This window comes from Megalops cyprinoides, chromosome 4 (genome assembly GCF_013368585.1).
Source record: "Megalops cyprinoides isolate fMegCyp1 chromosome 4, fMegCyp1.pri, whole genome shotgun sequence".
In the NCBI taxonomy this organism is placed as follows: domain Eukaryota; kingdom Metazoa; phylum Chordata; class Actinopteri; order Elopiformes; family Megalopidae; genus Megalops; species Megalops cyprinoides.
Window position 1 is genome coordinate 12,698,604 of NC_050586.1, and position 72,089 is coordinate 12,770,692.

The following is a 72,089-nucleotide window of genomic DNA, read 5'->3' on the forward strand; positions in this document are numbered from 1 at the left end:
CCTTCCTTCCTAATGATAAAAATAATAATGATCATGACAGTAATATTGCAGCAACAGGTACATAGAAAAACAGAGCACAGAACAAGCAAAACAGTTTTACCAGAGTATGACTCAGGGATTTATGAAATTTGTGTAGGGATGGTAGCATACAACAATATTATGTACTGGAATGCACTGTCACCAAGCTCTTCCTAGTGATCTTACTTGACTTTGGACTCCAAACTCCAAAGAGCAGAGTTATTCCATTGCTAAAAAGCCAGGCCTCTTAACAGGGCAGACCATGCACAACCATCACTCAATCAAGTAGTATCACCACCCTCCCTGACAAGTATGCTGGATATGGGAATGGACCCCTCGCTCTCCCATTCCATGTCACGCTTATGAACTTGGAGGTTCAAGAGCTGGGCCCTTATCCTGTCATTTGTATTAATCACCGAACTCTGGAAAAGAGCAGGTGGCTGTCTGTAGTATGGCCAAGAGCAAGAACAAAACTCTTTATGGTAACCTCATGTAGAGCTCATCAGAGAGTGCAAGGGAAAATTCAACTTTCTGAGAGGAATTAAGAGGAGGAAAAGCAGAGAGACTAAAGCTGACTACCTGGCACAGTTATTTGGCCAGAAAATAGACAACAATGTGAAAGGCCATTCACTCACTCAGAGTGGCAGTACAGGAAATTGAAAGGTACAGCAGTGTAACCAAAGAGAAAATCAATCCGTAAAACTTCTATCTCCTAGCTAGCCCAGCAGAAAGGTAGCGAGACAATGGAGACAAGATTCCCAGTCACACATATTAGATTCGCTTGTTCAGGGCAGTGGGACAAGATGGGATAGTTACAAGGTAACAGATGATAGTATGGATGTGAAACAAAAGCATCTCACCTGAACTGGAAAATGAGTGAAGAACATTAACGTCAAACAAAGCAAGCATACAGAGTGGTTTATTCTCAGAGACTTCAAAAGTATATAAAAAAAATCTTCCTGTTGTTTCAGCATGAAGTTACCATTTTATAATAGAAAGACAAATGTAGAATGTCAAGTTATTTCTGAAGTGTGTACACATTGTACTGTATTTTGCCACAGAAACAGATTTTGATCAGTGTTTTCTGTTAGTTGGTTTAGGGTGTGGTTGCAGTGGTTGCCTCAGACAAATATGAAGATTCCTGTGAATGCTATTTGAACAATACTGTCATATGTCTCTGGTATATCTGTGCTTGCGCTTGCACCTGAAACACCACTACTATATTTTGATTTTGCTATAGTGTGAGTTTCAACATTTCAGGAGGAATGAATAACCATAATCCCATTTATTTTACAAAACAATGCTTCACTGAACCCAGTGCACTTTTTGTGCTATGGGGTTGACACAGTGTCGGTTCTAGCTTGTATGGCACCCTGGGCAAACCCCCCTTCAGTAAACCCCCCCCCCCCCCCCCAATTCTTATCCATTTGTGGTGATTTGGCACTCGAGCATCAATACATTACCCATCCCTCAACACTGTCAACCAAGAGTCAAGACTAAACCATTCACCTTGGTGATGTGCAGATTGGTTTTATATTATTAACAATTTCGCACAAAACAGAAAAGCTGCAACAATATGTCTGTGAAACTATATATTCACAATATTATGAATGAATTGTGGTTTATTTTGTAGCATTTCGTAGTGTGACTGAGTTTACTAATTGCATTAGTACTTTACAAAGTTAGAGGTGCGCTATTTGATAGATTCCCCTGCTCCCCCTACCTCGGGCTTCCAGTAGGGAGACCTGAGGTCAACCTACTCCCGCCCCCCTCCCCATCTCGTACTTCTGAGTGGGAGACCTTCCCTGGAAGTATACCTGCCTAGCTCACAAACTAGAATTAGGGTGCAGGGTGCCCACCCCGACAAGGTTAATTGACCCACACGGTGACATGATATCATTGACGTGACGTGTAGAAAACAGATGTCACCATTCTGAATTTTTTTGTGCAGGCCCCCTGTGCCACCCCCCGGCCCATGTCGCCCATACCTAAATCCGCCACTGGGTTGACATTGCATTTGTAGTCTGATGATGTCCAATCCAACAACTCTAGCACAACAGCTGTTGCACTAATTTGTTTCCCTCTCTCTAGTCTCAGTGATCCGCTGGAGGTACTTTGGAAGCGCCTCAAGTAAGAATCTGAAAGCAAGGTGCTGGTCACAATTGAAATAGATTAGAACATTTGAAATGCAAATAGATATCTTTCAGGAAAACAGAAAATGGTACTGCCATTGTCACGTAAGCTACATTCTGCATTACTCCTCAGAAACCTGGAAGGAACAAATCTTTTGAAAGGAGAAAATCCTTTCCATACAGACAGGCCTTTCAAACCCGGGGTACTGAACACATGAACATGTTTTCTCAGATTTACAGGTAGTGGTCATACCTGGATAATTAGCTGACATTCAAACAACTGAAGACTTTGACAGCTTGAATAGTAGTTATAATATGTGAACTGTATAACTGAATGGTTAGAATAATCATTGTAGCCCTAAATGCATGTAGCATACCTACATGATTTTAAGGTACTCACGTACCATATACTCTATATTAACAACACAATATTTCTGACTGTAGAATAAACCCTAGAGGTGAAAATATGCTATTGAGGTGAATACCTTGTCATATTTTTGATATTAAACCTTTTCTGTAATATGGTCATTACTTTATTGCTGTGAACAGCAGGCTGTATTGTCCATTTTTCAGGCTACTTTTAATATAATGTATAGCTAGGTGTCATGGCCCCAACCAAGATAGTACAGAGTATTGTTTCAATTTCTATTTAAAAAACAATACAAAAATATATTTCAATTCAAATTTTCCAAGTGACCATTCACAGTAGGAACCACTTCACCTCAGCAAGGCCAACACATCCTATTGAATAACCTGTGTTAGGGTATACCACGGCTAATGAAGCTACATGACTGTCTTCCTTCAGGGCGTATCCTTTCTTTTGGTTTTCTACCACAATGTTCAAACCAAACAAAACATCTCTGATAAATGAACACATCATCACACAACACACTGCAGTTTTTTTTGTCCTATGACACACTGAGTGCTTCATAATGCCTGTCAGGTTGGTTCCCTCAGTCATTTCCAATTCTCTGTCAGTTTACATGACCTTTACTATGTTGTATTGTACCTGATTGATTATGATAGCCATCAGTATTGGAGGGAGATTGCTTAAATTAAAACAGTCTCTCTGAAGATTTAAAAATTTTAAAAAGATAGTAACTTATGCAGTCACAAGCACAAATTTCCAACCAGTACATGTGTTCTTTGCTTTATATCAAAATGGTTTCCTGTCTGATGCAACCCCTGCCTGTAATTTTTTTATGGCACAAAAACATGCTTAAGCTATAGCTGGAGAGCAACAACCATTGCATGTTTGTGTCACTGCAAAATAACAGAGAAAGCTACTGAAATACACTGCTTTAATGTTCTTCTTTGAAAGACAGTCAGACTTGTATACATATGTATCTTATTCCCACAGATTGTATAAAAGCATATACAGTAGTCCTCAGCAAACCTCATGACAGCCACTTGGTTAAAAGCTATTTTTATCTTCAAAGTTGTCAGTGCTCTTCAGAACATTAACTATCACATGACAAATACATGTTCACATATGGATATCGTACCTTGTCACTGTTGTACACAAATAAACCCTTTACATTCCATAAATGAGGTTATAATACTCATTTGTGGGTCTCTGTGGACACAGTTGTGTCTGAGTCTGCAATGAATACAAGTGTTTTGGGCAGATATTGATGAATGTAAATGATGACTCAAAGGGTCGGCGTTTGATATATCAGTTTGGGAAGACCTTTGGAATTTCATGTGTAAAGACCTTAGAGAATAGCAGGCCCTTTGTTCAATTATATCATGCAATTGAATTGGACACAGCTTACTTTTCTGAGAAAATTTGATTTAAGAGAGCGAATTGTGCCTTGACTCAGACTGCGTGTTCCTCACCATGCCCCCATGTTACCTTTGTTTGTCTAAAACTGTGCTGTGACCCTTGCTGTGGAGCACAGGGGGAAGGCATAGAGAAGATCTCTATCAGGAGCTTCCCTAGTTAAGCCACTCACAGTCATGCTTTTGCTAAAAAACAGTATGTCACCACACTATCATAACTATGACTGATGTCCTGAGTCTCTTGAGCCTCCACATGCAGAAAGAGAAGTGTGTGGTCTCAGAGCTGCTGTGCCCAGAATCCACTTTGCCAGTTCCATGCCTACATAGGGAAAGTTCCACTTGCAGCTGGCAGTGCTGCCATCCAGTCAGGTAGTCCAGTTTACCCAGGCTCTCACACATGGTGTGCATTACCATGTCGGCATGCATTGTTTCTTTTATGGACAGCTTTTACTGTGCTCAGAGGGCTTAAATGGGCCTTTGGAAAAACCACAGCACAGGATGAGTTTCTTGGAGAGCGCCATACCACATTGCGTCCCCTTGTCTGTTCCACTGTGAGAGAGGATCCAAGAGACATGGCTGTTCTAGGCTGAGGTCAGGTCCAGACCTAGGACAGGCTTACCGAGCCCTTGTTTGTTAAGAGATTCTGAACCCACGTAACCACAAATGTCTAGCAGCACGCTAAGCAATAAGCCTGACATCTTTCTCTGACCAAATGCATTTAGTAATTCTAAATATTGGGTACATCTCTAAAGTCAGCATGGAAAACAGCAGCCAGCCAGTTGCACACAGCAATGTGGTACATCATGTATTGGTTTGGAAAGGTGTAAATTTGTGTGTGGGTGGTTTACATTCTATGAATCTTGGCCTGTTACTCAGAAGTATTGCCATAATATATTTTTACGTGTTTTCTTTAGGCAGCTTCTAAATTGTGGTATTCAAAGCATTCACATTCCTGAACTGAATGAAACTGCCACTGTCATAATTTAGAAACTTGCCTAGAAATTTTGTTTCACCATTCCACTGTAACTACATTTTTGAAACTAAATTTTACTTTGAGTGTTAATGTTTTAATGTTTTTATTCAGCCAAGAGAGGTTGCCAAACTTTTAATGTGTGGTTTTTAAAGCTATGAGAGATTCTATAGGGAGTAGAAAATGGCTTTCAAGGAAATTTTTTGTCAGAAGTTTCGATAATATTGTGAAAGTTAGCCTTCGATCATAACTTGTGGTCCTATAGCTGTTGCCAAGCTGAATTTTCCAGTAAATTGTGGGATTCTAATTTCAGTTGAAAGGACGGGACGCAGCTGTACACTGAACACATAAACAATGTATGTGTTTACCATTCATTCCGAGTATTATTGCAAGCTGTTGTAAACCCTATCATTGGGAATCGAATGCTGTTTTCCCATTGATCTAATGTTATAAGTTTGAGGTTACATTCCTGAACATGGGTTAGAAATAGACTGTTTCTAAAATGCTAGATAAACACAGGCTTAAGTCAAATATTTATAGGGTATTAATGCAGTATAAATAATTGTGAATTTATTTACACATATAAAGCACGGTATTAATTAGAATTGTGTTTAATATATTCGATTTGATGACATGGTTTGGGAATGGTATGACATGGAGAACAGCAAATCATAGTCTATGAAACAGCATTTAATCATAAATGAGCCAGACTGCACTCACAAAGGATATCATCAATAAATCTTTAGTAATCCCGCATGGGTTCACTGAACTAGACAATAAACTTCTCTTCTCCAGAGCCCTCAACATGACTTTCTTTTAGCTACTCCAACAAACTTTTTGTTTTTGCTTCTATTACCACAAGATTTGCAGTGACATTATGACAAGTTTGATCAGGGCTGCATAGTTTTAAAAGTTATGTTAGTAAAGATTATGTTGCATGATACTATGAGCAGTATGTCATAAATCTTATTTTATATTCTAAAAGTAAGTAACCTGGAAACACATCTCTTACAGAATAGTGCACACAGTGTCATCATCTGTCTATATGGAGGGTACCTAGTGGTGAATAAGTGCCATAGTGATCCCATGACCAGCCATAACTCTATTGTCCTCAGTGTGGTGAAATATCAAAGTGATCGAATAATACTTGCACCAGCTTAAGGAAATGCTTGAAACAATGAAGCTGTTCCCTGGATTTAATTAATATTTTATCTTTGACTTTGACTTTGACTTGTTTGTAATGCAAGTCCCGGATCTTGAATTAGCATCATCCTAACATGTTCTGTTTACCTCCTCAGCACTCTGTCCATGAAGTCTGGAAACTATACACCTGTACAAGGAAAAGCCTCTTTGGGAATGGCTTCCAGAGAGCTTGTAGAATCTTGGGTGGAATTGCTGTGGTTCATTTAATATTCTGTTGTGCTTGCTGTTTAGATTATCCTCTTATTGAGTTAAGGCTGAATCGATTATCCCAATTTGAAGTCCAAACATGTGAGTAAACAACCTGATGCATAAATGAATAGTGAGATCTAAGAATAGTCTGTGTCTGGCATGATGTGTCCTCACGGTTAGCCGGTCACGAGTTGTAGGTGCAGCTCCGGTTCAGCCTGGTCTCTCTTTGAGGTTGGCGAGCTGATCTGTGAGCTGGAAGGCTTTCACATGGGGACTCTTGTTTGTTTTCAGTGCGCCACACATCATTGTGTGGCGCTTTGCTGCTTTCATTTACTCCACAGCTAAACCTTATTAGAAACATCTTCAGTTTTATGCTAAAGCGCATTAGGGACTCAATGGTAAAAATAGGCTTTGCTTCCTTGCGTGAGCCGTGCTGCTGCAGATGGACAGTATATTGCATTTGAAGTGTATTAAACTGTTAAGCCAGAACAAATTCCTGAAGAGAGGCTGTCTCTCAAGAGACATTATGCATGGGGTTAGCTGGAGTGCCATCCCTTCATGTGAATATTGAGGGTTGTTCTACTGTTCCAGGCTGCAGTATGTATACATATATCAGTATATTTTAACTAATACCTACTAGAGGCTACTAAAAGATATAGTAATCTTGAAAGTTAAAGGTAATGTGTGTACATGAATTCATTGCCTGAATGCACCTATTTAATACACTATATATATTATGCATGTTTTTTTTTAGTTTATGTTCACTTTAGTGATATTCATGACATTTACACAAGTTCATAACATACACATATTCATAACATTTACTTAAAAGGCAAAACAGGAAATAGATACTATGTTTAATGAAAAAATGATCTGAGACATTTCCTGATTTATAGGCTCATGCCCTGGAGTTATTCTGAAGTTGATAGCATTGAACATATGGTAATCTGCACATTTTCATATGCATAATTAATTGGCAAATTCATGCCCTCTACAGGTGTCTATTTTTGCTTGCTGTTATCGGCTGCCTTTCTGCAGAACAATCTCATTCTTTCACTACCCTTTTTCGTAAGGATGGTCCCTTGGCTACACCAGCATTTGTGTTAAGAGGTGTAAAATTTCATCATCAAAAGCAATGTTTCCAAAAATAGATCATTGACCGAGTTGACTAACACCTGAAGGAGTTGCCGTGCCCTGTGTCGAAGTACTGAGTCGAACTTTAGGAAGTCCTGCAATATCGTATCTCTTTGATTCCAGGAAGATTTCCTTGAATTTATTCCACTGACTTTCAATTTGGTATGTAGCACTGTGATATCTCAATATGTGATCATCGATATCAGCGCATACTGCTGCAGTCACCCCCTGGTCCAAGTCTGGTGCGTAATACTGGAAACAAGCGATTAAAAACACCCTTTAACTTGATGAACTGGCTAGACATTTCCCCGGCTTGTGTACCTTTCAGATTGGGTTCCAGTCACCCTCACACATTTGAACTGGGATGAAGAGTGTGAACAGGCTGTGCTGTACCTAGCTTGCTTCCTCGGCCATCTGGTTTCAGTTCTGGCCCATCTGGGTCTGTCTCCAGCCCAGGAATGTCAGGAATACATGTTGGAGCCGCGCCCACATCCGTTCACACAGACAAGTGTTTTCAATTACTCTACTTTAAATGTCTCTAAAGAGCTCAGTAGCCCAGAGCTCTGTTTTTTTTATGTGAGGGGATGGAGGGGGAGGGGAATGATGGCGGTGAACACTAACTATTCAGAGTCTCTCTCTGAAAAAAGAAAGGGTGACAGTCACTTTGAGCAATGCCTTGATTCTGACGCCTCTTCCACTGAGTGTGCAAACTTGCGCAGAGGGTACATCCTCTCCCCCATCTGCTGTCAGTGTCCCTAGCCCTGCGGTGTCCTAGAAAAGGGGTGGCCCTCCGTCGCTCCCTGAGGAAACATCAACTATACCAGCCAGGCAGCCACAAACCCTTCGTCACCAAACCAAAGCCAACACCACGCCACCACAACCCAGTGACACTCCACAACCAGGGGGGCCAAAAGCCAAAGGCTCAATAAGCTGTCAACCAGTCTGACTCGTGCCTAGAAGAGTGGGGAGGAATGAAAACATGTCCTGTGGTGTGTTTTCAAGGAAGTGTTGGGTGGCAAAATCTTGTAAAAAAAATTGGAAGCTGAGGGCTCTGTGATATATTCCACAGTGCAAAATTGTACGTGGCTGGAGGCATATATAGTGAGCTGGTTCTAATTAGGTCAGCTATTACTCCACCATTTTGTGAAATTCATGAAGCTGATATGATTTTATATTACTGTTTAACAAACCTAAGAACCTCAATTCAATATGGCACTGGTAAACATCTGAGAGTTCTTGGTTTGGTAAATTGGCATTCCGTGGCCTTTCTCTTAGGTTAGAAAAAGGCTGCTTTTAGCAATTCACATAGTTTAACCATTCACATCACAGGATTTTCTAACAAGCTTGAATGCTACTTGGGGTGCTTTACTAGCAGATAAACTCACCACAGGCTTATATTTATCCTTTTGTTGTGACCAACATCTGTATTCAACAGCTTCCTTGCTGCTATCTGCAGAGTGAGTCCGAATGCATTAATGCTGAAGCAGGAAGTTTGCAACATTGCAGTTGGCATCGTCTCTGCCGGGAGCTGCTGAACACTGCCGCTGCAACACAGCACCCCGGCGGACAACTCCATGGACTGCATTTCCTCTTTATCTGAAGAGCAGAGCCCTGAGACAGCCCCGACCTGTCTCTCACATAAAGATATAGTGCTCCTTCTCAGATTAATGAATAATGCTGTGTCAGAACTCAACCGCATGCATTACCTGCGTCTATTTTAGGATCTGGGCCACAATGCTTCACATCTCAATGAGTTCCAAGAATAAACAAGTGCAGACCCCAGCCAAGATGCCCGTGGGCTTGTGCCTGTACTGGCTGTTTCGCGCAGCATGTTGATAAGGGATATTACTCTGTCACAGACAGAACCAGCCAGTTAATCCAAAAGAAACATTGCCCCCTTTTTCCAATTTGCATGCTAATGGAGTTCTTGATTTCATCTGATACGGACAGAGCACAGTTATAACTTAAAGGTAAAGAGGCCCCAAGGGTGTTTAAAAATAGCTTCCACTATACAAAAAAAAAAGAAAAAAAAAAAAAAAAACCCTGTCCTCGTCAAGTTAATTTTCTGAGGAGTCCAGAGCATACATGCTCCCTTCCTCATCCTTAGTTTTGCTTGCTCCGTTTCTTCCCATGTCTCATTCAGTGGAAAGCAGGAAAGGAAGGAGGAGGGACACTTTCCAACAGCCAAGATACTTCCACTCTGAAAAAGCATGCACAGAAAATATTTAGACTGACCCCTCCTTAAAAGTCATTCATGAGACCTCAAAAAGGCAACATGCTCGTACTGCCTCAAAGCCTGCTGCAACCGTTATAATGCTGTCCTGTTTTCCATTAAAACTGTGCAATTGGAGAGTGAATGGTGAAGTGAATATAACACATTCACACATGACAAGATTGAAAGTGATAAAGTGCACACACCTGTAAAAGCAGTGTTTTCTCATGGTAAGCTACAGGCTGATGATTCGGCTGAGTGTGTGGGCAAAGTGTGTGTGTGTGTGTGTGTGTGTGTGTGTGTGTGTGTGTGTGTGTGTATGTGGGTGGGTGTAGGGGGGATGACACCCTTGGGAACCAAGATGCTTGGATGGAGGATGCAGTAGGGAAAAGAGCCACACATGGTGCCAGGAGTCTATTTACAGTAGGAAATGGCTGAAATTAGTCAGGGTTTAGATGGGCTTTCAGAAACATCACTCGCCGAAGCTCCTAAGCCTAACTCTCTGAAACCACAGCATCATTTTTATCTCCAAAGGCTTTTGACCAGGTTACTATGAGAGAATGTACAATTTTGCAAACTGATGTAAGAAGGAGATTAGAGAAATAAACCCATCTAACATACATTTTGAACTGTTGGAACAAACTCCCGGTTAGTAATTGCAAATAAGGTGTTAGATCACTGATATGTGACTTTTTCTGAATATAAAAGGTAATATGGCAGTGTTTTTGTGATTTTAGCATTTGTATTTTCTGATGTTCTTTAATGGCATAGTGGATTATTCTTTGAAAAACTAAGTGAGGTGAGGCCTTTTGTTGGTATATCAAGCATCTTTCACTCTGTCAAACGTTAAAAAAATACCCATGGACTTCTATGGTTTTAATTTATTGCTTTGCCAGTTTTCTTTGTAGTGAATTAAAAGTGAATCTCAAGCTCCTAATGGGTATATATGTTAAATAATCTTACAACAATACCAATAAAGAATTGAAGCTAAAAGATGTTTAACCAGTGAAGTGCCAAAAAAAGGTATTTTTGTGTTTAAGTGTGGATGAATTTGTGTGTGTTTGGGGGTGGGTGTATGTGGGTGTGTGTGTCTAATCACAGACTTCATAGAGTATGTTTCCATAAAACCCCAAAACCCAGCTGATGTTTGCTAAATGCAGCTCAGTTGTGGTTTACAAATGAGAGCACAGATTGTGCCATCTGGCATGGAAACTGGAGAGGGTTCACAACTGAAAGCATAATCATTTAAATCAGTTACGACAGGTCCTTATCATTTAATCTTATAAAATTCATGGCCTTTCAATTCAAGTGAAGGACTGTCAACAGTTTGAAAAGAAACCGTACCATGCATGGGTTGTAATGAAAGTGGTCTTTGTTCTCCAAACTCCACTGTGTGTCCTGTGTCAGCCTCTTGGCTTGTGTTGTGTTTCTAATGAAAACGGCAGCTTCCTTCCTGTGCACTCACACCAGCCACAGTGGATCACTGAGTTGATTGTTGTAGTCTGTACAGTCATAAAGGGCTTGTACAATACAGCTGTCTGTACACACTCATGTCTGATCATATGTATTCCTCTGATAATACACTGAAACTCCAAGCCTCCGTATATGTAATCAGATTGACGTAACCTAGAAATCTACAAAGTCTGAGCAGAAAACGTGACTTTCTAATGGTGTAGACTATTTCCAGGTTAATCTCTTCCTTTTCGTGCAGAGTTCTAGTTAAAATTAGGCTCTGCTTTTTACCTCCGTGATACAACCAAATATTGATGCCTGTTCACATTTAAGAAGTCCCTTTTACGTAATTCAAAGTCAAAAGCATAATTTTGTATTTTCCATGTGAATTACATAGCAGGCGGAAAAAATAAATGCAACCATGTGTTTTCTACATTCTTTTTGTTCATGCTAAAGATAGAAAAGTCACTTTCAAGTTTGAGACCTTCACTTCCTACTTGAAAAACTGGGAGGCTCAGAACTGCAACAGCATGACGCCAGAGGTTTTAATGTTGCCTGAAACACAAAACCACAACCACCTGGACCTGAGGACAGATCAGCACATTTGGCACACCTACTCACCACCCACAAGGTTAATATTGATCCTAGTGGTCTGTACGATAGGTCATATTTCAAAGATATTTGAATTCCTTTATCTTATTAATTAAGTGGAAAAAGCAATTTCACACCACAAATTTCAAAATAATTTAAAACAAAACCATTGCCCCAGAGCTTTGAACTTGTAAAATCGCCACTAAAGCCTTTAATCCTCGTGACAGATGAATACCGTTGTGGCTTGGGTTTGGAGAACTGGAGTGTATTTGGGTCTCCTGGTGGCATTCGCATCCCTGGACGAATCTCTGATTAATCGTCAAAGGCAAACACTCCATCAAGAAGCCGTCAGCATCGCTCAAGGAATGTCAGCATGGTAACGAGGCTTGAGCGTGCCCTTGGATGGGAACACAAGCCAGATGTTGGGATGTTTACTGGGATGCTGCTCTGTGGGCACCACTGTACACAACCCCCCCACTGTGGTGAGATTTTTCCATGCTCTCCGCTCCATTAACCCTTTTTAATGTCCTTGCATGTTGCCAAAGTCTTACCGAGCAGCCAACAATATTCCAGGTAACACATGAGAGCTAATCACATGCCAAAATCGAATTGCTGTTTGTAAAATATTATCTTTTAGATATTTATAATACCAGTAAAAGTGATATACCCACACATCATTTAAACTTAAGATAAGTTGCATGTGTGGGATGTGGGTTTGCTGGGCCATTAATGTCAAGTCCTGCAAATATCTGTGATTCACTAAGGTTTTGAATGTCTTAATGGGCACAATAACAGCTTTTAAACATGGATTGGACCCAAACGTTGCTAAAGATATGGAAAATGAACCAGAAACTGAAGCACACTATGATTTTGATTCTGGTCTGGGACTGTTGTGAGCCTGGTCTGACAGTGTTGCTCATTCAACTTGAATGGATACACTTCTGTTCTCTTGTGCTGAAAGTCGCTCTGGGTAAGAGTGTCTTCTAAATGAATGTAATGTAATGATTCATGACATCTCATAATTGGGTTGTCCTGATATTGTTGATGTCTTCCTGTTCCAGCCTCTGTGTTTTCAGGCTTTGGTCACTGGTGGTATACCTTGTACAGCCCCATGGGAAACATTACTTAATGTGCAGGCAAATGTCTTTTACTTTTTAACTTATGTGCTTACACAATAATTGAATTCTGCCCAAGCCAATTATAATTCACCTTTGCCTGCCACCTTGTCTGTCTTGGCTAGGATCTTTGTCTCAACATTTTCCAGCTCTTCATCATTTAACTGAAGAAAATGAATGGCTTCAATTGCTGCTTATTCTTGCAATAGATACGGTGAGCAGAGCCAGTGAGTGGTATCGGTCGTCATGACTACAGATGTGGCACACATGAGCATTTAATGCATTTTTCTCCCAGTGCCAACGGGTAAGTGCTTGATATCTTTAACATGATTCAGACCTAAAAACCCATCAAGGAACCATAAATTGAGATGCAATGAGTCAAGACATTTAATATTTTTTTCTCTCGGGTTTCTTTTTTCATCAGCATGTAAGCAGAATACACATCCTTCCATTTCCTCCTTCATTATCCTCCCTGAACACAGAGATTCACACTGCGCCCTCTCTCCTTTCCTTTCCTTTCCTTTCTCCACATCATGTTTAGACTCCACTTTTATTGTCCTTGCAGGAGACACTCCCTTTAGAAAGCACAGGGCAAAATTAATGGAATGACTCCCCTAATATAATTTACATGGTGTCCTCAGGCTCACTCTCACTGAGGTATCTCACATGACTGATTAATGTTTGGCCGAACAGCCAACGACAGATGTGCAGAGTACACCAGTTATGTTTCTGTTCATTTTCACTCTGAGCAAGCCAACACTGGCCCTTGGGTAGCCTATCAGTGGCAAAGTCATTGGATGAAATCAGCGGCCCACCAACCATTTTGCTCATAGGTTCTCAGGTCAGCTTACTGTGACATGATGTTATGATTATATGTGGGCCTGGGTCAGTTTATCCTTGGCATGCAACTTTAATGGGTGTGCCTTTCTAGTTTTTACCATTCCCAATCAATGATATACAGCGCATTGTGCTTGCAAGAATCATATCTGTCCAGGATGATTTGATCCTTGTAAGTGAATACTTCTTGCAAAATTACAAATGAATGGGCGTTCATGTTTTAAACAACATTTCCCTCTCTTATTGAATTAAGAAATGTTATTAGCTAAATTCTTTAAGCATTTAACAAACACAATTGAATGTACACTATTATCATACAACCCTTTATTAACTAAAAAAAGTAATAAAAATGAGACTCACATTAATCATTTTGTGTGTCATCATGCAAATTGCTGGCACTGTGTAGGCTGGAATGTGTGTCCCATTCAGTGACCTTAATTAGTTTCTCACAAAAGCAAAAAAATTGACTGAAATTATTTACCATTCATTAACTGTTATTTTTGATTTGCTGCCACTGTTTGGACTATAATGCCATGTCACAGTCATTTGATTGCAAAGTTGTCTGGTGTGAGACTCCTCAGTTTTCTCTTGCACAGTAAACCTTGGCAAATCGTGATCTTGTATGACCCTTGTTGATTTGTTGTAAGGTGCTGTTTGTCCAGCATTGGTTAATTGACATTATCCTATTGAGTGGTTCACTAAAGCAGATTGCAGTAGGTCTGTTATCAGCATTACTTACTTACTTGCTTTGTGTCTACCACTAGTCTCTGTTAGCAGAACTCTTTGCATGCTGGCATGGCACACACCAGACCTCTGATAACCTGCCATTGTTGCTTGCTGGGATCTTTTCTTGCGAATTCTCCTATGAATATCTATTTGCAAAGGAGACCTTGAGAGCTCAGATACAGACTGAAGCAGACTTGCTGCGTAATCTGCTTGAATGAAGTATGCAAAGGAAACCTTAACTTTGGCTGTCTCTGAGAGTATTACCTTGGGTCTTTCAAAGACAGATATGACACATGCAGTATTTGTGAGTGCTTGTGCTATTCATTGTCATTCACAGGGACATTTCTAGCTATTGAAAAGATCCAGGGCTAAGTCAAGTTTCCCTGGGGCTTGTCTTTTTTTTTAAGGGAGATTGGCATCGGTAGGTTGGGGAGGTTATATCTACCTTTATAATAAATAAATATTATCACACCTTCAGACGCTGCAAGCCAAGTTCCGCTCTCTTACACAGTCTGTCTGTTGTTTTGCTATAAATACCTCCTTTTTTAGTGTGAAAATATTCCGGGCTAGGCTTAAAATATTCGGGGCTATAGCCCCGAATGATCGGACCTAATGTCATTCAGCTGCAGATATGTAAGATATTTAATTTTTTCAGATATTACAGCACAAATAATGCCCATAAAGGATGAGGCAAAGAATTCACTTTTAAGATGAAGAATGTCCTGAACCTGGTTTTGATTGTTTTCCATGATTAAGAAGCTTGCCATTTTGAGAGAGTATCACCCATTATCAGCTGATTTCTTTGTACTTAATTGTGTCTAATGTTGTGGCATTACAGTACCTTTCCATGCTTCACATTGCATAAGATGTGGTTTTATTATGTAATCTTGACTACAGGAAAAATGGGAGATCAGCTTTAACTTAATAGGCAGTTGTTTTATATTATTGCAAAAACAAATTCATGTGAAGTACACAAAAGTAATGATATCACATTAGATACAATAAAGTAAAAAGGAATCAACTGCAAATTGATATACTTGCCAAGTATAGATAAATGCTCTGTCCCTCTATTTGAAGCTTACCACCTACAACTATGGTATACTTTTTTTATATAGGGAGTGGTTATCTGGTAAATAGTTAAATGATTTTTTCACTGTCCTTTACAAGTATGGTGCATCACATTTGCATTTTGATGAAACACAAGATGCATCATTAAGACTAAAAGAGGGGTTTTCTTATTTGTACAGTTTAAGAATCCAGATGACAGCACTTTCAGCAATACAAAGCATTCATTTGCATTAAATCAAAACTGTAAATGGATATTTTCAGTTCAGATGACCCTAATTTTACACACTAGATAAATTTACTCACAAAACCCTTTCTCACAAAATGTTGCCATATGACAGAAATAAGAAACAGGGCAGGGAAGGGGGGTGTTGGGGGTCGTTTCAGTTAGTGCACACTCACGACAGTCTAATGCTGTCCCCCTGTTCCCCGTAGCCTGCATCAGATGAGCAGTTTAGTGTGAACGGATACAGATAGAGGCTTGACCGTATTAGTGTGAGAGGAAAAAAAAAAGAATAAACTTGTATAATGAAACCATCATGGTGAACTGAAAACCCAGTCCAATCCATGAACATGCCTCCCGGGTAGGAAGATGTGCTGGTGTGCGTGCTGGGTGCTGGACGGGTGCCCTCACCAAGGAGCGGGGCTGGCCCACTGATGGCTGCTGGCTTCCCCCTCCCTCTCAGCTGAACAGCTCATGAGAACACTTAGAAAACCCAGGTGCAAGGGGAGAGGTTAAGCCTCTGTTTAAAGGATATTTCATTTTAATGGTTTTTGGAGGATTTCTGAACTTTATAAAGGATATTTCTGCCACCCCTGCTTGCCTTTTGAATGTTAGATTATTGTTACTCAATTCACCCCTGTCTTTGTAATAAACTCAGGATCGAATGACAGATCATGCTCTAGTTCTCAGTTACTGCAAGTTGTGAAGATATGATGATTTTTTCTGATTTGTGTTTTATGTGAAAGGACATACAGTTATAAGGACGGTACAGTTGACAGCAGTTACACAGGTCATACAGAATAATATATTGTACAAACTGAACTCAAATTCAGTTATGAAAATGGTTGCTCTGAGCCAATTTTTCTCCAGTCTGTTTATTTCAGTATGAGAATAAGTTGAGTGAAGTATGATAAGTATGACAGTAAGTGGTGTTTAAAATAGAACAGTGATATCTTGCAAGCCTGCAAGTATGCAGCACAGAATAAATTACAAACATTAGCAACTGTCAGGCATGACTTGTGTGTAAAGAAAGATGAGAGAGCAGCTCAGTAGTTTTTTTTGGATCTGATCATTTTCAAAGAGTACAAACTGAATTGCCCCAGTCTAATTCGGCTACAGTGAAGCCATAGTGAGGTGCTCTACATCGAAGTCTTAGAAATATTTGGCAGTCAATGGAATAATATCTTTCCAGTGTTGCATCAATGAGCTTGTGAACAAAGACCTAGTTTTCATGCGACTTCCCAAACATATGCTGCTCTGCTGACGTATGCACGGTCACAAACAGTCATTTTCCTTTCATAAGGAAGTGTGAGGAGATCACTGGCCACATTAGTCTACACTAAATTGCAGAGTCATGCTGTATTTCTCACATTTGCATTAGTCACCAAGGTGGAGTGGTTTCCTTTCCCATGTGCTGCCTTTACTTTCCACCGGTGGATGGGTATTTTTTTTTCCCAGAGCCCTTTGCACAGCCACACTTTGAATACAGACAGGAAATGAGGGTGCCTCAGAAATAAGCTTTTTTTTTGTTGTTGCGGTGATTAATATAAAATGATTTACGGTTTATGGCGATTCAGACTGCCTTGAATCTGGGAAGGAAATAAGTGGCGATGCACAGCTGTTGGAGCCGCCTCAGGTGAGAACAGCGGTGGGTTTATGTCCTATTTCTACTGATGAAGTGGAACAATTGCGCCCTCTGAGTCTCAGCCCCCGTGCAGCCACGCTCAGAGACAAGGTAAGAGGCGTGAAATATCCAACAGCAGGTGTGCGTTAGCTTAAGCTCATAAAACCTGAACTGGATTAGTTTGCTGAGAGTCAATGGCGTCATTTTCTCTTCCCTTACCATAAAGTCATCCAAGTTGACAGGGGAAAATGGGAAACCCAATGCATGCCGATAAGATCTCTCTCTTTTCTTTCCCCTTTTCTCTCTCCCCTTCTTTTGAGAGCCTTCCTGAACAGAACACACTTAAATGTTGTGGAAATTTTCCTCAGAGTTCAATTCAGATTGCACCATGATGTGTTAAAATGGTGCAACACACAACACGGCAAACATGAAACAGTCTGGGGCAAATTTCTAGAAACGAAAGGGGCATGCCAATTTCTTGCAGAAGCATTCTTTCTCTTTTACTCAAGACTTATTTTTTCACATCTGCAAGAATTCTAAACTGCACAGTCTGTCACGTTATAGTCGCATGACGTCCCATTTGTCTGCCTCCAGTAGTTTTAAAACCCACATATTTCAAAAAAGACCACTGAAAACTGACATTGACAAAAGCCAGAGCAGTGTCTCATTGGTGGGGGCCAGGTTTTTCCAAGGCAGGGCCCAGGAAGCAGGTGGAGTTCCCCTTGCCTCAGATTCGCACAGGTTCTCCCATGTGAGTCATGCAGTCAGTGATCTAATCACACAATCTCTGATAGACGTGAATGTCTGCCAGCATGTGAGGAGCACTGCAGAAAATTTAGTGAGGAATGAAAACTGCTTGTGGTAACTGTTAAAACCAAACCACACCCAAAAGAAGCATCATTTTGACAATACCCCTGTCAAAGGGTTCCGTTTACCAACACCACACTGCAGAAAATTTAGTGAGGAATGAAAAAAGAGTGTGGTGTTGGTAAACGGAATCCTTTGACAGGGGTGTTGTCAAAAGGATGCTTCTTTTGGGTGTGGTTTGGTTTTAATATTTTCTGTATAGTATAGTTTCTTCTATGATTAGTACAATGGTGCTCTAGACAGGATGATTTAGGTTACATCACCAATCAAAAGAGCCACATAAGTTCATCCCCTCCAATGTGTTTCTAGCAATATACGTATAAAAACAGTGATACTATGGAAAGGCAGATATACAGATATGCACACATGTGCTTTAATATGTCTGTGAGGACAAAGGCATATTATTTAGCATTAATTAACTTTTAGAGCCAATGCATCCCATTTTGGAGCTAAATATAAATCCAAGGGTGAAATGTACTGAAAAATGCGAAACATCCTGTTCTGGAGAATATGTTTCTAGTTTGAGTTGTTTGAACAAGCTGCAGTTTGTATCAAATAGTGTGCTCATTCAGGCAGTTACTGTACATTGAGGGAGAAATTATCCAGCAGATATTATAATAGAGTTTGAGTACCTACAATGGACAATTTATATAAGCCATGAAGCCTACCTAATACAGCTAAATGGCTGTCCAGATAGATATGTTCAGTATTATATTTGTAATATTGCCATTGGTTCAGCGGTGCAGGAAGGAGTTAAGTGGGTGGTCCAGTGAGGGGAGGCTACTGCAGGCTCTCCCAGCTGCTCAGCCTTGCGTGTAGCGAGAGGAGGACGGCGAGTTTTTTGCACTTCAAAGTCATAACCCCTGGGCATGGTGTTTGACCGCGTGGTGTGCCAGTAACATATGTATTTAGGGGAAAGGGATTAAAATGTCAGCCTGTGTTGGCAGTTTTAACATTACCTGCGGTAACGCACAAGTAGTTCCCCCTCAGTGTACGTCAGAAGCAATTTCTTGGGCTAAAGCAGATTCCAAGAGGACCTGCCTAGAGTTTATTGTAAAAAGGATGTCCACTCTCATGTGGTGTAATCAGGTACATGATTGCATGCTTGATCTTGTGTGTCAGCTGCAGGACTGCCTGGCCACAGAGTGTGGCATCCAGGACAGAGATAGCAGCAGATCGGCATGCCCAAATGGATTAAGTGGAATCTCAGTGAGGGTGACACTGGATAGAGAACACCACTGAACCATAAAATCGTTGGTGAACTCCTATTATACATGTGTATGGGAGTGATAACTTAGGTTACTCATAGGCGAGTCTCATTTACATTTGTCAGTTGTCAGATGTACAATATGTCTCACTGTCCATCAGGCTCCCATTCATATTTTTGTTTTGACATGAAGCTGAATTTCAATTTCAATTTTTTTTTGTGGCACATCAGATTGTGGTAGTCTTTTTAGTCAATATCTGTAGCTTCAGGTGTCTTCCAAATCTGAACGTCTTAATGGAGAAAAAACTTCAATTGCAAGAGGATTAGTGTGCATCTGTGGCTGGAAGATGAATCAGGGTCTTGTGCTATTGAACTGTTCAGTGTCCTTCTGCTTTTCCTGTCACAAAGAAACATTTCTAATCAAGTGCTAAATATGGGCCTGTTTAAGGACAGCACTATCAATGGCATGTATTAATTTCCTCTCTGCAGGATAAAGGAAACCCTCAGAAGAGGGTACTCTTTCAAGGCCACATGTGGACAAAGGCACCATTCACGGTTCGCCCCCACGCTCACTAAGATGTCGAAGTCTTTTGCCTCCACAACATTTATCTCAACTTCATCCATAATCCATTGTGAACAAACAGGGAAGCATCATCTGTGACGTCTCCATGGTAAAAGGCCAGTCTGTGTGACTTGACTTTTTCCTGAAGTGTAATAATCTGGTCAGGTTCAGGCTCAGGTACGCTAGCAACAATGGCTTAGTATTCTGATTCTGCAATGTGGCCAGTAGTTAATGTAAACAATATGCAGTGTATGAATCAACAGTTTTTCTTCACTCTGTGTATTACATGCATGTCTAATCACTGCAGCAGAGCTGCAATTACTCATGGCACCAAATGCTGGTCTGTGGAAATTGATGTCAAATCTAGTTGTAGAGATAAAGTTGCACATAACCTTCTCATTGTCCATGGAAGCTCCACACCCACTTACGCTCTCGCTTGTATGGCCACATTGACTTCCACGCCAAGCCACACTCATAGATCTGCCAGCCTTGTGAGGTTTGCGCCTGTCTCAAGCCCAGAGAGAAGGGTTGTTTATTTGATAAGGCATTTCTGTTATTGTACGTGTTGGGCTTGTTGGTTTTGGACGTCCACTCATGTCGTTTATCTCTCTGCAAGTCATATCTTACTCGACTGAGACTACTTTAAAACCTCACTATATTTTTGTCTGGGTACATTTTCCAAATCTAGGGTAAAAAAAGCATATTTTCTTATTGGAACAGCCCTCATGGTGGACCTGTTATTTTATGGAACAAAAAAAGGCATGATTTGTTGGATTCATTTGTTCATAGCTTTATGTATTACTCACTGATGAATAAAATCTATCATGTTCTGATACCTCTATTTGAAGAGGTATCCAGCGATAATTTTTATTATACAAGAAGTTATACAAAAATATAAAACATATGGACATTTTCAACCCTTGTGCGATAAACTAAATAAGGGCTTTCAACAAAAAAAAAAAACCAAGACAAAACCTGTGTATTCTGTACAGGGTTGAATGATCACGATAGCCACATTATCTCCTTTTCATTTTAATAGGGGATCATCTTGGAATCACACATGAGCCAATAGATAGAGAGGGAGTCACTGATGGCCTTTACAGCCACTTCAAGCCCATTAATATCACGATGACCTAAGGACATAAATGGAAATGAAACACAGGAGCTTTCAGGAATGAAAATAGGAGTTGAGGATATCTGGAACAAACTATCCAGTCATGTTGTTGAAGTTAATTCTCTGGGATTGGTCACGAAACAGCCTAATGGACTTCTTGAATCAATAAGCTAATGGCAATCAAGCCAGAGAGAGGTTCGGAGTGGCCTGCGTATGTTTTTTAACCTACTCAAGGTTTAAACACGGCTCTGCTAAAGCATACTTTTAAGTTCTGTCTGAACTCTGCTCCATGTTAACCCTGGTGAGATTTTGAATGGTTCTGCCAGCCTGACCGGAAAAACTCACAGGGTGTCAAGGGCAACTGCTGATGCTGTTCAACTTGCTAAGCAATTTCGTGAAGTGAATAGAAATCAGATGTACCTAGTATGATGTGGAGGAGATGAAAACTCATAGGTATGAAACCATGGCTTTCATCCTAATCATTACTGTGCGGTGTGCGCCTTAGTCACCCCCCCTCCCCCCTTGTGGCAATGAGGCTGCCACGGCTGATGTCGGTACAGCTGCAGGCATGGCATAGATGTTCCCACAGGGCCATTCACTGTAGCGATGCCTACCCTCTTGACAGGAACACCATTTACAACTTCCAATTAGAGGTGGGCCCCTCTGTAAGAGACCTGACAAACAGACAGAGGTTGCCATGCATTTTCCACCGATCCATCAAGCGCTAAACAAAACCTTTAGGGTTCCTCTCTCTGGAAACAAACTGCTCGGCTGGGGCATTTTTCCCTTTGTTCCCGCTTTGTTTAGTCCGGATATTAGATGTTGAGATTTAGCGCACGCAGAAAAGATTACATGAGGGGAAAAAAGGGGATGCATGAGAGGAGACAAGCATTTCTGGTGAACTCTGAGAAATGTTATTTTTTCCATATCTCTCATCTCACCGAATAATGAGACTCGGAGGAGCATGCGACTTGTGGTTGGGGGAGTGATGTCATGTTTTCCACTGGATGCTCTAAATTTGAATGATAATGAAAAAGGTATTTTCAGCTGGTAGACGGTGGCGTGCCTCACACCTGATCAACTCCAGATCTGTCCGCAGCCTGGGAGGGGGGTGCTGATGTCACAGGACCTCTAACTGTACGGGCCATCCATTTAGAGGCCAGCTAATTCTAGTGCAAATACCAGTACAGTGAGCCAGAATTTATGATTGATCAAGGGCAGTGCCCCAGCATGCTTTCTCATTGAGGACCACATGTGACTCAGAGGGGAAATATGTGTAATCATTTTGTGTTCCCATTCTCTCTAAAACAAGCGGTCCCTTACCCTGTGCTAAAGATATGATAATGCCTGTTTGTATATACAAATAATTGTACATGGAAAACTAGCTCCTTAAAATGAGTATAGTTTATGACAGCAAGGGTAAAAAAATGAAATACACTTGTTTTAACCTCGGACACAAACACTGATCCATTTCTCGATAAGAAAAATTGAAAGCAGGGACACAAGTATTAGTTACTGTTGGATTTGTCTACAGAGCAAGACAAAAACTTGATTCACAGTTTTTGCAGATGCCGAGATGGTGTTGGTTCTCGTTTATTATGAGTTAAAGCTATAATTTGTTAGCATTATTTCAAACAAAGTACTTTTTGTGGGTAGTAAGTTATTATGTGTGTTGATGCGTGTTACAGTAGTATTGTAAGTAATAAGTAGTGTTTGTCAATGCTAAATAAATTAACACTGCCTTTACAGCTCCTGTTGGGAACACTGAGGTCTTGAGGGTTGATATTAATATGTAATATTAAGCACACAAAACACATTTTGTGGTTGCAGCTGCAGGGAGAGTAAGAGCAGAACCAAGGGGATCGTTATAATCGTCTTGTTAGCATTCCTGGCAGTCCTCACCTCCTTTGCCCAAAGAAGATTTAGTATTGGGCCTCCCTGTGAGACAGGCTTTGTGAATTCTGGATCTATGATGCATTCGTCGTAGCAATAAAGTTCAGGTGCGGGTGGTTTCTCACTGCATTGAGTAACTGCAGCCTTAACAGCTTCATCATGGCCCTGAACTGTCTTTGATCATGTGCTGCAGCTGGTGCCCTGGGCCCACACCTGCTGACTGCTTATGGGTAGATGGCCATACAGACCCTCCCTTCTGAAAGATGAATCATGCCTTTCCCACTGCAAGCTTGATGTGTCTTGTTTACCGTAAGTACGGAATAGCAGTAGGTGGTTGACCCTGTAGTGATCTCAGGTCTCACGTCCTGAAAGGGGCATTTGTTGAGCTTTGACCTCCTCCAATCAACACTGATTGCTGTCAGACGAAGTTGCATTTGCTTTTCATGTGTCTTCCAGTCATGTTCAAACAAGACCATGGTGAAGAAACAGTGCTAATTCTCATGTGTGACATCCTCTGGTGATGTTCGGGATATTGATGAACCCTTCAGCATGTCAGCAAAGTGCTGGGCAAGTCCAGCCACTACCAGGCAAAATGTTTGCCATACAATCCTTGTCATTTTGACCCGCTGATGGCAAAGCTGAATACACATGCATGCAATCATAAGTAAACCACCAGCAGAATTCCATGATGATTCTCAGGACTGATCACTGATGATGGGATTGCTAGCATTTATTTCAGAATGATAGGTGATCCAGAAGTCTCTAAGTAGCAGAGTTGTGTGGGTACTGAGGAGAATGTATTGTATACATTGTGACTCTTCTGGGATGTCTTAATGGGGGCAGTCAATGGCACTTAAGGCAGGATTGGATACTACTAATTCCCTACTGATTGTGACCACCACCATCTGTTAACACCACAGTTTCCATTCAGTCCTTGTTTCTTTTGATAATGTTACCACTGGGTGTGACTGGAACTGCCAACTCAGTGAGGATGTTGTCAGTATTTCAGTCCACCCCCTTGACTTCTCCTGACAAGCTTTTCATTACCTAGGTTTGATGGATGCAAACTTGATAATCCTAACAAATTAGATTATGGCAAACGGATGATATCTGTTTGGAATGATCAGATCTATGCTTAATTGTTGCTCGCGGGCACATTCAAAGACAGCAGTAATGGTGTGGGTTGTACAGGGATGGCAAGGTGAATGCACATCAGCATCTGGTTTACATCAGTCATTGGAAAGTGAGTGAGCATTGTCAGTTTACATATCACAACGAACAAACCTGTTGGGTGAATATAGTTGTTTCACTGTATTATAGCTGACATAAGACCTTTCCAACCCATGTTTTAGAAAGCATTATTCATTACGTGTCAAATCAAATGAATGAAATGACCAACAGTTTAGCTAATTTGTTGATTACAACATTCTGCAACGGCATTACTTTCTTAGCATCCATTGTAGTGTAGTATCATTTCCTAAATTTCTGTTAACACTTGAGGTCATTGTTTATTGTGAGTAATTGTGCTATTCACCTAAAGTGTAAATACCTAGTGTGACAAGCCTTTGTGATTCACTACTTGACCTAAGCCAGGTGTACAGAATGGAATTCACCCTCTTATCATCTCTACTTTACTGTATGTGTCAGGGAAAGGCGTGGTGACATTCAGCCGGCTCAAGTCACTGTCAGTTTTTACTGTTAGTAGATATCCTATGATTATGAATTATAGCACTGAATTTGCTCGGTCAAGGCTGAGGAGAAAAAATAATATTAATGCCACTTAAGAAACTTTATTTTCATAGTACTTAATTTCCTTTAATTTAGCGTTACATTTCAAAGCTTTGTGTGAAAATGGATCCTTCGCAGAAAAGAAGGCAAACAGTAATTTGGAGTGAAAGTATGAAATGGGTGTTTGATTTCTGTCTGTGGTCAGAAGCCCAGACAGTCAGCTGTATGGTGGAACCGCTCAAACTTGGCGCATTTGTGTAGTGGTCTCTTTGATGGCAGTTTTATTGGATTGAAGGTGAAATCTTTTGGGATACAAAATGGTGCAATCAAACAAATGGGCGAACGGTCAATTGGTCCTGTTATGGAGGCCACAATATTATTTGTACTGAGGCCACAATGTTCTTTAATGTTTTTGTTACTGTACAACATCGATAAATAAAACTGGTAAAAGTTACATGGTTCAAAATGTAAGGTAATGAAAAGAATTTTGTTTGAACAGTAAAAAAAGGAACTGCCCCCATTCTTCTTTTTGATTAATAGAAATTGCTACAGTTGCTCTACTCTTTTCTGCATTAATGCAGAATTTCTTTTGCTTAAATATTTGTGCCCTGAATTAGACTCCTCATAATTAAACTGTTGTGTAAAGAAATCAGTCACTTATATCACTTGAGGCAGAATTGCAGCAACATTGCAACAAGACTATGCTATAGTGGTGTATCTGCAGACTGTTTGAATGACCTGCCCTGTGGTCACAAAATACACAGAACTGAGAAAGCAGACCGTCGTCACAGGGTTTAATGAGCATTTTTGTTGAAACCTATGACCACACCATTTTAGGACAGTGTGGTTAGTTTTTATGTGGAAAAAGAAAGGTGTGTTATCAGTCTCAGCATTCTTTACAGGGGAAGAACACATTAGGGAGAGTGAATTGGTTTCCATGATGAATGCCATTAGCTTGTAAACACCACCATCCTGGGGAGTTTGTTGTTGTACTGATGCGGATGATAGCCAGTGTGTTTGGGAAGAAATGTTGCTATTTTTGTTTTCATTGACATTCTTCTCCTACTGTGTTTGCGCCTAATACCACAACAACAGACTCCCCCTCCCCCCACTTTGATTCCCGTTTGTAACATGAAAGTAATGGATGTTGGGGCCGGGGTTGTGGGGGAGCAGAGGTTGGGGGGGGGGGGGGGGGGGGGGAGTGCGATGATTTTGCAAGCACAGAGCCCAATCTCATAAAACTTGACAATTCTCACTAAGCTGTAAAATGGCATTATGAAATAGCCTTCCCTCCTCTTCTGCCAGTTTCATCCATTTTAATATCCCCAGCTTCTCTGTGTTGTTATGCACCCCCCAGTACGCTGATACAGGTGGTGCTATGAGCACTCAGCACAAGATACACCATGCTGGGGAGTAGTAAGTGGTAAGAGGATCAGTGCATAGGGTGCCAGAAGGCCAGGCCAAGGGCTGCCTTGGCTCACAGCAAGCACACGCATGGAAACACACACGTAGACACAGACACGTATCACACGGGGTGGCTCTGAGGCACAAGCATGGGCTCATGCACACGCGAACGCACGCATGCGTATGGGAGCTTTTCGTTCGTGCGTGCGTGAGCCCATGTGCTGCCTCGGAGTTGCCCCGTGCGATGCGTGTCTGTGTCCGTGCGCTTGTTCCCATGCATGTGCTTATGTGCGTGTGGGTGTTTTGTGTGTGCATTCATGCGTGTGTGAGCCCATGTGTGTAGCCCTCTCCAGTCGACCGCTCCGAGAGGGATGACTCGACACACAGTCACTGGCCTGTGTGGTTCCGTCAGGAGGATATCTGTGAAATTTAACAGGCTGTGTGTAAACATGCCTTCTGCTGGGCTCCGTCTTTATGGTGCCAAGGGGTTTGAGTCACGCAAAAAAAGTGCTTTGTCAAGCCTGCCCATATTTTTCAATTTCTCCTACGATTTTACTGCTTCTTTCTTCTTTTACTTTTTTTTTTTGCTTTGGTTCATTTCTTAACCACTGTTCAAAGGCCCTCTCTGCTCGGCTCGTAACCGCTCTGTTCTGCTTTCCCATAAACTCAGAGCGCTGGTTCATTTTCATAATCGGCTTTTACACTTGACATTTTTACAGGCAGATGACTGCGCAAAATTTGGTGTGCGATCAAAATGTTAAGGATCCTTGGGTCACGTTATGTAAGTGAATTGACGGCTGTGTTTAATCTTCAGTATCTGATACATTTTATTGGGCTTTCCTTAACCCGAGAATGAGACAGCTCCGTTATGTCCTGATAAGTAGGGCTTTTATATTAGTACAGAGTGTACGGCCGGGAAATTCTCACCAAGAACACTGTGCACACCATACATAACGCAGTAGCGAGAGCTTTGTGCCAATGGAGACACAGAGAGTCATTTATGAGGGTATTTTACAGTGATGTGAAACTTTACACTGAAAGGTTTTGTAGTGACTACCTGTCTTGTGTCATGTGCAACTGAAACTTAAATTATCACTACCTTGCTTAATGCTGTAGACAGCATCTGGGTATTCCTGATTGTTTGAGATTTGTCCTCATTTTGGACTTTTCTAGTCGGGATGGAGGGGTGCAAGTCTGGACCAGTTCGTTTTCAGAGGGGGGATGAGCTGGAGTCTCTTGAGGGGTGATGTTATTGTTTCTCCTCAAAGTAACCTTTGTTCTCTCACACGAATAAAATATTCCGGTGAAGGGCGCCAGTGCAGTATTCATTGTGTTTGAATGACTTACAATTAGAATTTCCCCATTCTCTTCCCACATCATCCGTAACAACCAGTCGCTGTCTGCAGGTGTAAAAACTCTGGAAGCTCAAAGCTCAGCTGTGTATTGTGTCACATCTGCGCAACATCAGTTGAATCACATTTATGCAACAGCCTGATAAACAATTAACAAAGCAATCCTCACACCAGGTAATACTGTTATGACAGCCCTCTTCAGACTGCAGGCTTATGGAGACAGCATTTTTAGTATCCTGAGCTAGAGACCTGGGTCTTTTGGCAAGGCAAACTAAGTGCCTCTTGCCAGAATTTGTACTATGTAGTTGGCAATTCATGTCCACCCTTGAGCACCCTATACCATAAAAGCCACACTTACATCCACTGTTTCAATGCTCTCTTACTAGTAAATTTAAAATGATCACCCCTGTGTTTATGGTGATTGTTCCATGAGTTTTTATTTTTCATTTTTATTTGTGAAGTCTGACCATAACTAATGAGATTGCCTTCAGTTTGGCTTTCGTACCATCCATCAGTTTCTGGCCTTTCCAGTACAAGCTGAGCATCAGTTAATATGAAATATTTATTTCTGTAAAACAATCAATGAATAATCATGTAATGAAAAGTAAAGAGTGTAGGTTTGGCATTATTTAATGGTTTTCTTTTATTTAGTTTTTTGTAGTTACTTCATATGAAGCCAAAATGTATGGTATATCTTTTGTTTGCTGTATACTCTCATGACAAGTTACAGTGGTGAACATCTGGAATTAATCGTCTGTACCAGATTGCAGTTGTCCAGCACCAGATCTTATATAACTTCACCTTCCTGGAAAGCAAGGAATTGTTTCAAGTAGCTAAGTAAAATTGCTATATTATTATCTTCTCTAGGAAAAAGGCCTCGGCTGTAAATTGTAATACCACAGTTATTCATCCTAATGTCTTATTAAATTTATATGTGCTTTCTGGAAAAGCTAATACCTAAGAAAGCTGAATTTCATTTTTGATGGAGATAATTTTGAAAAAAATATTTATCTTTAGACCATTTTCATGATAAAAAAAGACACTGTCAACATGTACAATGGCATAAACTGGCTCACTGTGAAATGCCAATGCCATTATTAACGGTATTAAATAGATGGATTGTTCATGGATTGTTACTTTTAGCCAGATCCAGTTCAAATAAAAAGTAGCTTATGTTGTAAGTTGATAGCCTCATATTAAAAATTGAAAACTTGAAAGAAAAAGTTAAAACAAAGGTAAAGAAGGATTTGAAGGGGTTGAGTTTTGTTGCTGGGCAATTTGGTTCTACTTCAATGTGTAAAAAGAATGCTGCAAGTGAGTTTTCATTCATACCTCTTAGAGGAAGGAAAAATCATGCAGTATTGGTTTGGCTGTATCTCACTGCTTACCCATCGGCTTCAAGAGCAGTTACCTACAGTTCAGATCTGAAAGTCTGCTGTGCCCATCAGGCTGATGCAGTTTTAGAGCTAGGTGTGTGCTTGTGGTGTTTTGTCATGGCTTGAACCCGCCGTCGTGCTGTTGGTCCCTGGGACCCTTGCCTCTTCCAGCACCCTGCTGATTGTTTTAGTGAATCGCGTACAGTAGAAACCGAACGCACGCAGTCAATATTTAGATGGAGAAGCTAATTGAAAGGAACTGGCCCTGTGAACACCTGCCCTCGGGAGTGCTCAAAGTCGTCAGCGCTAATCATCCACAGCTTGCACAGGAAGCAGCGGGACTTCCTGTTCACTTGACTTCATTTCCCCTCCCTGTTACTGCTGCTGCATTGTTTTCTTTGTGTTTCTTCCTCCACATGCTTATTTTTCGTTCACACGCATATTTATTCTGCTTTAAAAGAAGCGGCGTTACTCTCCTGATTGGCTTTATTGATTGTGCCCCACAGTCCAAGCACCCCCCCCCCCTTTCCCCCCGATCTCAGTATTAAATGACCTTTCCCTTTCACGTTTCGCTAAATGGGTTCCCATGTATTTGAAAAGCGGCTCAATCCTCACCTGCTCATATGCGGCCCCCTCAGAGGCTATTAAGACCCTGAGTGCTGCCTCCATTCTTCCCAGGGCCATGCAGCTGCTTTATGCTCTCCACTCTCTGGAAACAGTATTCTTCCAGAGATAATGTTAAATATAGCTCCTGTTAACCTGGTGCTGAAAACCGGGGGTGGGGTGGGGGGGTGGGGGGTCATAGATTCCCAGTGGCAGAAGAAGACCAGCACATTTCAAATCGGCAGTTTCCTGGGTGTCAGGATTCCCTTTAGCCTGAAGTTGAGCGACTAATGTGCCTGGCTAGTGGTGAAGTGGTGACCAGGGGGTCATAGATGAAGTCAATTGTTATTTCCCCACCATGAATAGCACCAGTTAAATTCCAGCTGTTTGAATGAAAAGCATACATATGTATGCATAAGTGCCTCAACAAAGTCAACAAATAATGTCTCATGATGAGAAATGAGCAAAGTGCATCGACTGGCTGATAATGCATCCATCTGAAATGAAGTTTCTGTATGAATGAGTTGTCCATTATGGCAGTGTTGGGAATACTTCTGCACGATGTCTTTTTGAAAGACAAAAGTATTTTTTTAAAAAAGGGTCATATTGTTTGGCGCAAAAGCCAAAAAAATATGTTATGATAGACATGTATTTACGAAAACAAATGGAAGGGATTTCCTCGGAATGATACTTACACACAGTGATGTCTCAAGCTTCCTTGATTTGTTGATGCAGACGAGGAAGTCAAGGATAGGAATGAGCTGTTTGAAAGGTTTTTCAAATGCAAATGTCCTGCCTGTGATTCCAAGTTTGAAATGTGCCAAACATCACTTAACATATATTTAAGCACGTGTTACATCCTGCTGCTAAATGCCACCCCAAATCACAAATTGCATAATTGCAACGTTTCACAATGTTGTGGGATGGTTGTGAATTACTCAAGACACATATTTTATGTTGGAGTCACATTCAAACCACCTGTACTTTGACACGTAGAAATGAACGTTTGTGGGATTTTCTCAACGTTGTCATAACATAGCGAAGCAACATTACAGATCAGACTTTCAGACAACATAGACATTTTACATTCCGGCAACAATCTGACCATTTTGAAGCCTAGCCTTTTGTTAACATAGATAAAACCAGTCAGGCTCATTCAATCACCCAGTATATACTTGCCCGCTCTTTGACACGCTGTCCCAGACAGCTTCCGTCCCAAACAGGAAACAATCCTAATGTAATTTTTACAGTAATATCTTCAGAATTCATAACATCTGATCCAATAATGAAATGCAATGTTCATGTGAATCCAAAAAAATGTACTCAGATTGAGTTTAGTCCCTTTAATTTTAAATGTCCAGCCTGTAGCTCTGGGGAATTTGTGATAGAGTAGCCCACTTAACTTCACGATCACTGTAGTGAATTGATTTAAAGTGTATGTATGGGTATAGCATTACTTTCAATCAGCTGGTCCTCAGCTGGTGCCGTAGCAAGTGATATAATGCAAGTAATAAGACATGCTATAACCAATCATGCCAGCAGATATAATATCATATCATTATAATATCATTTATTTATGAACACCTGATGAAGGAGTTAACGAATTTCATTGTTATTAACGCTTTATACAGGTTTTATGAAAGATTTAAATACTGTACCGGACAAGAAGTGAGAATGTGAAGGAAACTCGTAATGAGTGTTCTTTGTCATACTGTTTTAGGGTATGGTGCAGGTGGACTACTGCAAAAATAATAACCTGCCATTTTTGTGAGTGAGTTTGTAGGTGTGTAGTTGGTATCTGCATCTGCAGTACATGTTAAAGAAAAACTACTCTTTAAGAAGGGGAAAGGTTACAGACTTTATCTCGACAAAACATTGCTTCCTACTAAATATGACGCATAATTTGTAATTTGTAAATGGGAATGCAGCCAATCCCATCACATTGTTTTTTCACCACTTCCGACATCATGCAACAACCAGCGCGTAAACCACCACAGGAAGCTGGAGGTTGGGGAGGTGGGAGGAATGTAGCCTGGCTGACAGCTTCTGTGCATGAAGGAGAAGGTTGCCCTGTAAGTGTGTGTGTACATACTGTGTGCGTGTGTGTTGAACAGTCACCTGTACTGGCGAAGGAATGCAGACAAGCCGAATGAATGAGCTCGCAGTTGTGCACGGTGGCAGCGCTGGCATGCCAACTGTAAAACAACCTCTTGCAAAGTTGTTTTCTGATGGGTTTTGTTTGTTGTGGTTGTTTGCCTTTCTGCTTCTCTTCACACTTGGCTTGAGCACAAGAATGTTTGGTCACCTCTGAGCTAATTTTAATTAATCCCCGTGCTAAATATAGACCACAGCACAAAGAGCAGGCTGTAATCTTGCCATTGTTTTTAGTTGTTTGCCTCCAGTGTTCCTTCTTAGGCACAAGCAGGAAAATGCATCATAAGGTCATGTTTCTTGTCTTTTTAAAGGTCATATTTACTAAAGATCCACATATTTCAGCCAATTGTGCTGTATTGTTTACAGGGGCATTTTAGAAAGCTGAAGTGAGCCTTTGTGTGTTTTAGGATGTGTTATGAATGAAGGCGCAAGCCCTTGGTCATGCTCAACAGTTTGGAATTTGATTCAGGTTTTCAAACAATAAAACTATTAACATGATAAATTCCATTATACGTGGGAGGAAAACATCCAGTCATGTCATTTTAAATCCAGAATTAAAGTTGAGTGAAAGTTCTTTCTTTGGCAGCACAGCTGTGTGAGATATGTTGAGTGTTTCTAAATGAATTATTTCAGCATTCCTTCTCTGAAGACCGTTGCAGTTGTACCTGATTTCTGGGTTGCTATTAGCTGTGTTAATCAAGTCCACATTGTGGGAAAACTAGTTAATATGACCCGGCTGTGCCTCGCAAACACACATTCCCACCAGCAATGGGATCGGTGCATCCTTTTTTCTTTCCACAGGAAAAGAGCCCTTGGCTCCTAGAGCTTCAAACTATTTGTGTTTACTTTGGTCTTCTCCGGAAGGTTTCTTGAATTTAAATGCTTGGTGTTCCATTAATTTAACTTTTCTTGGTTATGATTTCCGACATTAGCAATAGATAATAATAAATATCATGAACATGAACACTTCCTGTGAGTCTTATGTGTTATTTCTGTAAGTTTTAGATGCATGTCTCAATGCTGAATGTGGACAAAAGTAACAGGTTAAAAAACTTAACTATTAGCAGTATATTATTTATTTCCTGGATCAACAGCACTTTACTTTATTCCTTAACTATGACTTTATCTTGGTATCACTGCTGCATTTTTTTCTGTTGTGTAACCATCAACATATATTAAGGGATGCTCAGGTAATTGTATGTTACTTTTAATATTACCACATCTTTACCACATTATACCCCTTTATTCTGAAAAGTACAGCCCTTTAATACATACATTCCAATTGACTTTTGCTACTTCTATGTTACTTTTTTCTTTTTTCATAGGAATATGAAAATGTGTTTAGGGGTTTTTAGGAATAGGCTTGAGTTACAGACTTTTGCAGATTTTGCACCTAATTTAATTCTAAACAAAAACACATTGTTTGTCTGTGACTGGGATATGATGAGGAAATTGCTGTGCTCTAATAGGTTATGATGTATGATGGTGGCAGAAAGCACAATATGTGTGTACAGCAGCAACCGTCTGTTGACATGCATTGCACTGTATTGAGTGCATTGATTGAGTATGATGGACTCTGTGTGGGAATGAGAAAATGATGAGAGAGAGGGTGGGGCACACTGAAGGCCACACCTGGAATGAACCTTTTTCAGCCTTTTTTCAAGTCAGAAAGCACTTAATTCATAAAAGCAGTAAAGTGAATATACAAACACATAATATTAGATTCAGAACTATACATCATCATATATCATTACACCATTCCTCTTCAGCATGATGTCTGCTGTATTGCCTGTATTTGATATGCAAAAACATAATCAAATTATCGATTTACAAACTGATATAGGCAATAGCACTGATATAGGTATCAGGAGAACGGCTACTGCCGTGGGTATGGTATAATGAAAGCATTCATGCGTTGCCAGTTGTTAAAGATCTGTATGGAATGCAGCTGGGCTGGAAGAAAAGCAAACTGCTTGTTTGTGTGGAGCAGCCTTGTCTTAGGAAGTGCAGCCACTGTGCGTGTACAGATAGTCCTGCTGCATTACTATCCTCAATTATACAATTTCCTCCTAAATTACATTTAAACACCTCCAATAAACATCCAGTTCATCACCTTAAACTCTTCGCTGCTGTAAGAGCACGACTGGAAAAGGCCAGCTCCAGTTCCTCCTCTTTAAAGAAACAGGCTTGCCTGCGTGAGACCGTCTGCTTGAAGCTGATTGTGAGCTACTGTGCGACGGGCGATTTAATTCGGGGGCCTGCCTGGTGCCAGAGCAGCGGGTGAGGAGCGGGAAAGGATCAGCGTGGGCACAGCGTGGGCATGCGGCCAGAACATCCTGCCCGCTCTGATGAAAAGCCCCTTCCCCTCATTCTCTCACCATGAAAAAAACTTGCGCTCCCTCCACCACTCTACTAATTAGTGTTCCTCATGCCCCCCCCCCACCCAATTTTTTATTCAAGAATGTTTATTAAAACCATATTTCAGCGTTTCAGAAGCTATCAGGGAAAAAAAAACCCTCATTCTTTTATTCCACAATAGGAACAAATGTGGCCGTCAAGCCCATTTGCTTTTCAGTGATTTTTATTTGTGTAGCGCCCTGCATGCCTCGGCAAAATTGAACACAAGCCACAGAGTCCACAAGTTCAATACCCTCCAGTCAAGAGTACACTCGCAAACAATGCGGTGGATTTTGACCTTAGCGATCCTCCTTCCTTGGAGAGAGAATAAATAACTTTTGAAAGAACAAAAAACGAAAACAAAACCACACTTCAGTTTTCAGTGTGGTAAAATTGCACAGAATTAAAACTGGGCACAGAAATGAAGTGGAAAAAGGTATAAAATGCTGCATCTTTTCTCAGCATTCCTTCTCTTCGGTGCAATACAGATCACCCACCTGTTATATCCTTCTTTCAGAATGTCTAGCTGCCATCCTGAGGTAATGCCCTTCCATGTTTAGGAGACATAAAATAATCACAATCAAGAGTCAAGTCTCAGTGAGCACTGTAGTACTGTCAACCAAATCTACTGCAATGTACTGGCAAGACACAGATACATCTCAGCCCTCTGCCAGCAGGGGTTATGCAGAGCGACTTATACACTTGAAGTCATAGATTTCTGTGCACATTTGGTCAGCTCAACATCAACAATAGCAAAATCTCAGATTTTTTAGTTTTGCATTTGGTCCAGCCTGAAGTGCATTCATGTACACAGATCAGAAGTTTTAAATACACAGTATGGAGATAGAGTATGTACATTTTAGAGTGCTAGTCAACTGTGTTTACAGTGTGTTTTTTTACAGTTAAGCTTCCTATCTAAAGGTTTGACTAACTATAGATTATTAGCTACCATTTAACACCACCTAGTCTATTATCAATAAATTTCTCCCTCTTTCTTGTGAGGAAGCTATTCTTTGTCCCTTTGGATTACTGTTAATAGCATTAATAGCATTAATACAAACTGAAAAAGATAGTAGTGCTGCTACTACCAATTATAATACCTTCTAACTACTAGCTAGATGGCATAGTATTTGAAAGTGTTTTCTGTCTAAATTATGTAACTATGAGAAATAAGCTACCTCACACAATACTGAAGTTATGTATGAAGGAAAATATTGTGGCGAGCTGGGTCTTTTTGGGAAAGAATGACACTGCCAGTTGCTAAGGTTGGCTAGCCAGCCGTTTAGTAAGCAACAGCAACAGAACATATACAGACAAGCATTAATGAGGAAGGAGGGGACTACACAGAAAGGGAATGCAGAACAGTCACGGTGGGTAAACTATTTACACAAAAAAACACTGCCGCAAGGCATGCTGGGAAACGCTCCGCCGACCACCCCCCAACACACTACAATATCTTATATCTTTAACCTTATGCTTTTTCACATTATGCAGTAAAAGGGGAAGCAATGTATCTTTTTTGCCTTCTTTGCATACTTATTCACCAACAGTTAATCAGCTTTTTAAATTTCAGTTTATCACCATGGATATCAACTGCAAGAAAAAGAAAACGTTACAAGCTATCGTGGCCTTGTGTCCCCCCAACAAAACCTCCATGCCTGTTGGAACAGTGTCCAATAGCCTTCCCTCTGAGCTGCATTGAAGGTCTCATTAGGGCAAGCCTCCATCTCAGCATAGAAATGTACCTTAGCATAATGAGATCAATAAAATTGCATCTGTCTTTCACGCTGTTACATAGCTGGCCACCAAGTTAAACATTGTATTGGCCAACGTTGTATAACTGGGTCTATAATTCTAAGTGGCTTTAATGGAATGTGAGGTGTTTTTGTCATTTTTTCTGTTTTTCCCTCCTCTCTTTTTTATTAATAGAATGATAAATCTTGAAGAAGAATTTTCCATTGCACTTAATGAGATAAGTTGTCGGAAACTGAATTCCCGCTAGTGGAGAACAAGCAGAGTTTGAAAGAGGCAGTCTGGTGCTGGATTTATTATGTAACAAAAATTACAAAAGTTCCACACAGGTCGCAGTATACCGCCGTGTTACAAGACTCCGTTCAGGGTAATTACATTTTATAGACCTTTCTGCTTGAAGACTGCAGTCGGAAAGTGGAGACTGCTGCCCCTGTCGTTGAGGGTGCTGTTGGTTTACAGTGAGACCGAGAGAGAGAGGGAGTGAGGAAAGGTGGACGGTGCCAAGCATGGTAACCCGTCGGCTAATTTCACCATGAAGCAGGAGCTGCAGGCAATCAGTGCGCTAGGGCCTGGCCAGACTGAGTGTCTTGATGTTGCTGGACAGCAGAGAATTATTTTAGAGAATTATTTTTGGCAGCTGGTGCCATTAAAAATGTAATACAGATGGTATTGCGTAGAGCGTATTTAGGGGAGAAGTGAGCATGTCTGAGATATGTGAGGGGGGAAATGAGTGTAATCAGCACGCTGGGATCCTCCTTGCCTTAACACCCGCACATCACTGGGGCCCACTCAAAACAAGTGCTCACTCTGAAGATGCAAAAACTGTACAAGTCATTAATCTAAGGCAATTTGTTACCTACTGTGTGGAGTCCAATATATGAGACTCTCTTGCATTAATCTGGAAGATGTTTTATAAGAGGAACATAATGGTAGTTAATCACCTCCCTAATCACTCGCTTTTTTAATGCCCCATAAGGATTCCCTGAAAAATAGACTCAATCTCCAGATTTTACAACATGTGTGGGTGTTGTTGCTTCCATGACTGAAATGTTTTGTATTGATATGTTAGTGTTATTTTTTTCATTTCCATTTCCTGTTATCAAAACAAAATCCCAGGTTTCTCTCTGTACTGAAACTTGACTCCCCCAGGCTAAGTGCACATCCCTTCCAGCCCTATAGATCATCATAAGACGTCACTGTGAGCTGAGGATTGGGCTCCGCAAACATCAAGCCATGACTCAGAGGGTTACCTTGGAGTATGAAAATATATCTGCTCTCCAACACTTCACATGTTGCAAAACAAAATGATCATATCAGTAATGTCCACTCAGTGGTGCTGTTAACAGCAGTGGAACTGTCCGAATTTCTCAAATATGATGATCTGCTTACCAGACATCTCCAATAAGGTGAATAGCCACATGATTGTTCGATATAGAGATGATTTTGTCCACCAGTGAATGCGATTGTTTGCTTATATATCACAGGCTTAAAACACTCTTTTTTTTCTTCTTCAGAACAGTGTGTGTGTTCTTGTTAACTTATTTACAACATATATCTCTGTGTTGTACACTGCAGTGTGGGAAATTCTTTCTCACAAAGGTTTGGCATGATTCCCTGGATTTTATAATCAAATGTGTGCTTGATCAAGACCATTATAAAAGATATGGCTTTGTTATAAATCAGCTTTGGACTGTGGCCTCCTGCTATTTTCAGACTAATCAAAAGACTTGCATACTCTCATTGCTCAAAAACACATTTTATTTAAATAACTTTTCTAATGCTTTTCTAAGGCTTCTCTAATTTGATTAAATGATGAACAGGCATCTGGTAAAATCCCCTTCACCTTATGTAGTTTGTCTGCTGTTGGATAAAAAGTGACCCTATGCAAGTCAGGGAGATTTTAAGTAAGATTTTGTGCAGAAGCTCATCAAAACTCATATCTCCCTGATTTGCAATACCTCATAAATTATTTTAAATATTGTGAGTCATTATTTCTTTCTGTATCTGATCTTTCGATGTTATGTTCATATTCTTCTGCCATTAAATCATTATGATGTTGGACTCAAATTTGTGAAAGAAAAATGATTTATTGCTTTGAAGGCAATATTTATGTTCCAATATCAAATTTCCAATATTGGTATGGCATAGGCCTTGAGTTTTTGAGTATTCAGCTGGTTGATTTTGGCTTGTACAGTGATTATGGTTTGGCAGACCACCTTGTGATGTTGGAGATCTTGATAAACAAATGTTTACTATGCTGCAACCCAGGGAAACATTTTTGTCAGAGAGATCACAAAATGATAAAAGCAATCTGCACTTTTTGGTTAAAGCTTCACTTGTGTTTGCGACTGCTTACATCACTGGCAGAGGTCTGTCCCATTATCAATCTATCAAGACAGCTATTGCCTTCATTAATTTTGCCCACTGCAAAAATGCATGCGTGCTAACTTTAGAGTGTAAAAGTTGAGATGGAGCAGTTAGAAAAGAGCATGGAAGGGTGTCTTTGGAGAGTGGCCAGCGCAAAGTCTTGTGTGGGAAAGAGAAAGGAAGGGCCTGGTGATTAACTGCAGACAGCAGACCTTTGTACGTACTACTGTGTCCATCTTCAGTGTATTGTGAGGATTTCAGGGAGGAGCCCTGTGACAGAGAAAACCTCCGTATTGGGCTCCCCTGGGGCACAGCAGAGCCAGGGGTCATGACCCCGCCGGCGCTTCCTCTGCTCCTGGACGGAGGCATTCCCGGAGCCTGCTCCTGTCCTGCCGGGTCCACTGCGAGCAAGCCGGGGGGACATCCCGTGGGGGGGGAGAGGAATGTTTTCTCAGGGAAGTCAGGGATTAGCGGACCCCGAAGGAGTTGTACACCGCCGCTCTCCTGCTCTTCTCCAAACACATTCTCTCTCATTGTATGAGCAAGTAATCCATATGGATTAATGTGATTTATCTCACACGGCAGAGTCAACTGCTCTTCATGTCCAAAAGCACGTACTGTACGATATGTACCTGCTCACTGTGTGCTTTTCCCTGTGGCTGTGGGTCTCCCCTCTGTATCTGTCCGGGGTTTTGTGTTCTGTGTGTCCAAATCAGCCAAAACAAGTTACGGTTGCTATCATTGTGATGTGTATGTCATTAATTCTTGTCATTGTCATTAAACACACAAAACAGACATGTTACCCAGCACACATTCTGATAAAGAATGACAGTTGCACATGTTCATATATCAGTACATAAAAGTAATTCATTTCAGGAGAAGCTGTAACAGTCCATCATCGTAATGGATCAGACAGTGACTGCACGTAAGCCTGTTGGAGTAAGGCACCACCTGATCAGTGATTTCTAATGCAGGGAGCTCTGAACGGTTGATGCTCCATTGTGACCACAGGTGCTGCACTGCTGAAAGAGTTGCACCTCAACGACCTGGAAACAGGCATGAGTGACTATCGCCTGCCACTGATGGATATCTGTGGAAGATGAGTGTTTGCAAATTCAGAGCACCATGAATGGATGTGTGATTAGTTTTTTATCTTCGATTACCTCCCCAGTTATCTGCCCTTTAGCACAATATTTTCCCCTGCATCACTGTCCATGTCCTGCAGGGGCTGTGTGGGTGTGTGTGTGTGTGTGTATTGTGTATGTATGTGTGTGTGTGTGTGTGTGTGTGTGCACGTCCATTTCCGGCTGCCTCTCCTTCCTCCTCCATGCCTGAGAGTCCAGGTGGAACTTCCTACAGGCCTGCTTTAAATCCCGGATGGGAAGGTCCTGATAATGTGGCGATTGTGGGTGCCTGTGGGGAAGGTGACATTACAGTCAACCTTTAGCGGAGGAGGAAGTGTGCAGCACAGGGGGGGTTAGGGAGCTGGGTGGAGGAGCGACTCTTGAGGAGCATTGCATCATCCTGGCCAGGGTTCAGACTGCGGGCGGACCAGGACTGGTGGGGGGGGGGGGGGCGGGGGGTATTGTTGTGGGTTCGAACAGAGCCCTGCCTGTGTGTCACCCCCTGGCACCCTCCTGCGATTCTCACCCTTCCCGCCGTGATTCACGCTGATGTCAGTGAGCTCCGTTGCCCTCATCACGCTGCACTCAGCACCGTTAGCCTTTCTAACAAAAGGGCCCTGACGCGCTCACACTCCCGTGAACCAGGAGGCTGCGTCCCCTACTGTGTCAGAGGAAAAGCTCAGAACGTCATGTATTCTTCTCTGCCTTTTACAGCCAGAGGCTCTGCTGGACTGAGCACTCGTTTATGGGAAAAAAGAAAACGGAAGGAAAGAGGAAAAAACTTTTAACCTATTAACTCTTAATCATAAACATGGCATGTTCATACAGAAAACTGAATATGGACCACTTTCCATGTGTGCTGATGATGGGACAGTAATGAGCACAGCTACAGCAGGAGCTGTTAATGCGCGGGCACTACTGCATTGCCTACAACACTACTACCTGGTATTTACACACACCTCCATCCAGGCACACACACATATGTATCCACACGCATTTTCTGTCCAAGTTTAATGGAGGAGTCAATGACATCAATGACATCAACATCTGCTCACAGCTTCAGTGGTCATTCAGTGTGAGGGTATGGTGGTCTTATTCGGTTATTATTATAGCCTCAGGGTTCTGACTTGTCTATCTTACTTGTTCTTCATGTGTTCTTTCAAGTTTCCTTTGATACTCTGCAGTTAGTTACCTTCAATATGATGGCACTTTGCTCACTGCCATAGCATCAGTCCTTCTGGTCCTCAAAGGCAGAACAATTCGGTCTGGATAATACGTGTGTGTTTGTTTGTGTGTGTGTGTGGTGTGTGTGTGTGTGTGGGGGGGGGTGCTGGGAGCGTACTTTGAGGAATCGGATATGCTGTTGAGGCCACGAGCACATCTGAAAGAATGAATGGTGTGACTGAGTGGAGCAAAGTGGGAACTGCCTGGATGTGTCGCCGTGAGCTGTCAGAATGAGAGGGAGAGAGAGAGAGAGAAAGAGCAAGAGTTCATTGTCTGGGAGGACAGCCAGCCTCCGTTGTGACACTCGCTGCGCCCTCTCCCACCTCGGAGACAGGCCTGACTGCCTTCACAACACAATGAGCACATCCTTAGAGACGGCTGCTGTTTACCGCCAGGTCGTCAGGGACTCCTCAGGACTGAGGTAATAAGGAAGGGGTGTATTTTCTTTGGCTACGGGGGCAGGTTGTAATCAGATAACAGAGATGTGTGAGTCAGGCCTGTGTTTGTCCTCATCCTCCCACCCTGATCCCTACTGTCCCCTCCTTCCCCTCGGATTCCTCCCAGGCTGCACGCTCAATTCCCCTGCACTTCGAAAGACAGGTGTGTGCGTATGTGTGCGTGTGTGAGTGTGGCTAAGAGCAGGTTTGGTATGACCGGAGCTTTTAGACCCAACATTTTTAAACTGAATCATCCAGTACCTCTCAAACAGTGCAATCTAACAAACATGAGGCGTAATGTTTTAACTGTTCTGTTTCTGATCTGTAGCAGTAACCACTTGGATGCTCTCCATCAGCGACGGCTGGTGAGCTACAACAAGGGGAGGCAGGGAGAGAACTTCCCTTTTGGTCGTCATCTTGAACCTGTTTTGCACGATTAACAAGCTGCCAAATTAAATAAGACTCACCCATTAGCAGCTGATTCATTTTTCGCTTGATTACATTAGTTAAAGCCTCACCTTTGTGCACATAAACAGTTTTTAAGTTAGAACTGATTTCCAGCCTCTTTGCCATCATCAAAATGATTTAATGTGGCTACTGGCAAGCCTTTTGATTGTGAAGAACAGTAAAACAGACTCAGGGTAGATTAGTATAAATGTCAGTACTCTGCCTCCCCTGTCTTTCTCACAGGCTGTCATGGCCCTCCATGTAACTGGAAATAATAGCTTTAAATGGATGGTGTTTTTCATTTGTAGATCAAATTACTCCATATATTCAAACAGTGCAAGGATTTCATGCTGGACTTTAAGGATGCATTAATATCCCGCACCCAAACCCCACCCCCCCCAAAAAAATAAAAGATATATACATATATATGTATATGTATGTTATATATACTTTCCCATTGTATTAATATCAATAAAATATATATGAAATATGTGAAAATATATATAACATGTACTTTACCATTTATGTATGAATATAAATGTGAAACTGTAATAAAGGGTACTTGTCAGAGGGGATGCCCCTGTCTCTGTGTTCTGGGCCTTTGTTTTCACATGTCCTTCCAGCATGTTGGGGGAAGTGAAGGGACCAGTGTGAGGGTTGTGGAATCGAATTTCCGTGGCAGGCTTCCACACATCACGGCCGTTATCTGATGGCGGAGGCAGGTCGCCGTAATGGGACGCCTGGCAGAGACGAGCAGGCGAAGGTGAGGAGGATACACGTGCCCTGTGGCGAGGGGCCGTCTCGTTATCCCTCTGTGTTTTCCCCCTCTGCTCTATCGCTCCAGGAAGCGCAGCGGGACCTGTGGGGGTGGGATGTGGGCCGGGAGCTCGGGGAAGGTGAAGAAGGTATCGCTCTGATAAGTGCTGGGACTCTTCGGCAGGTATTGTGCATTGTGCTCCCGAAACAGCTCCCTGATTGAGATCGCCCGATGCGGGGTGTGAATCTGAGACCAGGCCAGTCCGTGTAAACTTTTGCGTTCCTCTCTCACGCCATCTTTCGTTCCCTGCTAATAGGATGGCTTGTGCATTGCTGCAGGGCATAGCACTCTTCTAACTCACTGAGCTGAGCAGCACTGAATCTACATATGCAATTTGACTACACTAGAACTGTGCTGGACGTTTCAGTGGCACAACATTGTTTCATGGTGGGGTCATATCTTTAACGTTTTAACATACAAATAGTTTTCATAACTGGGTGTAACATCAATGAGGAAGGGCTTTAATTAATTATTGTACTTCAGCATGCGGTATATATCTCTCATATAACTAGGGATACCAATCATGTCCAGAGTCTAGTTATCATGATATTGTTGGCTGCTACCCCTGTATGACTGAATCAAAAAGGAATGTACATTCATATATGGACTGTACTATTTACAAAATGGTATGTACACATTCACTTCTGAACACATTCTTCCTCAGGGTTTGGTTACAGTGTTCCTGTACTTTCGTTTTGGTCATAGCTTTTTCCCTTTACTTTAGTGTTTCTCATTCCTTCATGTATAAGCAGCTGATATAAGTAACCTAAACTGTATGAAGGAAACCCTCTGAGGCCTCTGACTCTCTCCCGACAATGCAGATTCTGGAAGCAGCACATCACTCCAGTAAAATCCTGTATTAAGCTGTTGGGGGTGATGGCACTTTTGAATTAGCTTTGCCTATGGGACACTAGGATAGGTATGTGCAGCTGAGAGGTGTGTGTGTGTGTGTGTGTGTGTGTGTGTGTGTGTGTGTGTGTGTGTGTGTGTGTGTGAAATTCCTCAGACCATACTGTGTGCTTAGTGCCCTCCTCTGGAATCTCAGTGTATTACATTTATATGTGCTGGGTGCTGGGAACCTGCATGAGGACCAAATTAATTCACCGGGGGTTATGGTGTATCAGCTGGCTAGCTGTAACTGTACTGCACTCAAGGCAGAATTCTCCTTAAGCAATAAATGTGAAAAGCATTCTCAACTTAACTATTCTCAGTTTTGGTCTGATTCTAAATATAGCCGTCACTCTCCACCCCTCTCTCACTGTTGCCAGACACTTTCCAGGAATTAGGTTTTGTGGGGTGAGTGAAGTTGGCTCGGTCTTGACAAAGGTTACATTTTTTGCATTCTAAATTAGATTAAAGAAAGCAATTTGGTGGTTGAATTATACTGAAGATAAAGATTATGGTTTAGATTATGGTTTGGACTGAAATTACGGCATTGCTGTAGCTACCACTGATGGTGTGCATAGGGCTGATTTAAAGTCGACCAGACGACAAACAGTAAAGGATCCAGAACAGAACTTCTTTTATAATATCATATATATTATATATATTTATATAATATTTTTTTTTCTTACAGAAAAGTTTTCACACCGTTAACAAAACAAGTTGTCCCTTAGATAAGATCTGGTGATCTTAATTTTCCTTCCAAATTTTGCAGTGGCAGCAAGTAGATTATTTTTGTTGTAACAAGAACAAGAAAGAAATCAAAGCAGAGAACATGTGACAGGGGTTATGAGCCGGTGTCTGAAGGCGGCAGGGAGACCTCCTTGGTCCGGTCTCGGATGGTCTTCAGGAAGCTCATGATGCCCGACCCTCCGGTGCCCCTCTCCTCCAGGGCGGTGGGGGCCTTGCTGAGGGTGCCCTCCTGGTCCGCCTCCCCCTGGCTGCGGAGCTGGCGGGCGCGGGCGGCGGGCACGGTGATGAAGCGGCTCACCACGTTTATGTGGTAGCTGCGGAGGTCCAGCAGCTGGGACACACAGCGCTGGAAGGCTGCCGCCAGCTGTGTGCTGCCCTGGCCCAGGACAAAGCGCCGCAGGGACGGGCCGGACGAGATGTCCTGGATCAGCTGCTTGTGAGCGGGAGGCATGTAGTCCCTCATTCGAAGCAAAAAGGCACCTGCCCAGACAAACGGCACTCTCACTCTCAAACAAACGGGAACAGCCTCTCTCGGTATGCAGTGAGCAGTGAGGCTAAGATGCGTATAATGCACAAGTGCCCAGGACACGTGGTCCCGCCCTGTTCCCGCCCTGTGTCGCTTACCGCTCTGCGGCTCGTGCGTGACCCCCAGCAGCTCGTCGAAGCAGTGCAGCAGGCTGCTCTGCGCAGCGCTGCCTCCTGAAAACTGCATGGGCTCAGCCTGTACCCCTTCATACACCAGCCCCTCGACCATAGAAGGATTGTCTTTCCACCTGAAACACACACAAGCAGCCACAGAGGCATGTATATACACACACACACACACACACACACACACACACACACACACACACCCACTTAGTTTCACTAGAGTCCTGTGTTATCAGAAGGAGCAAACATGCACACTCCTGGAGCACAGAGTACTCACCCGGACAGATAGATCCGCATGATGCCATAGAAGACCGCTGGCTCAACGTATGCTGGAATAACACACAAGAAGAGACAGTTTGACTTATACAGAAGGAAACCTGAGAGCGCATTCATACTAGCACTGGGGTCAGATGTCAGTCCCAGATAGGCTGTCAGAAGGAGCTGTTTCAGGAGTATCAATCAGTACTGTGCATCAGTCTGAGTGCCTCGGTCATGCTGGAGGTGGCTTCGGCAATGTCCTCCAGCGCCCTTGTCACCATCGCAGTGTCACCACGGCGTACCCCGTTTATCACATCTGGGATGGCCTGAAACACAGAAGGACTCCCCAATCAAATCTGACCAAGCTGCTGACAATTACATTCTCACTCTGGTGAAGAGCCATCAGCTTTCTGCCATAGTACTGTGCTGCGCTTGTTTCTGAACACTGGGTGTGCCAAAATCTTTGACTTCAGATTTATAATTTTTGATAATGTATTAACTCCCTGTTGAATTTCTGTTCTGCTTTTCTGTCTACGTACTGGCCAGCTGTTGTTCAAGTTCATTAATTGGCTGCTGAGTAGAGCATGCTGAGTAGAGCATGCTGGTTCTAGTGTTTGGAAAGCTATCCTTTCAAGAGCAACACTACAAATTAACAAAATGTTCTCTCCTGCTGCCTTTTTTTCCCATCTGAACAGTGCAAATGCCGCTGACTGTGAGGCACTCACACCAGAGGCCACCAGGGCCGGCATGGGAGAGGTCTCACCTTTATGCCTGACACAGCAGCCAGCTCCACCAGCAGGGTCACCATGAAGAACCCCCGCACGCTGTCTCCCCCTGGAAGGGTGACCAGCAGCTCCAGATTCCTGGGGACAGGTGACACCAGCACATTGTTACCAGCGTAACACATGGCAACTCAGAGCTTGATGGGGACTGGGTTTCCTTCAGGACAGAAGAGATTTCATTTTTTTTTCTTCTTCAGCCATTTTGCCAGCTTCAAGCCACTTTATCCCTGTTACTGGGCTGCATTAGCCTGTCACAAAAGACTCATGGAAAGTAATGCAATGTGTACTTTAAACTTAAGGTGCAACTGAGAAAGCATCAGCGTTTTGTGTCTTTATCTACTGGAGGCTATGAATTTCTCAGCATGCATGTTTTAGTCTACTTCAAGAGAATGATTTCAATTAGATACTTACTCCATGTCAAAGGGACTGGTGAGGGAATCCAGATATCACATGAAAAAGAGACAACAGAGATTTACATTTCCTTCAAGAGCTTTGGTGCAACGTGTTATCCTACACACAAGGCAACTCACCATTTGTTTTCCCACTGACTGTTAGGAATTTTGTGGCAGTACAGAGCACTGGTCTGTGGGACTGAGGGAACCCCCAGCAATGCTGTGAGGTCACATTCTCCCCAACACCCACAAGCCTGTGCTTCAGCCACTGTGGTGCATGTTGAAGACCAGAGCAGAGGTATGTGCGTGTATCTGTGTGCGTGTGTGTGTGTGTGTGTGTGTGTGCGCGTGTGTGTGTGTGTGTGTGTGTGTGTGTGAGAGATTGTGTCAGTGTGTGTGTTTTTGTGCGTTTGACTGGCACGATAGAGCCCTCGCTGTGCCCAGAAAGAGAAAGCTCTGGAGTAATGCAGCAGCTATTGGCCCTGACTGCTGAAAGGAGGTCTGGGGTGGGGCAGATGAGATTGTTTCAAATATAACTTTTGACAATGTCAAGCGTAACATTGCACCCAGGCACACCTAGGTATACAAGACACCTGTGGTGGACATCTGACAGAGTTCTTCCATTATTGAGAACCATCTGTTTCCTGGTGCCCTCAGCACGCGTTCCCATCTAATGCCCACGTCCCTGGGTTTGAAGGCTGCGCAGACGCAGCTGGGTCTGTGATTCTCTGCATTCCTCTGGTGCTGTGCAGATTCCTATGGGAGACTGAGTATGGGTGAGCGCTGGGAAGCATGTGGGAGTGTCGGTTGGGTGTCTGGCTCTCTGCTCTGCCAGAGGAGAGCTGCTGACATGTTTATTAAAGGCCTTGTGCACGCTCTCCGTGTGTGTCTGCAGGCAGCGTGCCTGGTGGTGGGAATGCTGTGAATAACTGTGCATGAATTTGTGGTGGATTCCGAGTGGGGGATTAGCTATGTGTTCGCGTGAGTGTGCATGCGTGGGTTTTTGTGTCTGTACATGTTCATGTTCACATGTGCATGTGTGCGTGTGTGTGTGTGTGTGTGTGTGTGTTTATATCCATGTGCATGGGTGCATATGTGTGTTTGTGTCCATGTGCGTGTGTGTGTCCGTGTGTGCGTTTGTGTGTGTGTGTGTCTGTTCATATTGTTCTTACCCCTCAGGGACCCTCTTCCTCCAGTTGGCCAGCACTCCATCTGCATGGGTCAGGATAGGGGGGAGCCCCAGCCGCTGGGACACTTCCCACAAAGGAACAGCCAGGTTTCTGGGCAACACCTGAAGGGAGTCAAGGAGCACAATTTAGCAAATTTTCTATTTTGAGAGAACTCCATGCACAAAGTAGATCCCCGTCCCTGCAACAGTTACTACTACAAACCTATGCCTTTTTCAAGGAGAGCTTGAAACAGTGAACTTCACAGATAGCAGACACACAGCTTCTCATTGTGATGATGTAGAAGCCAGGACATACAATTACCGTTACAGGTTATACATATCCTTCGCAGCAGATTAGTGGTACCGGTATAGTGCCATACTAATCCCCCCCACCTATGCCATCCCACCGGGAGCTTGGAGATCAACTTCCGGTAGCATAAACAACACTAATGTACAACCTCAAGATCTCCACAGCTAACAGGACCGAATCAGAAAAAGCAATTCGCAAAAAAAAGGAACTGATCCACTTTTGTAAATCCACAGTTTACAGTAAAATGCATATTACAAATTGCATATTCTATTCATTTTATCAATATAAACACAGTTTTATTTGGTACATACTGTTTTAACTGTCTGTTGTGGTTGCAGTTCACTTCAAAAGCACACTACCACAGAATCTGCTCAAGTTTTCTTCCTTTCCTACATTTTCCTGCACCTAATAAGCATAGTTCTGTTACCATGACAATTCTAAATCAAGTTGCAGCTCAAGATTCTGCATCAAATGTAATCGCAAATGACAGACATCATGCTTGCTACACAGTCCGATAAGCTTTGCACAATGAAGTCATGACAACTGCAGTAGGCATTACTCGTATTGAATGTGTTTTCTGTCTAATATGGCATACCGGCAATATTTTTATATAATGGTGTGGCAATCCTGACTGTGCCATATTACTTTCACCCCTGAAGCAGAGAGACAGGTGTGTATGTGTATGTGCCTTTATTTGTATATGTCAGTAGACAGGTAGTACATTATTACATTATTACATTATTGTATTACATTACATTATTGGCATTTAGCAAATGCTCTTAGCCAGATCAACTTACTTAGGTTACAGTTTTCACGTTATCCATTTATATAGCTGGATATGTACGGAGGCAATTCTAGATTGACTACCTTGCTCAAGAGTACAACTGTAGTACAGGTGAGAATATTACCTTCACAGTGCCGTTCTCACCCTCCTGCCACACGTAGCCCATGGTCATCACACTGAGCACCAGGTGTGCCAGGCGCAGCTCTCTGTGGTTCTGAAGGAAGCTGGCATCCAGCTCGGGCATCTGTAGACCAGGAATGAGGAGAGGAGCTGAAAAAGCTGGGGAGTTCCTCATCAGGCGTGCGAGTGTCATGGTCTAACAGCACGCAAGCTCAGCAAACAACGGCATGTAACAGTGACTGATTTAACACCCAAGCATCTTCACAGCCGACCAGGGAACTACCCTATTTGGGCTGTTGGATTAGATGTGCAGGAGTTTGGATTTTAACTTATTATTCACCATACAGGTTAACAGATTATTGCATCCTGGAGTGTTTGTTTTGTAACGGGTTGAGGCAATGATAGTTTAACGTTTTTATAAGTGGGCAAATAATATTCAGTGTGTCAGGATGTCAAATCTATTTTAGTGGTACATGATAATCAAGTACAATACAATTGAATATACCAAAAAATAGGTCTATATAGTGGCTTGCACTGGTGCCATGTAAAGGATATATGCACATTGCAGGAGTTATGTCATCCATTGCATGGTCACAGTGTATTAGTAAATATTCACATCTATGTGTAAAAACATAGTTCTTTGGTCTCATAATATATGCATACATTGTAGTCTGGGGTGTCCAATGCAAATATGAAGCCCCTGGAAGCTCTTCAAAGGCATGTCAAAGCTTACAGCAGAGCGGGACTAAAGCTGTGGGTAGGTCTGATGGTGCGATACCTGGTGGATGTGGGAACGCAGTTTGTGGGAATGGATCAGCTCTGTGATGTGCCGGGCAATGTCCATCCAGGGCTGGTAGTATGGAGGCAGTTCTGCCTGAGGAACATGGATGCACAGTGTTTGTCCTCACTCTATAGCTGGAAACGTGACATGAATCTGCAATGCCTCTACTTAAGGAGCGACTGGATAATGGCGTATTAAATGACTGCAATGTCATTTTATGCAAATCTGAGTAAAACATCTCGCTTCTATGTGACACCTTTAAAGGAATTCAAGATCTCAGTCCCATCAGTGGGTAGGTACCAAGCCTCACCCAGGTACCCACCTCTGCACCTAAATGCTCACCACACATCATTTTTTGTGGAGAGGCCAGTATTTATTTGGAAAGATTTATGTTTTTAAAATGTATTGTTTTCAACATTAAATCTACATTTTTCCAATGCCCTAGAGTGTGCAAGAATTTCATTTTTTTCTTCTCTTGCTACTGCTGTCATATGTGCCTTTGAGATTTAGCAAAGTGATGCCAGAGCTCCCCACTACAGATTGTAATTTTGGCCAGGACACTGGGGTAATACCCCATTCTCTAATGGCTGCTGTAATGAACTCAGCTGTATGAAAATGAGTCAGGACTTCCGAGCCAGCATCACCTACAGCCAGTGTCTAAAACACTCTGCCAGGGTGTTGAAGAAGAGCACCCCCTGCTGGAGCAAGAAAACCTTGTTTAGCAGCAGGCCAGTAATTCCCACATCTCCCATGGTCCAGCTCTTTTCAGACTGGTGGTAACTGTATGGTTTCTGGCACAATGGAAACCCACAATTTCAAATATTTCAAAATGAGCATATTAGTTTGCAACATATCTTTAGAGGCAAAGAGGGAGATACATAACTACAGTTATCCTAAGCATTGGGGTTTTATCCCAGTTGCTGCTTTTCAAACCTCTCTGAATGCGAATACTTCTTCATGATTTCAGAGGTTGCTGCAGGATGTAAAAAACATATGTCGTATGGAATGTGGCATCCAATAAGCAAATAAATCACTCATTCTTCCATTTAAGTCTGCAATTATGGATCCATAAAATGACGGCCATGTTAATTCTACAGGCATTTACCCATTTTTTTCAGTACGTTGTGGTAGGAAATTGATAATACACAGTAGCCTTGTCAGCAGATCCCTGCACAGAGCTCGTGTAAGCAAGCATGCTACAAGCAAATGAAACAGAAAGTTATATATTTCCAGGGACTGTTAGCCATTTCACAAAAGCCCCATTCTGCAACAATCAATATATATGATCGCACAACTTAACTGCGTTGCAGTGTCACTGCTGCACTGACGAGGATAAAGTTCACCCCCCAGAGCAAATACAAGCCATTCTGGAATCATTGACTACTTTGTCTTGTAATGTTTTTAGAGTAAAATTCATCCATTTTCCTGCAACCTATAACATTCAGTCTTGAAGTGGACTTGTTCAACCCCGCTGCTGATTGTAAAGGCTTTGAAAATGCAGTACATAGGGATCCCTTTCCCTACCAGTGGTGCCGGCAGGATGAAGCCATACTCTTCAGAAACGTGGTACTTGTCCAGGGAGAAGGGCAGCTGGGCGTCTGTGATGCTGCTGGCCATGGGCACTGGAAGACGACTTGTGTCCGCAGACGTTCCGTAGACAGGCTGAGCTTTCGGACAGTCCAGCTCCCAGCCCCAGGGTTCACTGACGTGCGAGTCCACACGACTCCTCTCTCTTGCACAACTTTTTTTTTGTTTTGTTTCACCTTTAGCCACAGGCGTTGCACAATGTCTGGACCTCTGTTACTGGCGAGCAGTGAGTGTGAGAGGATGGGACTTGCACACGGCCTCGTGGCCTGATTTCAGGGCAGTCACCTGGGCAGGTACCCAGGTACAGGTACAGATGTCTACTGCAGGCCAACACGACCAGAGAGACAGAGACAGCTAAGGAAAATAGGGTGGCAACCTTACTGGGGTTTTTTAACCGTCCTGGCTGGTTTTTTATTTGAATTTGACAGCCTGCAGGTGTTGTTTTGAGAAAGGGTGGTAATTGTTGAACAGTCACACTTCCTCAATATTGTGAAAATTAGAAACCAACGATAAAATACTTTAATTTCATTGTCTTTTCTTGTTCTCAGCACAGGTGTGATCTGACCCAGTCTCAGGTGTGCATGTTTGTTTACATTGAATTTTAGAGCTCGACTGCAACTGTGATGTAAGTGACTTAGACAGGGGCTCGTCCCATGAAGTGAAAGTGGTGGCGGGGTTTGACCAGGACTGGCCAGTATTTCCATATGTGAAAGGTGGTAACACTATAAACAATCTTGGTTAAAGTATTACATTACATTCACAGTACATTCACCACTCACACTGGGAGCTGTTTTGGGAAAAACATGAATGATAATGTTGTACCTCCACCTAGTGGAGAGTGTCACACATTGTAATGACAATGAAATCCACTACAATGTCATGCATTCTTGCCCTCTTTCTGAAGCAAGAAATTAATGAGCTGTCACTTGGTATACCAGCATTTACCATGCCCTGATTAAAGATCTGTTGTCACCCGCACACATAGTGTTGCCATTGACATATCTACTACTGTATCTGATTCGTTGAGAAGTGTTTGTTAGTCATTTTGGCTGCTGGGGGAAACAGTTCTCCATTCTGATATGGCATAATGCTTGCATGGGCATTCCTCTGGCCTCTTTTAATAATGTATGTCCTGACCTCATCTGACTAGCCCCATATGTGATGTAACGGTGAGGGAAAATGCACCTTCCAGGGTCAAGACCCAGAGAATCATAACCAGTAGACTGGAGTACTCAAACCTAAACAGGAAAGGTAAAGTTTTGATGTTATTCCTTTGTATTGCATAGCTTCATTACCTGAAAATGGCATGATGAAATATGTGTCTGTGAGATATGAATGCCTGTAATTGGTTAATTGGGTGATTTAACTGGCTTTGCCATAGGTATTGACCTCGGAATTGATATATGAAAAATACACTTCATTTGCCCTTTAAAAACACAAACTTCTCAAATCTGTAATCTTTATTCAACCCATAACCCACAACAATATGCTGAGTACTTATTCTGCCAAAATGTAGATTAACTCCTGAATTCAACTGCTCTTAATTTTGACATCCAAGTAAATTCAAGTGGTACTTTTTTCCAGTACAAACACAAAACTGTTTTTTTCAATCAGCTTGGTAGTTACTGATCTTTCCCAGCTGTTTATGTGAGGGGGAAAAAGAAACACTTACATATAACCTTAAACCTGAGTTTAAGTTGATTGGAAGGGCAAATGGTTGAATCTGGGGTAAATGCTTCATAATGAGCCTTTTACACATACTATGATGATGCAGATTTGAATTTGAATTTCGGTTGAATACTGATGCATTATGTATATTTTGTTAATGTGAATTATTTGAATCGACTGGCCAAGATATATAACTCCCAGCTGATTCTGACTCCTTCTTTGCTCCCCTCATTATTTCATTTACTCACCATCTAATTTAAATGATGGCTTTAATTACTAATTGGCTTGCTCCACACACCCTCAAACTGGTGACAATAAATCTATCCCTACTGCAACAATTAGCTCACTCTCCATTGTATGGTAGTCGGTTTACCAGCTCAGCTTGGTTTATTGGCATTATGCCTTTAAATCCAGCTCTGTGCATTAGCTCTCTTATTTCTCAGCTCTTGTTCCTCTTTATGCAAATACAGGGTCCCTGGGGCAGGCAGTGAATGAGGCCAAGGCTGAAAAGTACTGTAACCGTACTGCTTATATCCAATAAGGTTGAGACATCAGTGCTGCTCCAGTGGCTGCTCTGATCAGATGACCGAGGGTGGTCAGGTAACCACTCCCTTGTTGTCATAGATCTCTTGACAACAGAGCTAAATAGCTTTAGAATATTAACTATTTAACAGGAGAAACATCCTGCTGCTTTTGTTTGAGTAGTGCAAATAGTTTATTATAAGTACCCGGTAACTTGCCTGGGTTGAGTAAACCTGTTTAGATGCCTTGGTGATATTGAAATTTTTAAAATATTAACACATATCAGCGTTCATAAATTAAAGAAGCATATTTTCCCTTTGAATGCAAATAAGTCTGATATGGCATAGGGGTATCTGTATAAAACATGAGGTATAAGTGCTGTTTAAGTAGTTGAATTGCAGTACTAAACCATGGGGTCAAGTACTGGGCGTTAAATAATACTAATTTGCCTCCCCCAGAACACAGCACCTTATAAGAATGTAGAAAACCACCATACCTAATACATGGTCTGAAAAAACACCCATCAGCCTACCAATGGGCAGATTTTCTCTTTGGCGGGTTAAAGTTATACGGTCACTACCATCCTGGCAGGTGGTTTTTGTGCAAATAAATAAATTTTTATTTACAAGTAACATAGCATTTACTGGCTAACATAACTAGTAACTAGAAACACACCAACACAACTTTAGTGGCTAATCACACAGCATAAGTAATGCAATATTGTTAAAGGCCAGCAAACCAGCTACCTAGTCTACGGTTAGATTAACTGCAAAAAACGAATGGTTAGCTAGGTAGAGTATGGAAACACTAAGCTACTGTTGGCTAGGGATTCCAAATGGCGGATACTGTCATACATATTTTTAAAGCTGTCCCACCCATTACAAATCAAAATGTGGTTGGATAATTCACCTGTTACACCCAAAATATACCATAATTCAATTAAATGATAGAGGCCTTCTGTAGTACTTCTGAAATCCTTCTCAATGGCGTAGCTAGCTTGCTAGATTCCCCGCAGAGACCACCAAAGAAAAATCTTGATTGGATGTATTTTTCTCTCTTCAGCCTTCACTTCCCTTTGCAACACACAAACCACGGGGATGCAGTAAGAATATTGAATATAAAATGTAAAAGAAAATGATAATTATAAAAATAACATTTTTTTATAATGCTTAGGCTTTCTATGAAGGCACAGAAGGCCCTGACAGTTCCCCACTGCTAAACTGAAATTTCCTGGAGGCATTCATGTTTTTTTTTTTTTTTTTTTTTTTTGCACTAATGGTGGCTATGATGACATGTTGGAAATATAAACTGTTTGATTTCTTGCATGGTCTCTAAAATTGTGAAAAACAATGACAAAAAAGCACATTGTCCACTGCCCACATAACAGCAACAGCAACAGCAAGTCTCTTGGATTTCCACCACTATAAGGAGCTTGTTTCTCATCTGATTCACTCTGTTTTTACTATTTGTGTATGCAGTGTTTTTCAGACCCAATAAAGGAATAAAGAGCTGGAAGATACACAGCCTATATTGATTTGGCTAACTGATGAACCTCACAGTCATTCTTACCCAGAGAAATATATTCAAAATAATACGACCTGCTGAAGCGCATTCACCTGATGCACACTTAAAGGGTTAACTGAAACACGAGATGCGACTTGCTCTTTCTCTCCTCAAAGTTAAAACATACTACAGCGTGTGCTGAATTCCTTCCTTTCACAGTGTTGACATAGGTGGCTGTTCAACAGCTTTGAACATTCCTCCCTCCCCTCTTAGCGCTTGTAAAAATGTGTATGTTTGAACAGGGAGAGAGAGTGAGAGAAAAGGAGAGAGGGGTCAGTCACGTGAGACGGATATGTAGGCAGACAGCCCCGCATACCTGCTTAGTTTGCCTTCAGGAAAAGGCAAAAAACAAAAAAAAAACAACAGCAAGGAGACATGGAGGGACCGCGGAGAGAACATGGGAATAGGGAGGGATTTATCTGAGGCGCGGAGCACAGGAACCCGGCCGGGCAGTTGGCAAAACAGACACACAGGTAAGTAACTTTGTATGACTTTCCCTGAGTACTGCTGAGTTTGGTAAAGCAGAGACCGGTGTGACGGCCTGATCACAGGAAGAAAAGCAGCTATTGTTTTGCATTGAATAAACTGGTGGATCATACTGGAGGTACGTAATCGTTGCTGTTCATACAGAATTTGATCATTTAAAGTGTGAAACTATGTAGCTGCTCTGTCATTCTGTAGGGAACTTGTTATGTCAACGTGCATCTCACAATGAGAAACAATTCCTTCCCAATGTTGCTCATAGGAAAGTACTGCAGGAGCACACTGCTTCACTGACGACACCATGGAGGTTGTGACAACTTATTATGAGTAAGTCTGAATCTATCACTTTCCATGATATTGCTGAATTTCTTGATTACTCTGGAAAGAGGGAGACCAGTTTTAGAGTTCCTAAAGGGAGAAAAATCACTTACAGAGCAAGAACAATTTGTTTGCTCAAGATATAAAGTTACGAAATATGCCATATTGACCATATACCATTGTGACCTCAGTCATTGGATTTTTCGGACCAAAATGTAACTTTCTAGCACACATTGAATTTTGACAGCCCTTACTCCCCCCCCCCCACCTTAGCACTCTTCACCTTTACATCTACTGTCTCTGTAGTTGCCGATGGCCGGTGCCAGAGGGCAGCCTGGCACTCTCAGTGTCCCACAGTGCCCCTATACGTTTAACAGTTTTTGTCAAGCATATTTGACCTTGAGTCTTGTTTTGTTTGTGGTGCTGCTTCTCCATCTTTGATGATACACATTATTTTGACCCCCAGTTAACTTTTTCTCAGTAAATTATTAATGGAAAAGGCAGGCTGCTGAGGGTGAAGTTTCTGTGGGCTGCAGGCTTACAGAACCATTTCGTAAATGTCACATTGTTTGAGCCTGCTTAAAAAGGAATAGTACTCGTGTCAATACCATATACTGTAGCCTAATTTACACAAACTACTTAACATTTTGGTGTTAATTATCATTTACGTTGCTATGTGTTTCAATAACTTTATTATTTGCAGAGTTAGTTAAAACCCTTGGGAATTTGGCTCTGCACACTAAAAACATTTCATTAATCTGCTAGTCAGCAACCACATAGTTAAAAACTGCTGGGGAGACCAGAGACCTGAAGCCACGGCAGGCAATTACGTTTGGAATGGGATTTGGGCAGAGATTTGGGCAGAACGTAATGAATGGTGAGGACTGTTGCTGTGCGTGTCAATACTGCACGTACGGTAACTGAGCCGCTGCAGACGAGGAAACCCGTCGGCTTCCAGGCACAGCAGTGTATGAAATCGTCCAGTCTCACATGGAGATATTAAGGCAGTACTTTGGCCTAGCCTGTTCAGTTAAATCAGTTATTCGAAACGTTTGCATCGGCGATTGCTGCAGCCGACAGTTTCCATAACAAACCTTGCTGTACTGCCGGGAAAATGAGGCTGAGTCCCGGCTTCCTTGAGGTGCAAACTGCATCCGATGGGGATCGCGCCGTCCTTTCGCTTTCAAACATCGGCCAGCCCGATGCACCACTTCATTATGTTGCGGTAAGAAGAAGCTATATTTGAACGCGTATTGCTGAAAAGGGCGATCTGGATCAAGTTGGTTTCATGATAACAGGGGCACTGTTACCAAAGCATTGGACATAACTGCTTACCACGTAGCCAGTGCTGTTAGGGAAGAAGAGCAGTCTTATGTAACAGTTGATGCAGTCGCTCCGAATGAACAGTAAACGAGACCGTACTGAACGGGTGTGCAGCGTTTGCGTGAGGGCGAGAGGAGCAAAGAAAGCCCTTGTGTTGTTAGCAGGATACTGTAAATTTGAAAATAATGCCAGAGTGCGCCATGTTTTTCTCACAAATGACTCAACGGCCAGGGGTTCTGTGATCTTACGAGCAAACTTTAGACGCACATAGCTAGAAATTGCTACATTGTATACGCTGTTACCGTTTGTGCCGCGCCAGTGAAATTACATATATATCCTGATAATTCCATGGTCCTGGGTGTTCTGCGATGACACGGCATATATTATGTTACAATAATATACTTTTAGACACAGTTTTGTCACATCTTATTGAATTATAAAGGGTGTTGTTGGGTCGTAGGGAGTGTGACAGAAGTAGCGTAGTGTTTCCAAAAAGGCACTTCACAGTAGTCATTAATTGCATCACCCCGGTCACGGCTACAACGGGAAGTGATTCTTGACTGCAGGGAAGACGGGTGTGAAAGTGCCTCAGTCAGGCCCTGCTGATTGATGACGACACTATTTTGCTGAGCGCAGTCTGTTTCAGACCTTGGCCAGGTTCACAAGAACAAACGACGGGCAGTGTGTCTGTGAGACGTCACCTGATATCACGTGTTCTGTTTGAAAACTGTAACCAGAAGCTGTTATTTTAGGTTATAGAACATCACCATCGTCACATGACGACGGCTTCTCAATAGTTCGATTATGATTGCTGAAGGTATGCATGAGGCTGAAACGCGACTCTAGCACAGTGGTTCTCAACCGGTGTGCCGTGAGGCAAAGTGAAGTGTGCCGTGGAATTTTGAGGAACCCAATGCGTTATGTGTGTGACATTCTTCGCAATCGATAACCAACTTTAAGTTGAATGTGCCTTGACATTCTGGTTTGACCTTTGATGTGCCTTAGCCCCAAAAAGGTTGAAAACCTCTGCACATTGCTCTGACGACTTTAGCATGACTTCACTTTATTCCTTTTAAATGATGGGTCTGCCCAACATGCATTGCAAGCATAATTACTGCTCACATGTAATTATCTGCTTTACATAATTAACCGCCATATGGACCTGTCCAACATAATTCATCAATACCACAACACTTCTGTAATTATGAGTATTACCCACATTACTAAGCACAGGACTCAAACCTTCTGCTGTAAAGTGTAGTACGAACTTTATCGTCATAAAACAACGTGACAAAAGTGCCGTTAGGCGCGTTCATTCACCATCATTTTCGTTGTGCTTGCAGAGCGCTGCGCCAGCAGTCCTCCAATATTGCAGTGTTATTGAGCGCTCTGTGAGGTTGTCCAATAATAGCAGCAATTGAGTATAGAGACCAAAAATAACCTATGCAACCGTAACGTGACTCTATCCGCACGGACGATAGAAACTCACCGAACTCCTGTGTCACCTTCATCAAGTCGCATAGCCTGGTGATGAACTCTCATTTGGAAGCAGGCAGCGCACATAAGTGGCACTATTTTAAACATAAGGAGGGGGACTGTCTTTTTATGAATGAGTTACTCCATAGATGTGTCACCTGCCAAGATGTGGCGGAGGAATGGTGAGGAGTGATGGTCTGTCTTGGGAATTCTAAGACTTATTTGCATGTTTGTGTTTTGTTCTAATTCCCTTTTATACTATGATCAACTTATGATGTTAGTTAAGATTTAAGAATCCAAATACGGAAGTAGGGTAACATTAAAGACAGTGAAGTTTTCATTTATAGTGGAACCAGCCAAACGACTAAAATGTTTGTTGAACTTACTCGAAGGCTGGCATATAACTACAAATGACATTGCACTATAGGCTGCTCTGCCGTAAACCTATATAATTTAGGCAATGTGTAATTATGGAGCAGCATGTATCCGTAATTTATAGTTCCAGTATCAAAGTGTGCTGTCATGCAAAAATTGGTGTTACATAGTTTCCAGCTTCGGACATGGTTTCACACGACTGTTGCGCAACCTTACCTTACCTAATTGACTTTGTCGTAATAGATCACGCATTTTAATTGTCATCTATTAGTTTAAGGAGGTGCGTACTATGAACTGTCGCTCTAGTAAATGCAAACAATACACACTGTATGGGTAGACCACTGATATAGAAGAGAAATAAATTCCGTTTCCTTGGAAACCAAAGGCTGGATAGCGAAATCAACAACCACCATTTTCCAGACGGGCGGTGAGCAAAGTGTGTTTCACCATAATATTTATGCCATTTTATTTTAACATGAAGGTACCTAGCCGGAGAATGGATAAGGTATCCTTTAGTCTCTGTATTCCGACGTATCTTTACTCGATTGATAAAAATTACAGGTTGATTGCATGAAATGCTAATTACCCACTACATGGTCATTCTACATGTACACCGTGCTTTGCTTTTTGCCAAATCGAATATTTGAATGTAAATTGCCTTGGTTTGCGACTATGTCCTAATTTAAGTGTAAGTATTGTTGTAATGAAAAACGTGTTTTGATTAATTTGAACTGTGTTATAGGTATTCAGGATTTTTAGTTAATTGCCACAGGCTCTCGTAGGGAATTCAGTGAGTAGGATTAGGAGCGAATTCAGTCGTGCTTTCAGTTTGAATTGTTCATGTACGTGTCATAGTTAGGACAACTTTAAATCTTTGCTATTTGAAAAGAAACCGAATGGCACCGGTACAGGTTGCATGTACTACAAGGCAAAGACGCTGCGTCTATCAGTTGTGGAATGCTGATCAGACGTGAACCATTTGCAATGAATGAATGAATGGTATTCACCCACCTCGTGGGTAATGCTTCTAGTCTGAACCTGTATGAAGTGGTCCGTGTTATGAAATGGCAGGTGTGTCTAGGCGTAAGTGTTCCTTAGGTTGAGTAGCGTAGATGCAAATGCAAAAACAATTTCTTTCACCGGAAATGTTTGGGCTTACAAAATTACTTTGTACTTCAAAAGGGTGGCCAATTCATCAACAGGTAAACAGCATTATTTCAGGGAACATTGACAGTTTGTCCATAGGGGAAGTTACGCACTGTCCACATGAGTCCAGCCCATAGTTTTGCTTTCGCATGATTTGTATAGATGATCTGTCTCTTTTTTTTCCTCTGTAAGTCACACCCTGTACCTTCTCCTTCTCCTTCTGTGCGCTTGTCTTTTATTACTGTATTCATCTCATCAGCTCAGGGAGAAAATACATGGTGAATTACAGGTTCTGCAGCACTACACAGTGTCTTCTAAAAGCATCAGGGAGCCGCTAATACAGTTGGAACTGTGTAATTGTACAAGTTTTACAGCTGTAGGACTGGCTTTGTAATAACTGTTTTATTGTTATCGTTTTTTGTGATTCGAAAACAATATTGTCCAAACCTTAATATTGGTAACTGAACTTGAATTAACTGAAATATAATAAAGCCAGGCTTAACAAACAATTAATTAAGAAAAGCCCTTAAGTTGTGGTGAAGTTCTTACTGTTTGTTAGATGTGTCTTTTATTTTGAAAGTTTTGCCTTTTCAGAACAGTTTATACTTTTCTCAGCTAACCCAGAGAGCTAGGGAGGAGAGAGCCAATGGGAAGCTGTTGCTAGGCGGAAGGGTTTGAGGGAATGAGAGGAAAGTTGCACATGGTCTGTACACAGTAGCCAACTCTTCCACTCTCCTGCTCCCTCCCTTCTTTTCCGGGAGTGTGCAGACAGGGGCTGCAGACTGTCTCACAGTAAATGGTAAGTGGGTGAGGGGAGACATCTTCCTAGCAGTGATATATGTAGACATCAGTCTGTAGTTATGAATTTCTGGAATCTGGTGGTGTTTGACAAACATGCTTCTGAACAGGAATGGCTGATAAAGACGTGAAACATGCTTATTTTGTGTCTGTATGGATGTGGCAAGTTTAAAGTTGTTTTTTTTTTTAACTGCCAGTGAAAGTTACACTGAATGGTTATTCTTATGTGTCAGTGAGTCTGAAAAAAGCTACTTGTGCTGCTGCTGTTGGTTGCTATACGATAGCATTTAACTGGGTAGGGGAATTTTGATTCTTAAGCTAATAAATCCTTGTCAATTTAAACTCTTGTGCTGAGTAAAATCATTTCAGTAGCACCAGACAAGCATTTTAAATCCTGAGAGTTGGAAAGATTTATTTTGGGTTTATCAGTTGTTCATACTGTAAGCAAAATGTTAGCAAATCTGTAATACACTGTTTATTCAGTTCATAATGACCATTTGTTTGTTTTACTAAAGAGTGTATTGCTTTACTTTGGGATGCATCATTCTAAGAATTTTTATTGTGACTTCCACCTCCTGCTCTTTAGTTTGGTTAACCTGAAAGGAATGTGTTTGCTTTTACTGCAGCCTCTATGTCGTAGATTAACTATGGTCATAAAAGACATTTTTCAGAAAAATGAAGCTGACAGATAACTGCACACAAGTGGAGACACCTGTTTGAGTTTGGTATGAAGATGGTAGATAAATTAGCAAGAGAGTAACACGGTTTCATTGATGACAGTATGCTGAAGCATTTGAAGCTTTTCACTTTCCTTACTGTAAAAACACTAACTGCACTTTAAAAAAAAAAAAAATGTACTTACTGATGTTTTTTGGATCTCCAGACAACTGTTTTTAACCATTAGACTTAAGTAGCAGCACAGTCCACAATTATTAAATTATTAAAAATATCAATTTCATATTGCAACCATTAGACTGCAATGTAAGATAAAGCAGTATGGTATCATCGAATTGAGTGTGATTTATACTTTTATACAATACGGCAGGAGATATCAGACCAGGTTTAAAGCAGCAGAACACTAGCTTTTCATGAAGCTGAGGAAATAGCTTTGCAAGTATGAAACCCTTCATGTAAAGAATAATACATTCTGCATGCTCACATACTTACATTACATATTCCTTTTTGTTTTTCGACATAACAGCGCTGTTCCTATTTCAGACGTGCTAAGTACTCATAGGCACGTCCCATTGAGGTAGTCTAATTTGCAATGAGGAGATGGGAGAGAGGAAATGAGAATGAGAAATCAGAGAGGAGATCTCTGATTCTGAAACAGTCTGTGGTTGGAGAACATTGTAAGGGATCGTGCATGGAACTATACCAACCATTAAGAGGACTGCTGTACCTCCTGTCCTTTGAAACATTCAGTAAAGTGTTTGCACAATTATGAGGGAGTTACGAGGTTCTAAGCAGCCTTAAAGCCGGATGTTTCTTCAGTAAGTGCGCTGGAGTGTACAGTAATATAAATGTATTCTGCAAAGTATGTGTGCTAGTGCAGGACTTTCCATTGACATTATGACATTCATATTTTATGGAAGCTGTTGTAGACAAAACAATGACAAGTATTATTGCGTCAGCAGACATTGCATCCAGACTTAGTGCAAAGGAATTGAATTATCAGTGGGTTGGTTCTCTATTTCAGGAACATCTCATTCCTCACTTCCTGAGGCCGGACCTCTCTGGAGGCCTCTGTCTGCCTTTTAGTATGTCTAAAAGTAACAGGAGACAGACAGGAAGTGAAAGGTTCAGTGACTGTTGCTGTATTCAGAAAGCGCATGACTAATCACTGATAGCACTGTATACGTTATGAGTAGGGAAGATGATGGAGAGTCATAAACACAATGCATTTAATGTCAATAATGATCTTGCCCATCTGTTGTGTACTTAGTCAATAATCTATAAATATGCGGTATGCATGTTAAAATGAATGCTGCAGTTCTGCGGGCGTACTTGCAGAGAACTGGTGAGTACAAGCATTGTATCTGACAATTTTTTCATATCTGGACTGAAATCTCTGAGATTTGAGTTGAGTGAATCTGAGGGGCCCTGCAGCATTTTTGTAAACTCTTCTTTTCCCCCCAAATCCCCTGACAGGTCCCAATTGATGGATTCTGACATGGACTATGAGAGGCCAAATGTCGAGACTATCAAGTGCGTGGTGGTGGGGGACAACGCTGTGGGAAAGACCCGGCTCATCTGCGCTCGGGCCTGCAACGCCACACTCACCCAGTACCAGCTGCTCGCCACGCACGTGCCCACAGTCTGGGCCATCGACCAGTACCGTGTTTGCCAGGAGGTGAGTGACGTGGTGGGGATCAGCAGGGATGGATTGACACTAGCAGTTCCCTCACTGCCTGTCCTGTAACGGGAGTGGAGCTCCACTTCCTCAGTGGAGTAATGGGAGTCAATGCAGACAAAGGTGTTAATTGTGAAAAATGAGGAAAACATTTTGATGCATGCACACACTTACACTTAATCTCTGCCTTTGCAGCAATAACTCCTGCGAGATTGTTGACCTGTCAGTGGATAACTGAAAGTTGTCGCAGCAGTGTGGGATGATGCCGTGTCCACCATGTACGACCAAGAGACTCAATGTCTCTGAGCCGTGGGTGTGTAAAGCACAGCACGGATTCCATGCCTGAATTCCCCAGGAGCCTCTTGCAAAATCACCAATCTTTTCCTAAACTCAGCTGAACCTGTTATGTAAAAGAACGCAGGAGTTATTTCAGTGTGAAAGGACCTCGCTATCTGTAAGATGAAAAGCAGGCAGTGCTATCTGGAACAACCCTGTCAGAAAGAAATGAGCTCTTCAAGCTTGACAGCTCGTTTGGAAAGCCATAAGTCAAAGTCAAAATGACCTTCTCAGATGATTACTCTTCACAGCAGTTGATAATTAGTGCCTGATTACTGAGTTTAACTGTGATTTTGTGACTTCCCCTTGATTAGCTACAGTCACAAGACAACAGTCACAAGACTGGTCACCTCAAGAATGAATAAATAAGGTGGTCTTAAACAGAACCTGATTATCGTAGAACTAGGAGAGAGAAACACTTTGAATGAATTATTCACCTTGCCCAAATATGTGATCCTGGGTCAGGCCTATACAGTGTCTCTGGAATGGCATTTGCTGGCCAAATGTTGGTAATTGCAATTACATTCGCGTTTTTCATTAGTTTGACAAGGATTTCTGCCATGAAAATTTTTGAAAAGGTTGTTGTCAATATAGATGTGCATCTGCAGGGAAAGAGTGAGTGGATTGCTATGGTGCTAAGGAGTGTGGCCCCTTATAACCTCCAGCAGGGCATTTCCCCTCGACCCCAGTGGGTGCCCCAGAGTCCTTGCCATTTGTGTATACATTTCATTCGTAGGACTTTTCCTGCCTTTAACTCATTCACATTTACATGTATTCAGTTGGCAGATGCTCTTTCCAAAGCGACTTACAAATGAGTCGCAGTCATTTAAAGCAATTCAATTTTTTTTCTGTTTTTATCTCTGGTTGTTCATTCTTAGGAAGTCTTCTCTAAAGCACATTGGTGTATCTCTTGTCCTGGAACATAGTAAATGTCCAGTGCGTGTGATGCATAGCTTTGTCTGTCTGACCAGGTTTTGGAGCGGTCCAGGGATGTGGTGGACGATGTCAGCGTATCCCTGCGCCTCTGGGATACTTTCGGAGATCATCACAAGGACCGCCGCTTTGCATATGGCAGGTGTGCTCAGTGAACTGCATGTCTGTGTTCTGTTTCAGGTCAAGCCACGTGTCTGACCTGAACCACTCCTGATCTTGTCCTTCCCCTCTTTTTCCCCTCTCCCCGCTGCAGGTCAGACGTTGTGGTGCTGTGTTTCTCGATAGCCAACCCCAACTCCCTGCACCATGTGAAGACCATGTGGTATCCGGAGATCAAGCACTTCTGCCCACGCGCCCCTGTCATTCTGGTTGGCTGCCAGCTGGACCTGCGCTACGCCGACCTGGAAGCTGTGAACAGGGCACGGCGCCCCCTGGCAAGGTGAGCGGGCATCGCTTCATTCAGAGGTCACTGCAAGTTCAGAGCTCAGAATAAACACATCTGAGTCACTGAAGCAAACTAAAGATACCACTTCCCAATGACTGTGCTCTGTTGAAGTAATAGAGCTTTCAAAGTAGTATTGTGCAGAAAATGAAATAACATCATGCAGGCCATCATATCATCCTCTCAAATCATCAGCATTACTTTTAGTAGAAACTAATTAGCAAAAATGCAGTTCAATTTACTGAGATGACTGTGATCTAATAGATATTTAGTATCTGTAATTATGAGTGTATTGCTTTGCCATTTTTAAACTGCAAACCATTGTATTTCGTTTAGAGAGGCGTTTACAAAACCTTTCTCCTGTGTGTTGTTTTCATCCTCTGGCACCCCAGACCCATTAAGTCCAATGAGATCCTGGCACCAGAGAAGGGTCGTGAGGTGGCCAAGGAGCTGGGCGTGCCCTATTACGAGACCAGCGTTGTGGCACAGTTTGGGGTGAAGGACGTGTTTGACAATGCAATCCGCGCCGCCCTCATCTCACGCCGGCACCTGCAGTTCTGGAAGTCGCACCTGCGCAACGTGCAGCGGCCCCTCCTGCAAGCGCCCTTCCTCCCGCCCAAGCCCCCGCCCCCCATCATCACCGTGCCCGCGCCCCCCTCCTCCACCGAGGAGCACCCGGGCCGGCTGCTGGAGGACCCGCTGTGCGCCGACGTCATCCTGGTCCTGCAGGAGCGCCAGCGCATCTTCGCCCACAAGATCTACCTGGCGACGGCCTCCTCCAAGTTCTACGACCTCTTCCTCATGGACCTCGGACCCGAGGAGGAGGAGGAGGAGGGGGCGAAGAAGGAGGAGGACGAGGGGCGGCCGCGCCGGGCCCCGCCCCTCTGTGGGCGGGAGCTGCTGATGCGGGCTGCCAGTTTCGACGTGTGCGAGAGCAGCGAAGGGGGAGGCGACCGGGCCAGCCTGCGGGCCTGCACCAGCGACGGCACCCTGAAAGGGGGCGGCTCGGAGGGGGCCCGACGGGGCAGGCTGCTGTCCTCCTGGAGCCGGGCCTTCGTCAGCATCCAGGAGGAGCTGGTGGACGACCCGGTCACCTACAGCCCCCGGCTGATGACGGTGGTGCGCCTGGACCCCTCGGTGCAGCTGGGGCCCTTCCGCGCCGTGCTGCGCTACCTGTACACGGGCCAGCTGGACGAGCGTGAGAAGGAGCTGATGCACATCGCACACATCGCCGAGCTGCTGGAGGTCTTCGACCTGCGCATGATGGTGGCCAACATCCTCAACAACGAGGCCTTCATGAACCAGGAGATCACCAAAGCCTTCCACGTGCGCCGCACCAACCGCGTCAAGGAATGTCTGGCCAAGGGCACCTTCTCAGGTGAGAAGCACTCACATACACACATACAGACACACACACACACACACACAGCCTGCGGGGAGAGTGTTTGTCCAGGTCACAGAGGTCAGAAGTTTGCAGAATTTGTCAGAAGTGGGCAGAGTTGGCAGAAATTAAATTATACCAGTACATTTTATGCTTATCTCAAACAGTGGACTTGACCTTATCATCAAATATGCAGTAGCAGGAACAAGATGATCTGTACCTTTCTCTAAAATCTGTAAAATCAGATTCACTTTGCCATTGCTATAATACAGTAATGAAAGTGTAATGAAAATATTAAAATGTATTTCCAAAGAATATAAATGAACATGTAGATGTTCACAGTTGTATCAACACTATGTGCACATACACTTTCATGTTCATTTCATATTTATTTTTCTTTTGGATTTATTAAGATAGACAGGCACTGTTGTGAACTGAGGGCAAAAATTGTGCTGGTGAGGTTGCTGACCAGTTTTTGCTTTTTAAATGGTAGGGTTCAAGATAAAGTACAGCCTGCTGATTTTTAAGAGAGGATGATAGTTCAGATTTCTTGTTCCAATGCTTTTTGCATTGGCTTTTATCTGAATAAATAGAGATTTGTCTTGATATTTAGCCCCATGGAAATGATCTCAGGAATGCACAGTTCTTTTCTGGCTCTTGAGTACACTCACACACTCAATATCCTCTATCCATCTGTCAATAAATATTATTCCCAAAAAAGTTGATCTTCTGAGGCAGTTCTACAAGACAAATGTAATGAGGGTTATTGATGGCTTAACTGAGTTTCTGAGGAACATTCCTTGGAAGCTCCCATGCTATACCAAAGGGTACTTTTGTGCTTTTTGGTAGCATTAACATGCATCAAGCGAAATAGAATATATGAAGGCGTGGGCACATGACCCTCAGGTGTGAGTTGTTAGCTGTAATATTTGATAGCTTTCAGAAAATAATTACGGTTTTCCACGGAGGGTTGCCGGTGGTCCGGGTGGGTGGAATGGAGTGGAATGTATGTACAGTATTATCCATGGTACTTACATGGTGTTTACTAATGATAAATGAGAATGCTAAAATGCAAGAACACTCACGCGTTGCTTTCTAAAGAGCTTTAACACCTCCTCACATGCAATACAAACCACCTACTGAAGTCTTCATTGTGGTGTAATTTTCAGGTTATATAAATTGAAGTCTCTCCAGTAATAAGAGGCATCGACCATGCAGGCTCAAACAGCCTCAGCACTGTGGAGAAAGAGAAGAGCTTTTGAAGGCTTGAAGCGATGGCGTACACCCTCACCAGTGACTTAGCGGTTCTGCGCCCATTATGTAATGACCGTGAGAGCAGGATGTGGAGGGGTGCGTGACTGAGCGGCTGGGTGTCTGTGTTTCAGATGTGGTGTTCAAATTGGATGATGGCACCATCCTGGCCCACAAGCCCCTGCTCATCTCCAGCTGTGACTGGATGGCGGCTATGTTTGGGGGGCCCTTCGTGGAGAGCTGCACCAAAGAGGTGGGTGTCTATAGACCTACAGGTTCTGATGCTGGATAGGGAAAACATAAACCCTGGGTATTCTGTCAGTCCTGGTTGGCAAGACACATTCCATGTCATTTAGACTGCTATATAAGTCTTAGGCATGATGTGTATGTCTGCTGTGTGCCTGCCAGCATGGCAGTATAGCATAGTGGTATAAGGAGCAGAGCTGCTAAATGAAAGGTTGCTGGTTTGATTCCCCGCTGGGGCACTGCTGCTGTGTTCTCAGGCAAGGAAGTTAACCCAGAGTTGCCTCAGTAAATATCCAGCTGTATAAATGGATAATCATGTAACAAGTCACTCTGGACAAGAGTGCTTGCTAAATGCCAATAATGTAATGTATTGTAATGTATGTGCATTATGTGTGTGATTCTCAGGTGCTGTTCCCAAACACCACGCGCAGCTGCATGCGGGCGGTGCTGGAGTACCTGTACACTGGACGCTTCTGTTCACGGCCTGACCTGGACGCCATGGAGCTCATCGTCCTGGCCAACCGTCTCTGCCTGCCTCATCTGGTGGCCCTCACAGGTAGACCCCTCCCCACTCTGAGCCAATTATCCTGAGCTACATCCACCAAATGTGACAGAGGAAAACCTCTAAACTCTTTTAGATCCAAACATGAATATGAAATGTCTCCGGCACAGACTGTCTGTGCTCTGATTAGATTGTGTACCTCCACGTTTATAGCTTAGCTCAGGGAATGTGGGCACAAGTACATCTGAGACAAGGCAGGATTCAGTGTGGTTGCCTGGAGACAGAGCTTAAGATATGAATGTCTTTGTGAAACGCAGTGAGAGGAGTGTGTGTCTGGCAGTGTGTGTTGACCAGACTCTTTATTTCAGAGCTGTACACGGTCACAGTACTAATGGAAGCTGCTATGATGGGGGCTGATATTGATGGGGACGTGCTGGTATACCTCGAGATGGCTCAGGTATTACATTGCACTATATTGCATTACATGCAATTATGAGGGCGACTGTCTTGAGAGAAAGAGCAGGTCTGCATTGGGCTCTTCACATACAGTAATAATGAGTGTGTTTCAAGATAACAGGCCACTTTGGCCAATTCGATGGCCCTCCATGGCCAACAAATTCCCTTTCTTTGTACAGAAAGGGGTGCTGCTGTAGCGTGCTGTTTGGTATTCCACTCAGACAACAGTACCTGCACAGTGCTCTTGAGAGGGGTCATGTGGGATAATTTTTAATGCCTCACTGCCATTGCTGACTCGCACTCTTGTAACAAGCCAAGCTAAAATAATAAAACTGCAGGGAGGCAGATTGGACTGTAATCTTGCACTTTCTGCTTTCTTTTAGAACTCAGCTAGGACCATGGGTCATTATGTAAAATACCTTAGCAAACACAATTGTATTGCATTTGCAGCCGAGACTTATTTCAAGCACCCTGCAGCATGTGTTTCATTGAAGTGTATGTGAGTGCTGCTGATACTACTGCACATCACTTTAAGGCTATTTATGCATTTTGAAATGAATCGGTAACTGAAAAACAAGGGCAAGCCACTTGTGCTTTTCCACCACATTGTCTTTTTGACAACCATGTGACCGTTCTCCTCCTTCCCTTGGCAGTTTCACTGTGCCCATCAGCTCACTAACTGGTGCCTTCATCACATCTGCACCAACTACAACAGCGTGTGCCGCAAGTTCCCTCGAGACATGAAGGCCAAGTCCACAGGTACATGCCCCTGCTCCGCAGTCACAGAGAACGGACAGATAAGCTGTCCTCATGGGTTGATGAAAAGACATAGTTGTGTTTTCTGCATTTCCTCATTTTAGCTGCCTGTGTCTTACATTACAATTCATTATTGTCCTTTAGCTCTTATCCAGAGCGACTTACATAGGTTACAATTTTATCCATTTATACAGCTGGGTATTTACATGAGACAATTGTGGGTTAATTACCTTGCCCAAGGGTACAGGGCTAGTGCCCCAGTGGGGAATTGAACCTACAACTTTGCAGTTACAGGCTCTGCTCACTACCTCTATGCCACATTGCCGTCTTAAACCCATCTTGCTGTGTCGCTCTTCCAGAGAACCAGGACTACTTTGAGAAGCACCGCTGGCCGCCGGTGTGGTACCTGAAGGAGGACGATCACTACCAGAGAGCACGCAAGGAGCGAGAGAAGGAAGACTACCTGTACCAGAAAAGACAGTGCAAGCGAAAGTGGCTCTTCTGGAACTTCCCCTCCTCCCCCTCCTCCAATCCCTCCTCCTCTGGTTCCTCGGCTATTGTCTGAGCAGCTTTCCAGGGAGCGGCTCCACATGCTTTTGGAATTACAGAGGGAAGGGGCTGGAGTGTGAAGCTTCAGCAGCGTTGACTGGACAGGCCCAGCTCAATCAGGTCTGCTCTCCCCAGGCTGCATCGTGGGTCTGCAGCAGAGTTATGCTTTCCCAGGCCTGGGGGAGCTCCCGGCTGTGAAGGGGACAGCAGTGGCATAAGGGTCCTTTGCTTCATTTTTTGTTGCCTAGTATTTATGGCCTACTGCTGCACAGTTTTACAGAGCACAGAGGTGTTTATAAATCCTCAGACTTTGCCTGCGTCTTCAGAGTCCGGGAGCCAACAGCTATCTGTTTGACACCCTGTTTGCAGGAGGTGCGGTTAGCGCTGATGCTGATGACAGTAAGTTGTTGCTATTCTTGCATCCACCACCAGAGGGCAAACTGAATTCTTTTTAACCCAGGAAAGTTTGCATGGTGGCTTGTAAGCATCTACATACATGAAAATGAAAACGAAAAGCTTATCGGCTGCAGCAGAACAAACAGCAAAGACAACCAACCAGCAAACAGACATCAAAACAAATCTCAGTGGCTCAAGACTTTTTTTTCAGAATACACCAACTAAAACACAGCTCCCTCTCCAAGATTGTCATTGTCTTAGCTGCTGATCAACTAGTGGACCTCAAGGAAACCCACATATGTACACTGTAAAATTCAAGCTAAATGGATGTAATTGGTCCAAGACTCCAGTTGGAGGTCTGATGTATTAGCCTACACGTTATGTGTGAGATGTAGCGGTGTTTAGGATACCCTCTACCCTGTTGAACAATGGTCTGGGGCACTGAATAGATTTTGAAAGAAATTCCAGAAGCGTTGAATTCTGTACTGTGGTTGTAATGTTCCTGTACATGTGGGTGTTTTGTGTTAAGTGGTGGCTCTGGTGTTGAAGTGGAGGCTTGAGTGCCCATGCATGTGTCTTGAAATCCGTGTCACCTTGCCAGAAAAGGGCTTCATTCAGTAATGTGGCAAGTCACACATGCTCTGCACAAGAGTGTTGCAGGCTGGTTTATAGTCTAGAGGGAACGTCTGTCACATGTCAGCCTTTACTTGTAATTTCACTGGAAACGAATCCAACTTGTGTTTCTGTGTAGAAACAGTGGAATGTTTCTTTAAATATGCTTTGCACTATGAGATCAGGTTTGTTTTTTAAAAGCTGCAAAATGTATTCTCTCAAGGCTTGTCCAACGTAACTCTTTATCTGTCATGGACTGCATAGCTTTAATGTGCAGGTGTAATTGGCAAACAGCACTCTCAGCAGGAACATCATTCTTCTGTGCTAATAACATTCTAAAATAGACGAGCGAAAAAAAATAAGGTCGTCCTGGGACAGTGTTTTTCCAAAGTAGTGGCTAAATATGAGGAAGGTCTCTGATTGGTTATTCTGGGAGGGTTCTCCCAGCTGGACCTGTACTGTGTGAAGGAAAAAGCAACCAAAAGTGCATCCCTTTGGAGGTTGAATGTTTTTAAAAAGTACAGGTTTCGTTGTGTGTCATCGGCAGCGTCACGGGTGCGCACACAGAGGGCTGTTTTGTGCTCTCTTCGTCACCCTCCTCTTCCTCAACTGCCTCAATGTACACCTCTGGCAGGACCCATCTCAGACGGGCAGGTTCACTTTAGAGCCCTGGTGAGCACCCACGTCAGAAAACCAGATAGCCCTCAAGCCTCAACAGTACGTAATGCCAAGAGCATGCTGTAGGTAGCCCCTGTGAGCACCATCTACACTGAGACAGGGAGACGCAGTAGGACCACCAGGGCATTCCAGAATGAGCAAATCCTTCAGAATGTGGGAATTCTAGAATGTGTTTTGGCAATTCAATGGCAGTTTGCTCACTATGTGGTTAATGAGGTTAAATGAAGTATATTGTATTTTTTTCCAAAATATTTTCTGTGATCTTCTCAGCTGTCTTGGAAAGAAGGTCTTTAGTCACATAGTGGTTTATGAATGATGTACACATCAGATGCTGTTGGCCTGTACAGCAGTAGCACTGCAGTACTGGGCTACTGTTTTTCTCATAATTACTATTGGTTATTTAGATCTGTGGTTTAATCACCTGTTTTTTTTAAGCCTGAAGGCTCTTCCTAAGTCTTATGTTGCCATGCAGTGTTTGTCATACTATAGGCAGTTGCCTACAAAGCTAGTGAAAAGTAGGTAAAAATAAGAAGAAAAATACATACACATACCTGACGTATACTCTAACAACCATACTTGATGTGTTAGTCACATCTATTTGAAATGGTAACGTTTTGTGCTTGTAATAAAAAATAATACAATGTTCCCTGTTTTAATATAGTCGGTAGGAAACACTCCCTGGCATCGTGTATGCACATGCACACAAACATGAATTGCATTTCCATGCACGTAATGACACATTTATGAAGTGCGCAGGAAGACCTTTTACTTAAATGCTATGAATTTCCTCCGTCAGCAAAATCAACACGCTACCTGGAAATGTGATTGCTTGACTGCTCAAAAAGCAAACGTAGAATGCATGTGCAAGACTAAACTAGTGAAATTTAAGTTAGTTAGGCGAAAGAAGAAAATGCATTTGTAAAAGGTATTGTTTTTAGATTAAAGGAAAAAAAACATAAA

The 72,089-nt window shown here is 42.5% G+C and overlaps 2 protein-coding genes across 3 annotated transcripts; one reads left to right on the plus strand and one right to left on the minus strand.

Moving 5' to 3' along the window:
- Nucleotides 1–43,760: 43,760 nt before the first annotated feature.
- Nucleotides 43,761–50,676, minus strand: ido1 (indoleamine 2,3-dioxygenase 1). Its single transcript, XM_036527636.1, has 10 exons — nt 50,504–50,676; nt 48,977–49,072; nt 48,203–48,322; nt 46,989–47,107; nt 45,836–45,850; nt 45,406–45,505; nt 44,851–44,968; nt 44,662–44,713; nt 44,358–44,506; nt 43,761–44,213 (listed from the first exon to the last, which is right to left on the minus strand). The coding sequence occupies exons 1-10, from the start codon at nt 50,594–50,596 to the stop codon at nt 43,828–43,830; spliced, it is 1,248 nt and encodes a 415-aa protein (XP_036383529.1). The 5' UTR covers nt 50,597–50,676; the 3' UTR covers nt 43,761–43,827.
- Nucleotides 50,677–54,612: 3,936 nt separating this feature from the next.
- On the plus strand, nt 54,613–69,558 carry LOC118776434 (rho-related BTB domain-containing protein 2-like). Of its 2 annotated transcripts, XM_036526793.1 has the most exons (11): nt 54,613–54,792; nt 55,065–55,129; nt 62,390–62,591; nt 63,899–64,002; nt 64,114–64,299; nt 64,695–65,680; nt 67,069–67,187; nt 67,586–67,736; nt 68,051–68,139; nt 68,792–68,897; nt 69,254–69,558. In XM_036526793.1, exons 2-11 carry the CDS (start codon nt 55,104–55,106, stop codon nt 69,457–69,459), a joined length of 2,175 nt encoding a protein of 724 aa, XP_036382686.1. In that variant the 5' UTR covers nt 54,613–54,792; nt 55,065–55,103; the 3' UTR covers nt 69,460–69,558. The 2 variants fall into 2 exon arrangements, with proteins under 2 accessions (XP_036382686.1, XP_036382685.1); XM_036526792.1 differs by lacking the exons at nt 54,613–54,792; nt 55,065–55,129 and adding an exon at nt 56,046–56,345.
- Nucleotides 69,559–72,089: the final 2,531 nt, after the last annotated feature.

Bases quoted from the DNA above. Each gene is read 5' to 3' on its own strand.
- LOC118776434 (XM_036526792.1), top strand. From the start codon at position 56,278: ATGGGGATCGCGCCGTCCTTTCGCTTTCAAACATCGGCCAGCCCGATG. The intron at 64,300-64,694 runs GTGAGCGGGCAT...CTGGCACCCCAG, and splicing joins GCACGGCGCCCCCTGGCAAG to ACCCATTAAGTCCAATGAGA. The intron at 68,140-68,791 runs GTATTACATTGC...TTCCCTTGGCAG, and splicing joins TATACCTCGAGATGGCTCAG to TTTCACTGTGCCCATCAGCT.
- ido1 (XM_036527636.1), bottom strand. From the start codon at position 50,596: ATGGCCAGCAGCATCACAGACGCCCAGCTGCCCTTCTCCCTGGACAAG. The intron at 49,073-50,503 runs GTAGGGAAAGGG...CATGTTCCTCAG, and splicing joins TCATCCTGCCGGCACCACTG to GCAGAACTGCCTCCATACTA. The intron at 44,214-44,357 runs GTAAGCGACACA...TTGTCTGGGCAG, and splicing joins CACGCACGAGCCGCAGAGCG to GTGCCTTTTTGCTTCGAATG.